The sequence below is a fragment of the Garra rufa genome, unplaced genomic scaffold (assembly GCF_049309525.1).
Source record: "Garra rufa unplaced genomic scaffold, GarRuf1.0 hap1_unplaced_004, whole genome shotgun sequence".
In the NCBI taxonomy this organism is placed as follows: Eukaryota; Metazoa; Chordata; class Actinopteri; order Cypriniformes; family Cyprinidae; genus Garra; species Garra rufa.
Window position 1 is genome coordinate 1999921 of NW_027394279.1, and position 72089 is coordinate 2072009.

Sequence of the window (72089 nt, forward strand, 5' to 3'; positions counted from 1 at the left end):
ATGAGGACCTCTAGTGTTCATCCCTGGTACTAGAGCTTTAATCTGACAATTTATATGACACTTTTAATGTTTTTGGGGCCTCTGAGCATGATAACATTTTGAAACTACACGTATTTCCTAAGAATTTCTTGTTCTTTATATGTAAAAAGTTTTGATGAGTTAGAATAATGCAATTTAAAGATATATGGAAATAACTCTCCATCTTTTTTACTGTTACTTTCATAAATCACCACATCAACACCGTTCAAGATATCCCAAAGCCGTTCACATTTTAACATCTTCAGTATCTTGGCACCATGTTGACAAAGTTTGGTGTGCACTGTCTGATTCTGCTATGAGTGATATGAATTTATTCAGCTATATTTTTCCAAAAATCCACATTCAAATCAAAATAGCTGACTTCCTGTTGGTCGTAGCTAATGGGTGTAAATTTTTTGCAAAAAAAATCTGGTGACCAAAAATTATTAGGCTGTAGTTAAGAACTGTTAGTTTTATGGACAGTTAGAATGTTTTGTATATGCAGACAAGGGCTTTATGATGGGCCTGATTTGAATTTAGAAAAAAAATATATTTCTTAAACATGTTTGAAGTTCTTAATAGATTTCACTGTTGCACATTTAGTCTTTTTATTTTTTTACAGTAATGTGCATTTTGCAGTTTGTTTACATGGTGTACATTGGATGCACATATTTATGACTTCTTGTTACAGTATTCATTTAAAATAAAAGTTGTTTAAAATAAACAACTGTGTGCACCCTATTATTAATGTAGATGTGTATTTCAGTAATAAACTTAAGAAGGGGAGTTTTAAGTTACCAGCATTTATATCAAAATAGTGATCCCATGTCTGCAAACCTAACATTTTAAATGAAATATTGATAGCTAATCGATATCGAATCGAATTGAATCGAATCGAAACCATAAAAATAACAATTGAATCGAATTGCCAAATTGGTCACAATACCCAGCCCTAATTCACATCCTAATGAATAAACAACCAAGAGTTTAAATATTCCCTTCTATCTCCTCCTCTCTGACTCTCTCTTTCCACCCATCCCCCCTCCCCACTCTCACCCTAACACTCAAAAAACACACACCCACTTACCACGCACACACATAAGTGCAGAGCAGAGAGGGATCAGATTTGTTTTTTAATTTTCATTAATTCATAGATCTTTGTATAATTATGAATTGAACGTTGTCTGATCAGAATGACTAGTAGTCTGTATGAAAAAAGTTTCAAAGACTTTGGATGCTGCACTTTAAAGATATAATAACATTACGGCTATCTTTTTTTACTCCGATTTCAATCAATCACCACATCAACACCGTTCAAGATATCCTAAATCTGCTCGCAATTTAGAATCTTCAGAATGTTGGCATCATGTCAAAAAAGTTTGGTGTGAATTGGTTGGTTTTCCCGAGAGAAGTATATAAAATTCCACAGCCTGATTTTTCCAAATATCCACATTCAAATAAAAATAGCCGACTTCCTGTCGATCGTAGCTAATGGGTGTAAATGAGAAATGTTTCTGGCTTGATGAGATCAATATATGTACCGAGTTTGGTGACTGTAGGACAAACTAAACCCCCAACTTTTGTCAAAAGGTGGCGCTATGGAGCGCCTGCTCCACGCCCATTTATGGGCTTTTATCAGTGTCTAAATATCATTAATACAGATGTGTGTGTGAAGTTTCATGAAATTCTGAGTATTTTAAGTGGCTCCAAAACACAAAAAGCTAAAGTTAAAGTTTGACACGTTGCCATGGCAACATGATAAAAGTTATCGATAATGCAATTCACAGATTCTCATTGGCCGTGTTTCAACATTATTGAGAAGAAGTTTGAAGCAAATTGAGTAAAATTAAGAGGTTGATTTAAAAGCATTTAGAAAACGTTGCGCTTTGTGCTGCCAGTTGGTGGCGCTATAACTTTGACTCCTAATAGTCACATCTCTGTGATCGGCATCATAAGATGAACAAACTGCTGACGTTTGGTCAAAATCAGACAAAGTGTGTTAAAGTTATTAGACACTTCCTGTTTCTCATTTCTCGCCATAACTTTGTCGCCCCGCCACGGCCAAACCGTTCGAGATATCAAAAATCCCCTGGCAATTTTGCGTCCCCAATGTCTTGAGATCATGCTGACCGAGTTTGGTGGCCATCGGTGGAAAGGTCTAGGAGGAGTATTTCAAATTCCATTGCATGCGCTTTTTAGACATCCCTGAATAGCTGACTTCCTGTTTGGTGAAGCACGGACTGTGAGCACGGAAGTTGTTCGGCCCGATGAGGTCTATATGTGTATGAATTGTGGTGACTGTAGATCAATTGGTGTGCGCTCCAGAGTCCCTCAAATGTCGCAATTTTTAACGCTGTGCCACGCCCCCCCCAGGTGACCCCCCCATGTCAAAGTCTGTCCGGCCCTGATGGCCGCAGGTTCCAATGTGTGTGCAAATTTTCAAGAGTTTTCGTGTATGTTAAGGGCCCCAAAATCCCCCAAAACATTGAAAAAAAAATAATAATAATAATCCTTAGAAAAACAATAGGGCCTTCGCCCTTTTGGGCTCGGGCCCTAATAAACGGAGCAATTCCAATAGGGTCCTCGCACTGTAGTGCTCGGGCCCTAATAAACGGAGCAATTCCAATAGGGTCCTCGCACTGTAGTGCTCGGGCCCTAATAATAAACGGAGCAATTCCAATAGGGTCCTCGCACTGTAGTGCTCGGGCCCTAATAATAATCCTTAGAAAAACAATAGGGACTTCGCCCTTTTGGGCTCGGGCCCTAAAAAAAAAAAAGAACCCTTAGAAGAACAATAGGGCCTTCGCCCTTTTGGGCTCGGGCCCTAATTAAAGCTGCGAGCAGCGATGAACGGGCCCTCGCACCCGGGCTCACCGCCGACCGGTGGCTTTAGGAAAACAGCAAACGGTGGGCAGTATGCTTTTAATACAGTAAATGTAGGAGAAATATGTCATAAGTCATTTAAATGTGCCAAACTTGCCGCTGCCAGCTGGTGGCGCTATGCCTGTAACTGATTATTGGCATGTAGATGTGTTCAGGCCAGCACTATTATCAAACATATGAAGTTTGGTGCAAATTGATTTTGGTATGTTTGAGTTAGTGAAAGATATGATATATCCTACTGCCAACAGGTGGCGCTATGATAATATCTGAATATTGGCATTTAGGTGTCTTCAGGCCAGGACTCTTACCAAACCTGTGAATTTTGAGGCAGATCGGACATTTTATGGCTGAATTATAACAACTTTTATGTCCATGGCGAAACAACAAACTTTGTCAGGCAGCCACGGACACGCCCTTTTACTCAAGATCTTAACAATTTAACATCTCTAAGGCCTCTAGATCAGACTGACCAAATATAATGTTGATATCATTAAATTTAAATTGCTATAAACCTAAACCCCTGCAAGGACTTCAGATAATGCCAACTGTGAACCAATATGCTAAATTTTTCCTTTATTCTGATGATAAAGATAAGAACATGATTCATGATGATAACAAAATGTTATTATTGCTTGCTTTACGCCCACCATTTCTGCTTAAATGTCATCGTTACCTATCTGTACAATTTGTGTGTGGATATTGCTTTGCTGGTGACTCCTGTTATAAGACATCACTCTTAAGCGCTACATAACTAAGAATCAATTAGGAAAACGGTGCCCAGTTGGCACATGCATTCACAGTAACCCTCTGCCAGTTTGGATTTAAAGTTTACAGAATTGAAAGGGTTAAACTTTAAAATCAACACACAGACACATACACACTAAATATACAATTTTACCATCCAGTTTCATTTGTTAACATTGTTAACATGAACAATAATTAAATAGCATTTATTAATGTTAATTAATATTAACCTAAAAAAGTACTCATATATTGTTTAAAGGTAAATTAGTATCTTTTAACATTAGTTTATGTACTGTGAATTAACATGAACATGAACACAGTTCATGTGGGTGTACAGCAATACACAATAAAGTGCTCAATAAACGCTTCATTCTTTCAAAATATCTTTAAAAATCAAGTTGGGTATTGTAATGGGGCGATATATAAATATAACTCATCTTAAAATGGTACAATTTTCAGATGTTTTGAACAGATAACAGCAAAGTTTGTTTTGTTGTCAAAGTTTGTCTTGAAATTGTTAGTGTTTTTTTTATTGAATCTAAAATTTAAATTATGAAATTAAATGTCTATCAATGAAGATAAATCGCTCATGCTAAAATGTTGTATTTTTCTTAATCTTTTGCTATGTGACTGAATAGGACAAGTTCATAGTACAGTTCAGTAAAAAATAAATAAAAAAACAACAACTGCAATATACAAAGACTGAAAGAGTTCGTGACCCTTTATATTTTCTCAAAGATCAGACTCTCAAAGTTCAGACATATTTATGTAGATTAAACTACAGCAATGTGCATCTTCCTCAAAGATGGTCTTAAGCAAAACAGCATGTTCCACTGGTCTCTCTCCCTTTCACCCCTCCCCCCTTCAGTCACTCTTCTAGTGTCAACACAGACTGTCAGCCCAGTGACAGCAGGTTACTGATATCTTTTTTAATTTTCTTTAATTCATAGAAGCTTGAATAGTTATGAGATTACCAGCACTTGCTCATAATGATTAGATCTCTGTGTGAAAAAAGTTTTAAAGAGTTTGGATGCTGCACTTTAAAGATATAAAAAAATTACGGTTATCTTTTTTACTATATCTTTAAAAAATCACCACGTCCACACCGTTCAAGATATCCCAAATCCGCTCGCAATTTAACATCTTCAGAATCTTCTCTTCATGTTAAAAAAGTTTGGTGTGAACAGCTGGTTGTTCTTAGAAGGAGTGTGAATTTGTTTACAGCCTGATTTTTCCAAAAATCCACATTCAAATTAAAATAGCCGGCTTCCTGTTGGTCTTAGCTAATGAGTTTGATTTAGAAAGTTGTCCAGATTGATGAGATTAATATATGTACAGAGTTTGGTGACTGTAGGAAAAACTAACCCCCCAACTTTTGTCAAAAGATGGCGCTATAGAGTGCCTGCTCCACGCCCATTTATGACCTTTCGTCAGTGTCTAACTATCCTTAATATTGATGTGTGTGTTGAGTTTCATGAAATTCTAAGCATGTTATCTGCCTCGAAAAGACAGGAATCTAATTTTAAAGTTTGACATGTTGCCATGGCAACAGCATTCGATTTATCATCGACCCCTTTACATATTCTTATCGGCCGTGTTTTGACATGATTTTGATGAAGTTTAAAGAAAATCGAGTAAAATTAAGAGGCTGATTTCAAAGCATTTTGAAAATGACACACTTCCTGCTCCCAGTTGGTGGCGCTATAACTTTGACTCATAATAGTCATATTTATGGAATCGGCATCATACAACGAACAAACTGGTGAAGTTTCATCAGAATCAGGCAATGTGTGCAACAGTTATTAGACACTTCCTGTTTCTCATTTCTCGCCATAACTTTGTTGCCTTGCCACGGCCAAACCGTTCGAGATATCAAAAATCTCCTCGCAATTTAGCGTCCCCAATGTCTTGAGGTCATGCTGGCCGAGTTTGGTGACAATCCCATGGAATTCCTGGGAGGAGTACGTTAAATTCCAGAGCATGCACTTTTTAAACAGCCCTAAATATCTCACTTCCTGTTGCATGGAGCCTATGACATAGAGTACAAAAGTTGTTCAGCTCGATGAGTTCTATATGTGTACCGAGTTTCATATGAGTACGTGCAAGTATGTGTGCGCAGTACATCAAGTTTTCAAACTGTGTTCCAGGGGGCGCTGTAGATGCCCTGAACCACGCCCGGGTCCCAGCCTCTGTGGCGTCCGGACGACGGCAGATTCCAACGTGTGTGCAAATTTTCAAGAGTTTTTGAGTATGTTAAGGCCCCCAAAAGTGCCCCAACGGTTGAAAAAAAAAACAAATAAAAAAAACAAAAACAAATTAAAGCTGCGAGCAGCGATGAACGGGCCCTCGCACCCAGGCTCACCGCCGACCGGTGGCTTTAGGAAAACAGCAAACGGTGGGCAGTATGCTTTTAATACAGTAAATATATGAGAAATATGTCATAAGTCATTTAAATGTGCCAAACTTCCCATTGGCAGCTGGTGGCGCTATGCCTATAAATGGCATGTAGATGTGTTCAGGCCAGCACTATTATCAAACATATGAAGTTTGGTGCAGATTGACCTTGGTATGTTTGAGTTAGTGAAAGATATGATATATCCTGGTGTCAACAGGTGGCGCTATGATAATATCTGAATATTGGCCTTTAGGTGTCTTCAGGCCAGGACTCTTACCAAACCTCTGAAGTTTGAGGCAGATCAGACATTTTATGGCTGAGTTATTACACCTATGTCCATGGCAAAACATCAAACTTTGTCAGGCCGCCACGGACACGCCCTTTACTGAAACTCAAGATCTTCACAATTTAACATCTCTAAGGCCTCTAGATCAGACTGACCAAATATAATGTTGATTTCATTAAATGTCTAGGAGGAGTTTGCTATAAACCTAATCCCCTGCAAGGACTTCAGATAATGCCAACTGTGAACCAAATGTGAACATTTGCCCTATATTCTGATGATGATGATAAGAACATGTAATTCATGATGATAACAAAATGTTATTATTGCTTGCATTACATTCACCACTTCTGCTTAAATCGTTACCAATCTGTACAATTTGTATGTGGATATTGCTTTGCTGGTGACTCCTGTTATAAGACATCACTCTTAAGCGCTACATAACTAAAATCAATAAGGAAAACGGTGCACAGTTGGCAAATGCATTCACAGTAACCCTCTGCTAGTTTGGATTTTAAGTTTACTGAATTGAAAGGGTTACACTTTAAAATCAACACAGAGACACATACACACAATATATAAAATGTTGCCATCCAGTTTCATTTGTTAACATTAACTATATTAGTTAACATGAACAATAATTAAATAGCATTTATTAATGTTAATTAATATTAAGCTAAAAAAAAAGTATTCATATATTGTTTAAAGGTAAATTAGTTTATGTACTGTGAATTAACATGAACATGAACACAGTTCATGTGGGTGTAAAGCAATACACAAAGTGCTCTATAAACGCTTAATTCTTTCAAAATATCTTTAAAAATCAAGTTGAGTGTTTTAATGGGGCGATATATATATAACTGATCTTAAAATGATGGTTTTCGGATGTTTTGAACAGATAACAGCAAAGTTTGTTTTGTTGTCAAAGTTTGTCTTGAAATTTTTAATTATTATAATTTTATATTCAATAAATAACACTATGAAAATATTGTCTACAATGAAGATTATTCACTCATGCTTAAAAGTTGTATTTTTCTTAATCTTTTGCTATGTGACTGAATAGGACAAGTTCATGGTACAGTTCAGTAAAAATAAATAAAAAACAACAACTGCAAAATACAAACAATGAAAGATTTAATGACCCTTTATATTTTCTCAAAATATCAGGCATATTTATGTCGATTACGCTACAGCAATGTGCATCTTCCTCAAAGATGGTCTTAAGCAAAACAGCATGTTCCACTGGTCTCTCTCCCTTACACCCCTCCCCCCTTCAGTCACTCTTCAGTGACTCAATGGTGACTGAACACAGACAGGCACAGGCAGAGTGACAGCAGGTTTCTAATTTCTTTTTTTAATTTTCTTTAATTCATAGAAGCTTGTATAAAATTGATATTTACACCACTTGCTCAGAATGATAAGATCTCTGTGTGAAAAAAGTTGTAAAGAGTTTGGATGCTGCACTTTAAAGATATAAAAAAATTACGGTTATGTTTTTTACTACATCTTTAAAAAATCATCACGTCAACACCGTTCAAGATATCCCAAATCCGCTCGCAATTTAACATCTTCAGAATCTTCTCTTCATGTTAAAAAAGTTTGGTGTGAATACCTTATTTTTCTTAGAAGGAGTGTGAATTTGTTTACAGCCTGATTTTTCCAAAAATCCACATTCAAATCAAAATAGCCGGCTTCCTGTTGGTCTTAGCTAATGAGTTTGATTTAGAAAGTTGTCCAGATTGATGAGAACAATATATGTACAGAGTTTGGTGACTGTAGGAAAAACTAACCCCCCAACTTTTGTCAAAAGATGGCGCTATAGAGTGCCTGCTCCACGCCCATTTATGACCTTTTGCCAGTGTCTTACTGTCATTAATATTGACGTGTGTGTTGAGTTTCATGAAATTCTAAGCATGTTATCTGCCTTGAAAAGACAGGAATCAAATTTTAAAGTTTGACACGTTGCCATGGCAACAGTATTTGATTTATCATCGACCCCTTTACATATTCTCATCGGCCGTGTTTTGACATTATTTTGATGAAGTTTGAAGAAAATCAAGTTAAATTAAGAGGCTGATTTCAAAGGATTTTGAAAATGACACGCTTCCTGCTGCCAGTTGGTGGCGCTATAACTTTGACTCATAATAGTCACATTTATGGAATCGGCATCATACAACAAACAAACTGGTGAAGTTTCATAAGAATCAAGCAATGTGTGCAACAGTAATTAGACACTTCCTGTTTCTCATTTCTCGCCATAACTTTGTCGCCTTGCCACGGCCAAACCGTTCGAGATATCAAAAATCCCCTCGCAATTTAGCGTCCCCAATGTCTTGAGATCATGCTGACCGAGTTTGGTGACAATCCTATGGAAACCCTGGGAGGAGTACGTTAAATTCCAGAGCATGCGCTTTTTAAACAGCCCTAAATATCTCACTTCCTGTTGCGTTCAGCCCATGACATAGAGTACAAAAGTTGTTTGGCTCAGTGAGATCTATATGTGTACCGAGTTTCATATCAGTACGTGCAAGTATGTGTGCGCAGTACATCAAGTTTTCAAACTGTGTTCCAGGGGGCGCTGAAGAGGCCCTGAACCACGCCCGGGTCCCAGCCTCAGTGGCGTCCTGATGGCCGCAGATTCCGACGTGTGTGCAAATTTTCAAGAGTTTTTGAGTATGTTAAGGCCCCCAAAAGTGCCCGGAAGGTGTAAAAAAAAAAAAAAAAAAAAAAAATTAAAGCTGCAAGCAGCGATGACCGGGCCCTCGCCAACTGTGCAGTCGCCATCCCGATAGCATCAGGAAAACGGTGCCCAGTTGGCACATGCATTCACAGTAACCCTTTGGACTAACCCTAACTGTCTCTCCTCCTCTCTGACTCTTTCTCGTACCACCCATCCCCCCTCCTTACACTCAACCACTTACCACACAAACACACACATTGAGTGCAGAGCAGAGTGAGATCAGATATGTTTTTTTATTTTCTTTCATTCGTGGAGTTTTGTATAATTATGAAATGAACTGTGTTTGATCAGAATGAATAGTTATTTGTATGAAAAAAGTTTCAAAGAGTTAGGATACTGCACTTTAAATATATAAATCATTGAAAATTGAAAATGGAAAATGAAATTCTAAGCACGCTATCTGCCTCAAAAACACAGGAAACATATATTTGAATGTATTTTTTATTTTTATTTATTTGCCATGGCAACAGCATTTGATGCATCAGGGCCGCCTTTACAGACTCTCATCGGTCGTGTTTTTACATTATTCTGATGAAGTTTGAAGAAAATCGAGTACAAATATATTGTTCGTTGTTCGTTCGTGTTTGTTAGCTCATTAACCATTGTTAACAAAAGAGACCCTATTTTAAATAGTTACCATGTTTTATGATCTACAACCATTTTTAAATATTATTTTAATGATCTATAAGCATCTGTGAAATAATTATAAACAAATATATTAAAAATAAATACATATTAACTTAGTTGATGTATTTGTTTCTCATTCTAATTAAGTGAACTGAGCAGTATAGTGTCATAAGATTTTTTATTCTATCAGTGAGAGTCTATATATGTATATAAATCATATAATTTTTCCTTAAAAGATTAAAAAAAGATTTTAATGCTCTTTAAGCACCTATACAAAATAATTATGTAAAAGTACACTGACAGTACAGTACATATCAACTGATTCTATGGATTATTGTCATTCCTATACACTGACAATGAGCTAAATAGCATTAGAGGTCAAACGATTCTTTATCTTATGAGGACCTCTAGTGTTCATCCCTGGTATTAGAGCTTTAATCTGACAAATTTATATGACACTTTTAATGTTTTTGGGGCCTCTGAGCATGATAACATTTTGAAACTACACGTATTTCCTAAGAATTTCTTGTTCTTTATATGTAAAAAGTTTTGATGAGTTAGAATAATGCAATTTAAAGATATATGAAAATAACTCTTCATCTTTTTTATTGTTACTTTCATAAATCACCACATCAACACCGTTCAAGATGTCCCAAAGCCGTTCACAATTTAACATCTTCAGTATCTTGGCATCATGTTGACAAAGTTTGGTGTGAACTGTCTGATTCTGCTATGAGTGATATGAATTTATTCACAGCTATATTTAAAAACACAGGAAACAAATGTTAAAGTTTGACACGTTGCCATGGCAACAGCGTTTGATGTATCAAGGACCCCTTCACAGATTCTCATCGGCCGTGTTTTGATATTATTCTGATGAAGTTTGAAGCAAATTGAGTAAAATTAAGAGGTTGATTTAAAAGCGTTTTGCAAGCAACACACTTCCTGCTGCCAGTTGGTGGCGCTATAACTTTGACTCATAATAGTCACATCTCTGTGATCGGTATCATACGACGAACAAACTGCTAAAGTTTGGTCAAAATCAGATAAATTGTGTCAAAATTATTAGACATTTCCTGTTTCTCATTTCTCGCCATAATTTGTCGCCCTGCCACGGCCAAACCGTTCGAGATACCAAAAATCCCCTGGCAATTTTGCATTCCCAATATCTTGAGATCATGCTGACCGAGTTTGGTGGCCATCGGTGGAAAGGTCTAGGAGGAGTATTTCAAATTCCACAGCTTGATTTTTCCAAAAATCCATATTTAAATAAAAATAGCTGACTTCCTGTTGGTCGTAGCTAATGGGTGTAAATTAGAAAGTTGTCCGGCTTGATGAGTCCAATATATGTACCGAGTTTGGTGACTGTAGGACAAAGTAACCCCCCAACTTTTGTCAAAAGGTGGCGCTATGGAGCGCCTGCTCCACGCCCATTTATGGGCTTTTATCAGTGTTTAACTGTCATTAATACAGATGTGTGTGTTGAGTTTCATGAAATTCTAAGCATTTTAAGTGGCTCAAAAACACAAAAAACTAAAGTTAAAGTTTGACATGTTGCCATGGCAACATGATAAAAGTTAGGGATAACGCCCTTCACAGATTCTTATCGGTCGTGTTTTGACATTATTGTGATGAAGTTTGAAGCAAATTGAGTCAAATTAAGAGGCTGAGTTTAAAGCGTTTCAAAAACGTCACGCTTTCTGCTGCCAGTTGGTGGCGCTATAACTTTGACTCATAATAGTCACATCTCTGTGATCAGCATCAGACGACGAACAAACTGCTGAAGTTTGGTCAAAATCAGACAAAGTATGTCAAAGTTATTAGGCACTTCCTGTTTCTCATTTCTCGCCATAAATTTGTCGCCCCGTCACGGTCAAACCGTTCGAGATATCAAAAATCCCCTGGCAATTTTGCATCACCAATGTCTTGAGATCATGCTGACCGAGTTTGGTGGCCATCGGTGGAAAGGCCTAGTAGGAGTATTTCAAATTCCATTGCATGCACTTTTTAGACATCCCTGAATAGCCGACTTCCTGTTTGGCGAAGCACGGACTATGAGTGTGAAATTTGTTCGGCCCGATGAGGTCTATATGTGTATGAATTTTGGTGACTGTAGGTCAACCGTTGTGCGCTCCAGAGCCCTTCAAAAGTCGCAATTTTTAACGCTGTGCCATGCCCCCCCCAGGTGACCCCCCCATGTCAAAGTCTGTCCGGCCCTGATGGCCGCAGGTTCCAATGTGTGTGCAAAGTTTCAAGAGTTTTCGTGTATGTTAAGGCCCCCGAAATCCCCCAAAACATTGAAAAAAAAAAAATAATAATAATAATAATAATAATAATCCTTAGAAAAACAATAGGGCCTTCGCCCTTTTGGGCTCGGGCCCTAATAAGAACCCTTAGAAGAACAATAGGGCCTTCGCCCTTTTGGGCTCGGGCCCTAATAAGAATCCTTAGAAGAACAATAGGGCCTTCGCCCTTTTGGGCTCGGGCCCTAATAATAAACGGAGCAGATTCAATAGGGTCCTCACACCATCGGTGCTCGGGCCCTAAGAAACGGAGCAATTCCAATAGGGTCCTCGCACTGCAGTGCTCAGGCCCTAATAAACGGAGCAATTCCAATAGGGTCCTCGCACTGCAGTGCTCGGGCCCTAAAAATAAGAACCCTTAGAAGAACAATAGGGCCTTCGCCCTTTTGGGCTCGGGCCCTAATAATCCTAAGGAAAACAATAGGGCACTTCGCCCCTTTGGGCTTATGAAAAAATAAATGCAGAAAGTTTACTGCGATGGGTAGGTTTAAGTGTTGATACAGTATTGTAATTACTATGTCTATGGAAAGCTTCCACAAAACATTGAAACATGGTCAGGTCCACAATACCCCTTACTGTTTGACCTGTTAAAATAAAAAGGTTCCTTTATTTATTTTGATATTAGTGTTTATAAACATGCATGACAAACACTTTGAGATTTTATATTTCATCTGAAATTTCTCACTCTAGATTAATTGATGAATCAGTATTTTGAACAATGGCTTCTGTGCTAGCCATCCTCTGTGAGGGAACATCACAGCATGCACGCCCCGAAGGCATCGTGGATGGGGATTCTTGCTGGAAGACGCACATGTATGGCACCCACACAGAATAACCTATTGTGCATTTTAAACAGCGCAAAACATTAGATGCTGCATCCGGTGCCAAAATATTACCAATATCTGACGATATCTTATAAATTAAAGTAATTGTTGTTTATGAAAAATAAAAACGCAAAAAGTTCACTGTGATGGGTAGGTTTTAGAGGGTAATACAGTATAAGATGTATTACTATAATGTAAATATAAATATAATCATTTCTAATTATAATGTAGAAACTTAAATTTTCTGCTAAGTTGCTTTATAACAATTTGTATTGTGAAAAGCGTTAACTGAATTAAATTATGTCTATGGAAAGCCTCCATAAAACATTTGACATGCCAAGACATGTCGGAGGCCACAATATTCCTTATCTTTTGGCCTGTTAAAATATATATAATTTTTTTTTCCATTTGGTGTTTATAATCTTACTTGACAATCTCTTTTCCTGCTCCTGGAAAAATGTACAACATTTAATATTTTTAGCAACGGCTAAAACTAGTGTAATTGCTTTGTTTTATATCGTGTGTGATCACATTATTTATTTATAATCATTACATATATAAGAGCAAAAGACTTGGATGATTGAATGCGAGAGAGAGAGAGAGAGAGAGAGAGAGAGAGAGAGAGAGAGAGAGAGAGAGAGAGAGAGAGAGAGAGAGAGAGTCTGACATCCCCCACCCTCTCCTCCAATTTCACACCACCATGAGGAAGACAGACAGAGAGGATCTCATAAGTTGGATATTAAATTTTTCAACATAAACCATATGCATTTTGTGAACATCTCATTTGAGGTAGTATGGTCGTAACGTAAAGATGTGTTTTACCTCACTCTCTGGAAAAATTAAAAAAGAGTCTTTTTTTCATTAACCTCAAAGTTTTTGTTTTTATTTATTATTAGGCTTACTGTTTCTTTATTGATTTATTTTCAATTATTATGAGGGATGTTTTTTATTTAAAACTTTTTTATACAAGCATATTGCATATTGCGATGAATGGTCCCCATTGGCTAGGGTGACCAGATTTCTCATGAATTGTGATTGCACGGTGATATTGTTTTACAACGAGCTTGGCTAGCTTTATTAGGCTGTTCTCCTGTGACAGAACACCTACTACTACTCACTTTGATCACTCAGTCGTACAGACATTTTTAAATACAGGACAAAACATTTTTTCTTAAGTCGGGACACTACAAATAGAGCTATAATACGGGACTGTCCCAGGAAAAGTGGGACATCTAGTCAACCTACCATTGGCACATAAAGTAACAAAGACTGCTAAAGTCAACAGATTTTATAAACAGATATACCAATCTTTGTCTAAAAAACATAATGCGACCAAAGTTATTTTAACTCACTGTACTTTGGCTCTAGCCTGGGTTTCCCCATCCTGCCTTGCGCAGCGCAATTTTATTCACGCTGCTAGTCAGTCTGGAAACCATGGACCTAATTTTCACCTAAGATAGGGAACCAATCACAGAACGGGGAGGGAGCAGCAAGACGATGACGCCTTCTATGCGACTCACCGAAGCAGTTTGTTACTATGGATCCAGCATGGCAGCAGACGCAAAGTTATCTTTCTTGTCTACACTGGACGCGAGCGGCGCGACAAATGACATTAGAACCTATGCTGTCTACACTGGATGCGGCGCGACACGGCAAATCCCCGACAGTGACGTGCTCACACAAAGTTTAAATGATTTGCAACGTTCGTCTTGTCGCGTCCAGTGTAGACAGACTTTAGCTGTTGCGGCGCGGCAACTGTCGCGTCCGGTGTAGCGGTATAGTGTTCTAAGTAGTTTAGAACGCAAGATTATTTTGAAAAAAGAGCAACTTTTGGCATTCGCTCTACATACGTCATCCGGTATAATTGAAACGATTGGCTATGCGCTACGCACAGGCGCTTTTGATAGACATTCGTATCGCCCAATGAACGGCTCTGGGCATTCGTAAACCACGCCTCAAATACGAGAAAATGAACATGTGGTTCCCAGACCACGAATCATGACGAAGTCATAACGTGGTCTGGCGGTAGCCAGGCTACTTTGGCTCTGAATCTCAAGTGAAAATTGCCCTCTACAAAATAGTGGATTACTCATTCATGGATTAAATATTCATCCATGACATGTAATATTTTGGCTTTCATCACTATTCATGTTCTACATCTTTCTTCAGAGAAAATATGATCAAAATCATTATTTCGAGCCGGGGAAGCTTATGAAAAAAAAAAAAAAAAACTTATGTGTTTTTCCTTGGTGGCTTTGGCCACACACCAAAACTTGTTTCTCCTGTGCGGGGGATTTACGATCATTTACTTTGATAAGGGTAAGGGACACTTTGTGTGAAGGGGTTTTGCCATCTTGACCGCTGTTCACTACACTACTCTATAGCATCTACTCTGTAGTCTTTGTGCAGCCAAAAATCATAAAATAATCATACAATCATATAAGAACCATACAATAACTATTCTGTGAAATTTAAGCCACATTTAATGCAGAAATTGCATTACATTACACTTTTCAAACCAAACATTTCACAAAGGCGTCTGCTAAATTTTAAACAATAAAACAATAGATAAACTATATAAAAGAAAAACAAAGTATTTTAGCCATTTTTGTCATACATTTACCAAAGATAATTAATTTACTAATGCCATGAACTACACCTCTATTAACTTGACATCATTTAGAATATCCACTAAAAATCACTCTGAAACCAGCTGGGTAAACGTAATTGCAAAAAAGGCTAAGACAATTAAAGTTAAAGGATTAACATGATCCACTGACTGTACCCATCAATTATTCAAAACATTTCACCAAAGTAATCGTAGTTATGATATTACTACCAAGTGATGCCTAGATGAACATTCTGTTATTATTTAAGATTTAAAGTTATTTGACCTAATCTAAGCAAAAATCAAGAAAATTTAAATTTGTAGCCCTAGAATGCAGCCCGTAGTATACTCTATAACTGAATAATGATAGAGTAAGCAAGCAATTAAATGTTAAATCAATCATTTAATGCAATGCTTTCAGTCGTCTTCATAGAGAACACTTGGATTAAAAAAAGTAGGTTCTGATAATAAGTCATTCATGTTAAGTGATGGCTGATGGTAAAAACACAGTTAAAGGGGTCCTATTATGCTCTTTTACAAAGTCTTTATTTAGTTTTAGGGCTGCACTAGAAGGAAAGGAAAGAAAGGAAAGTAGGTGAAGTGAGGCCAAGTATGGTGACCCATACTAGGAATTTGTGCTCTGCATTTAACCCATCCAAGTGCACACACACAGTAGTGAACACATACACACACACACACACACACACACACACACACACACACACACACTGTGAACACACACCCGGAGCAGTGGGCAGCCATTGCTGCGGCGCCTGGGAAGCAGTTGGGGGATCGGTGCCTTGCTCAAGGGACTCACCTCAGTCATGGTATTGAGGGTGGAGAGAGTGCTGTACATTCACTCCCCCCACCTACAATCCCTGCCGGACCTGAGACTCGAACCTGCAACCTTTGGGTTACAAGTCCGACTCTCTAACCATTAGGCCATGGCTGCCCCCCGTGGAGAACATGCTCTCATGCTTGGTGGTTCGAAAAACATCATTTTTCACATAATTTACATTATTACAATGGTTTTCTCCCCAGGCTGGCACAAAAGGCTTGATTAGTTCCAGGTTCCACCATGCATTGTGATTGGTTAGCAGTCCCAGGATTATTTTTAACATAACTCAGATTGCATTCGTCTGAAAGCAGGAAGTCATATACACCTAGGATGCATGATGGGTGAGTAATTAATACCCTACAGTAGCGTTGGCCCTATCATCAGCCTGCAAGATCGACGATACATGATATTATCATTATTGTGCTAATGTATTTAATTATTTACATGTCCGAAAACATAAGGCTAGTGAAGCTATCTACACTCTATGATGAATAAATCTCTTACCACACACCTGCACACATCTACGGAGCAGCTTTGACGCATCCACGGATGATCGTCAATCTTTTCAAGGTTCATGTTTACAGCAGCCGCGACTTGCGCATATTTCGACCCTCTATACCACACACATCAAGGCGCGCCTCCAGCATGGATACCGGAGCAGTTTGCGGACACATTAGTCCAGGGGTGCCCAACCCTGTTCCTGGAGATCTACTATCCTGCAAAGTTCAGCTCCAACCCTGAAGAAACACACCTGAACCAGCTAATTAACCTCTTAAGTAGCACTTGATAATTACAGTCAGCTGTGTAGGAGCAGGGCTGGAACAAAAATCTGTAGGTAGGTAGATCTCCAGGAGCAAGGTTGAGCAGCCCTGCATTGGTCAAAGCTCACGTTTATACGAGCCGAACTGCAGCTCGCTGAAGCATGCCAGAAGCTGCTGTCCAGAATACATCGCTAAAGTTAGGCGAATCCCACACCAGCCAATGACTGGAATTTCCGTAGCCAGGATTTACGTTGTGACATCATAGCATCAGGAAAACAAACGCTGTAAGGAGCTGTTTGTTGTAGTTCTTGAAAGGGATTAAAAAAAAATCTCCCTTTGGAGTGGACTTTGAGATTTGTAACTTTGTAGATGTTTTTTTATGCCATAACATACATACCACACACTGGCTAAAGTTCAAAAAGTGAAAAAGCATGATAGGACCCCTTTAAAACTTACATAGTTAACAACTTACATTTTTTTCCCTGTCATACATTGGTTTTATTGACTTGAAACATCATAGCATAACCATATGATCTTTAAAATCATGCATGCTGAGGAACACTGGAAAGAGAAGTGAGGAAAAATCTAAATATCCCGATGATGCTTTCCATCTCACCACAATTGAACATTTTGCAGTTCCACGTCACCCAGAATCTCCAGCTGATCAATGGAGCTCAAGTCCTGCACTCTGTGCCTATAATCCAGTAGGTGGGATCCGTCAACTGCTATCCTAAATTGATGAAGCTGACATAGGATGATCATCTGCCAAGATGAAACAAAATTTTTTTTTCCAGTTTAAAAAAAATACCATGCTTGCACAAGAAATAATGTACATATAGCACATTATTTTGAAATCTTCATTGACGCTTTGTTACAGCATGGGTTTGTTTCTTTCTTAAATTTAGCTTTACATTAAACAGTGTTAGCAACATGTTAAAACATGCTAGCAACATGTCAATAACAAGGTAAAACATGCTAGAATTGTAATACCAACATGCCACATTAAAATGTCGTAAAAAAATATATATTAGAAACATTATTGTCTCAAATATGCTTGAAAACGCAAACAATGTGACCAGATGTTGTTTGAAGGAGTCATTGGATGCAAAACTCACTTATACATGTTGCTTGAACATTAATGTTTGTTGGCAGTTTGTGTACACAACCTTTTTACAATGATAAAAATCCACCCAGTGGTATTTTTTAATCTTTAAAGGGGTCATCGGATGCCCATTTTCCACAAGTTAATATGATGCTTAAGAGTCCCAATGAAAAGTTTTGTAATATACTTTGATTAAAAATTCACTCATTTTACCTGGTAAAAATAGCTCTATTCTCAGCAAACGATTTCAGTACATGGCCCTCTGCTCACCCCGCCCCTCAGTTCTGTGGGGCGTGTCATCACATCACATATGGGGTGTTGCCTAGACAACAGTTGAGGGTATTATTTGAGGAAATAATGGTAACAGGCGGCTTTAAAGACACATCTGTGCAACCATATCAATTTGAACTGGAGTTGGACCTGGAACAAGATGACACCCGCGAAGAAGTTCGGCAATTACGGCTTAAACAGGGCGTTACTGGATGGTGTCACAGTCCTGTCTGTTTATTTCACATGGTTTCTCCCATTGTCTTCCCCTGTCATTTTGTCATCATTGGATTCGCCCTCATCATCCTGTCATCCCCATCACCTGTGTTTAATTAATTATCTGCCTTTATAAGTCTGTCTTTGTCTTGAGTTCCCTGTCGGTCTTTATATTGTTTTGATGTTTCTTCGTGTGTGGATGTTCCTGCCTGTTCCTGCTTGTCAACCTGAAGATTTATATTAAATATCACGTTTGTTTGTTATCTCGTGTCCCGTCTCGTTAGTCCTGCACGACAAACCCTGACAGAAAGACTGACCCAAACAGTTTCACGGCATGTTTCCCTGCTTTATTTTCCGGTTTGTTCTGAGTTTAGTTTTTCTTTTCCCTTAATGGATATCCCTGCCGTCCTCATCATCCTCCTGGAGCAGGGGAACCGCTCTCTCGAGGACCACACAAGTGACTTTGTGTACCTCGTGCCACAGACGCATTACCCGGACAGCTGCCTGTGCACGTTCTTCCGTGCAGGACTCAACATCGCCACGAAAGCGCAGCTGTCCGGGGAGGGTCCTCGATAGAGCTTCGCCGATTACGTTGAGTGGGTGCTGGCGTCCTGTGGATCGTCATCGACTGTGGACATCGTCGAGAAGGACGTCAGCTCCACTCCAGACCCAGAGCCCAGCCAAACATCACCCCTCATGCAGAGTATGAGCCCGCATTCACTGCGGACGGAGAGCCTGAGCCCGGAGCGACCACAGTATGGAGTGCCAATGGGATCATAACCTCCGACCAAGTGTGAGAGCCGGCCTCTACATCAACGACAGTGGAGTGCTTCGTGGAGCAAGAGGGGGCGGTAGAGAGCCCTGCCCACTGCACCACCACTGGGGGTGAGCATGAGCAACACTCTGGGGACTTAATAGACTTTTTCACAGAAACACTGGCCTGCCTGAACTTCCCACCTACCCGCCCTCTTCTGCCTATGCCTGGATCTCTGCTGGTTCCGTCCAGCCATCCTGAATCTCCGCTGGTTCCGTCCAGCCGTCCTGAATTTCCGCTGGTTCCGTCCAGCCGTCATGAATCCCCGCTGGTTCCGTCCAGCCATCCTGAGTCTCCGCTGGTTCCGTCCAGCCATCCTGAGTCTCCGCTGGTTCTGTCCAGCCGTCCTGAATCTCCGCTGGTTCCGTCCAGCCGTCCTGAATCTCCGCTGGTTCCGTCCAGCCATCCTGAGTCTCCGCTGGTTCCGCCAAGCCTTCCTGAATCTCCGCTGGTTCCGCCCAGCCTTCCAGAATCTCCGCTGGTTCCGTCCAGCCGTCCTGAATCTCCGCTGGTTCCGTCCAGCCATCCTGAGTCTCCGCTGGTTCCGCCAAGCCTTCCTGAATCTCCGCTGGTTCCGCCCAGCCTTCCAGAATCTCCGCTGGTTCCATCCAGCCTTCCAGAAACCCCGCTGTCTTCTGTCAGTCCCCTTGCTCACCCTCAGTCCTCCATCTGTGCAGTGGGCTCGCCGTAGGTCTGCCAGCTTCCATCGGCGTCTCGGCTGGAGGATCACTCATCTCCCCCTCCAGCCTCAGAGTCCAGAACTCCGCCTCGGCCCTCCGACCCTGCGGCTCCACCACGGCTCTCAGCTCCCTCATCTTCAGCGTCACCCGTCGGCCCACCAGCTCCATTGGGCTTCCTCGTCCCTCCGGCTCCGCTTTGGTCGGTTGTCGTCCCGCCATCGCCTACGGACTCTACTCCTCTGGCTACACCTCGTCGCTCCGTCCCATCGGCTCCGTTGGGCTCCTCCCTCCCCCCGGCTCCACCTCAGTCCTCTGTCGCTCCGGCTCCACCACCCTCTGGATCTCCGCCTCCGCCTTGGTTGCCAGAGCCTCTGGCTACGCCTTGGCCCTCCGGATCCTCGGTGTCGCCCAGGATCTTCGGCTCTCCGTCTCCGCCTCGGGCTCCTCCTCCACCTGCTCTGCCTCTGTCGGTCGGACCCCTGGAGTCGTCAGCCCGTCCTCCACCATAGCTCCTCCCTCCGTCGGCTCCACAGTGGGTCTTCATGGCTGTGACCTGGGTCTTGCTCTGTGCCTCCTGCTCCGGGTCCCTCCTGTTTCCTCCCTGGCTCCTCCCACCTTCGTCGCCCCCTTGGACTCTGTTTGTTGTCCCCCTCCAGGGGTGCCGTCCTCCGCCGAAACCTCCTCCCACATGGACTCTGTTTTTTTTTCGCCTCTCTTCTCCTTTTTTTTGTTGTTTCCTACGGCGCAAGGACGCGCCTTTTCGGAGGGGGGCGTAATGTCACAGTCCTGTATGTTTATTTCGCATGGTTTCTCCCATTGTCTTCCCCTGTTATTTTGTCATCATTGGTTTTGCCCTCATCATCCTGTCATCCCCATCACCTGTGTTTAATTAATTATCTGCCTTTATAAGTCTGTATTTGTCTTGAGTTCCCTGTCGGTCTTTATATTGTTTTGATGTTTCTTCGTGTGTGGATGTTCCTGCTTGTCAACCTGTAGATTTATATTAAATATCCCATTTGTTTATCTCGTGTCCCGTCTCATTAGTCCTGCACGACAAACCCTGTCAGATTGTTAGTAAACTTAGTGTTACTTTGATTTATCTTTGTAAGTACTGGCAGGGTAGAGTACTGAGAGAGAAACAAATGTGATGTGTTTACTAAGGTATAGTTGATTGAACAAGAGCCAATAAGTGCTCGGTTAACATAACTTACCCTGTCTTTATATTGAAATACATAAATGTGAGTAGTTATGGTCTATACTCATGTGCAGTTGTGGGCTGTAAACACTATTTTGCAGGTATTGCATTAAAGTTACCATTCTTTTTTGTGTGTGATCAACATTTTATTGCTATTGTACATTCACAAGTCACTATTTTAGGGAGGCTATGAATCCAAAATGTTTTTGCACATATGTGCGGAGTATACCAGTTCTCTTTTGATACTTCACCCGTACTGCTTCTGAAAAATGCTTTGGGGAAAACTACTTTTTCTCCGAGGCTGAAGCATTTTTTAATAACGCAGTGTTACTGCACAGCCATTGGTTCGTGCAATGAGTAAATGGCGACGACTCGCGCCAGATTCCGCCAGAATGGGCGGAGTAACTGGCTATATAAGCGTGCATTTCGCCATAGGATCTCAGATCCTTCTCCTTCAGCGACGACTTCACAGCTTCGCAGAGACTGACTTCGCTCTCAAGGAAGAAACCTTCACCTTGGAAGAAGCTACTCGTCATGGTTAAAGAGCAAATTTCTATTTTCTGGCATTGTTTCAAATGCTGCGCCGTTTCTGTCGCTCGAGCAGAACTGCCCTGCACGCCGCTGATGGTCATCTCTCGACCCTGCTCCCTTGCCATCTACACAACCCAGCGCAGCCAGCACTGGCATGGACGCCAAATTATTCCACATCCTGTCTAAAGCTGTTGAAGAGCTGGGATTGGACTGGTCTCCGCCTGAGGAGCCAACACGCAGCCATCTGGACGAATGGTTCCTGCCGGGGCGCCGCCAGGCCCCTCGTCAAAGAGCGTCACCGTTCTTCCCAGAAGTTCATGACGAGATCACTAAGTCATGGCGCGTTTCCTAATTAGCCCGCCTACGCGCCTCTTCTTCCTCCGCCCTCACTACGGTCGACGGCGCTGAAGAGAAGGGTTATGACAAGCTGCCTCCACTAGATGAGTCTGTGGCTACTTGTGCCACTTGTGGCTCAATTTGACGGAGATCAAGGATGCGGATAAAGTCGCTACCCTTTCCCCGAAGCGCCAAGGACCCCAGACCAAGGTAGTGCTGGACCAGGCGCCCCCAGCGTCTTCCTGATCTCAAGAACAGGAAGAGGAAGGGGCCAAGTCTCGCCAGAGCTGGACCAGCCCCCAAGTTGCCTCTGTTAAGCCTCCAATCACCCCGTTCTGTTCCGGGTGCCGAAGGCTGCATGTTTGTGCAAAACATGATTGTGACTCACGGGCCCGTTCTGTTAGTGTCCTCACAGCATACCGCTGTTATAGTGGAGAAAATAAAAAACAAACATTCTCAAAAAGAGAGCAAATTTCCTCTTCCACTGCTATTGAGCAGCCATCTCAGCTGCTCGAACCAATGCAACCCCTCGCTACACGGGCCAAGGCCTGGCAGGCCATCCCCAAAGTGTCGAAATGGGTTTTTGGAAATAACAGAACGAGGTTACACACTTCAGTTTGCTCGAAGACCCCCACACTTCAGCAGAGTGGTCTCCACCTCAGTCCACAGCAAGGACGTAGACGTCCTGCGTGCAGAGGTGAAGAATTTGCTGGCAAAAGGAGCCATAGAGACAGTTCCCCCAGCCCAGAGCGAGTCAGGCTTTTACAGTCGTTACTTCCTCGTTCGAGGCGGACGGCGGTGTAAGACTTATCCTCGACCTCAGATGTCTGAATTACGTCCTCAGCAGATGGTCATTCAGAATGATTACACTGAAACAGATCCTCTCGCAAATATGCCCAGGGGACTGGTTTTGTTCGCTGGTTCTGAAAGATGCATACTTTCACATCCAGATTGCCCCCCATCACAGGCAATTCTTGAGATTCGCCTTTGAGGGAGTGGCTTATCAGTACATAGTCCTTCCTTTTGGACTGTCCCTAGCTCCCCGCACGTTTACGAAGTGCATGGACGCTGCTCATTCCCCTCTGAGACAGATGGGAATTCGCGTCCTGAATTACTTTGAAGACTGGCTCATTCTGGCCCAGTCAAAGGACGAGCTAATACATCACAGATCCTTTCTCCTCAGCCACTTAGAGTGTCTAGGACTCTCAATTTTGCCAAGAGCTTTCTGTCCCCCAGCCAACATATATCGTTCCTGGGAGCAGTTTTCGACTCCGCCCAAATGAGGGCTGCAGTTGTGCCATCACAAGCTCTGGCCATTCAAAAGCTTGCGGTCTCCTTCAAAATCGAAGCCCTTCGCCCTCTCAAAAATTTTCAGAAGATGCTAGGCCTTATGGCTTCTGCATCCCCAGTACTTCAATTGGGCTTGCTGCTCATGCCCACCCTTCAGTACTGGCTGAAACCGAAAGTCCCGTCCCATGCCTGCCTGTGTCACAGCCCTGACCCCTTGGAAGGACCCTCAGTGGATGGAACAGGGTGTTCCCCTGGACAAGGATGCATTGGCCCACAATTGGCCCAATCTCCTACACACGTTTCATCAGGCGAGTCAGGGAACAAAAACTCCTGTTGGTGGCCCCATTCTTGTAGAACCAGCCCCTTGGCCCATTCCACTGAGACGAGATCTCTTAACACATGCGAACAGAACGTTATGGCACCCCCAACCAGAATTGTGGGCGCTGCACTTATGGCCTCTCGATAGGAGCCTAGAAGCCTCCCCGAGAATGTCTTGAGCACTATTTCTCAGGCTAGAGCACTGTCTACAGACGGCTCTATGACGTTAAATAGTCAGTTTTTTCCGCTTGGTGTTCCACCTACGGTGCAGACCCGAGCTTATGTGACATATCAGTGATATTGTCTTTCCTTCAAGAGCTGTTGGATAAGGGACGATCACCCTCCACGCTCAAAGTCTATGTAGCAGCCATTGCGGCATTCCATAACCTTATAGACGGCCAATCTGTGGGGAAGAACAATCTAGTTGTTTGTTTTTAAAGGGGTCACGAAGGCTCAATCTGCCTCGCCCCATCACAGTCCCTTCTTGGGACCTACCCACAGTGTTGAGAGCTCTGAAGAGCCCTTCATTTGAGCCGCTGCAGTCCATTGACCTTCGCCCTCTAACGTTGAACCGCCCTGCTATTGGCATCGGTAAAACGCATGGGTGACCTACAGGCTCTCTCAGTGAACCCTTTATGCCTGGAATTCGGGCCTAGTGACTCCAAAGTCATCCTGAAACCAAGGCGTGGTTATATACCAAAAAGTCTCTCAACTCTATTTAGAGATCAAATTATCACTCTTTTGGTGCTTCCTCCCTCGATGCAAGACCAAGACTTTAATCTCCTCTGTCCTGTTAGGGCACTGAAGAGTTATGTGGAGCGTTCTGCTTCCTTCAGACAGTCAGAACATCTGTCTGTATGTTTCGGTGGCCGCACCAAAGGGTTTTCAGTCACAAAACAGAGGTTATCCAGATGGACATTAGAAGCTATCATGCTGGCATACTTTCCCTTGGGCCTGCAATGCCCCATGGGAGTAAGGGTCCACTCGACTAGAGGCATCGCCTTGTCCTGGACATGGTCCAGTGGTGTTTCTATTGCAGAAATTGGGCCTCACCATCCACATTTGCTAGATTTTATAATCTGGATGTCCCGACCTAACAGGCTCGGGTTCTTTCTGCATAGTTGGATAGCCATGTAAGCAGTACCTAGTTAATATGTTGTACGCCTTTGCCCTCTGTACGAGCTCCAAACTTTACTATCTCAATGAAACAGTCGCTTATTGGGTTATCCTGATTGAGCTAGATGGCCCATACTAGCCCCTAGGTGCTAGGGCCATAATTAGTCGTTCTCCTACCATAGCAATGGCGGGATTGTACTGGTTCCCCAAAGCGTCTTTCAGACGCAATACATGTGAAGTAATGAAAGGGAACGTACTCGGCTACTTTTGTAACCTCGGTTCCCTGAGATACGGGAATGAGTACTGCGTTTCTGGCCGTGCTATGTAGCTGCACGACTCAGTTGTCGCTTCAGTCGAAGTAACCTGAGACCCTATGGTGAAACGCGCGCTTATATAGCCAGTTACTCCACCCATTCTGGTGGAATCTGGCGCGAGTCGTCGCCATAGGCTTGTGCAGCTCCGCTGCCGAGCCATTGGTTCGTCTTTTACTCACTGCACGAACCAATGGCCGTGCAGTAACACTGCGTTATTAAAAAATGCTTCAGTCTCGAAGAAAAAGGAGTCTTTCAGACATTCTCGTATCTCAGGGAACCGAGGTTACGAAAGTAACCGAGTACGTTTTGTATGATTGCCTTCTTTGCAGCTGTAAAACCAGCAAACAACATTTTCTTCTTTAGTGTACTTATACAGAAGTTAGAATAGTCATTGAGAAGACATAAACCAGGATTAGACACATAATCAACTTGTAGTAAAAAGGACAAAACAGAATTTACATGAGACCATGTTGACAATAATTGGACATTCCCAAGTAGGGATGCACCGATCCGTATCGGCCGATCACTTGCGCGTTTTGTCAGTAAAGGCGGTTCTGTAATCAGCAATTCATTTTGACAGTGGAGATTTTGCCTTGAAGAGAAACTTTAAGATTATTCCATCTTTGAGTATAATTTTTGTAGGAATTTTGTTAGCTCAAAGAATTTCAAATTGATCAATATGTGTGTGTACATGTAGGAGACTATGTTTCTCTCATCACATGTGCACTTCAAATCTCCACCAGGTCCTTTTGACCAATGAATAGGATGAAATGAGTTATTTAAAACATACATTTCAGTCAGGGAAAGTAGTTTAACTCACAGGAAATTGTGTATAATAATCGTCATTAAATATACGCAATTTCCAGTTTCTGATCAGTAACAGTAATGATGATATCGACTTGTTTCTTTGTCCATCAAATTCTTCAGTGATACCCATTACTCTTACGTTGGCTCGTCGTCACGGCAACGTGTTTTACTAATCAGAACGGAGTTAAAACAATTGAACAAAATAGGGCTTAAGGTAGCAATATGAGATCGAAACAGTTTAAGTGACTATTGTAATGTAAGCATTCAGCACAGAGAATCATTATATGTGAATATATGATTGTTTATTAAACTATTCTACTTACAAACGATCGCACATAGACAAACGTACATAAAACACAAATAGACAGAGAACGCGTGAGAGAGAGAGTAAGAGAGAGAGAGAGAGTGAGATAGAGAGAGAGAAAGAGAGTTGCATGGTACAGGAATGAAACGGTTCTGAACAACATGAAATCGTTTTTCATAAAACGCCATAAACGCAGCTATCTACGTTCGTAGAAAGAACGGATACTTGCAAGCTCTTGTTGTTGTGCATTGGTTCCGTATGTGTTCAGTTCAGAAAGTCCTTTTCAGTTCCTTGAGAGTTCCTTGAGAGTTCCTTGAGACCGCATGGCTTTGAAGAAGGGTTTTTAGGCCGCATGGCTTTTCAAAGCATGATTGCAGGCCTCATCTCCAATGCTAGGTGAGCCATCCCCCCCCCCCCCATTTCTATATAACTGTATGTGGGTCTGAATAAGGAGGGTGTATCTCCCGGCATTCTTGTAGGCTGTAAAGAGTCTTATCTTGATGGTGGGGGGATGAGTTGGATAGAAACCAGAGGTCTGGCTCATAGCAACTAGGTGTTAATCACAGATCGGGGGAGAAGTCATTTAAGGAATATAACTAGTTATTTCATGTCTGATGGGCTCCATGCACTACATTTTTAATCTTGACTAAAATGTTATTAAAATTGTTTCTGGCAATTTTCTGAATGTCTTTACATATGGTAATACCCAAATAAATGAAAGAATCTTTAATAGAAATGAATGAGGGGATAGGCGAGTTAACTTTAACACTGTTGATTGGCATTAAAGCCGATTTGTACCCCGATAAACTACTTAAGTGATCAAATTATACTATATATAATAATTATACTGGTTAATGACACATCAAAACGATCCAAATATAAGATAATGTCATCAGCGTACAACAAAATAATGATTATGATCCTGAATCTTAATCGGTGGAACATCAGAGTTCCTAATAGCTTGTGCTAGTGGTTCAAGGGATAAACAAAACAACAAAGGGGAAAGTGGACATCGCTGCCTTGTTCCACGGTGTAAAGGAAATGGGTAATAATATTACCAGTTAAAACTAATGCCTCAGGTGAGTAGTAAATGGTCTTGATCATAGAATGTACTGTTTACCAAAACCAAATCATTGCAGAACTGCCCAAATATAGTTCCACTCTAGCCTATCAAAGGCTTTTTCTGCATCTAGTGAAAAAACACACAAGAACTCGGTAGAGAGTCTGCAACATCAAGTACATGAAACAGTTGCTGCATATTAACGCCGCAAGGCGTCCTTTGATAAAACCAGTTTGGTCCTCTTTGATTAAGCTATGGATTACCTTCTCCATGCGAGAGGCAAGAGTTTTAGCATAAACTTTTAGATCGCATGGGATGAGTGATACTAGTCTGTAACTCGAGCAATCTAATGAATCTTTACCCTTTTTAAGAAGCAATGATATCAAAGATGTTTTTTGGTCTCTATGAAATGTACCACACTTAATTGCACAATTAAATGAGTCAAGCATAAGTGTCCCTATCATATCCCATATTTCTAAATATAATTCAGGAGGGAGGCCATCTAGGCCTGGTGACTTGCCCTTCTGAAGGCTTTTTAATGCTTCATGGATCTCCTTCAAGCTTAACTCTAAAGAGTCTTTATCCAATTGTGTGATCCGAGGCAGTTCTAATTTATCCAAGTACTCTTTACAAACTGACTCATCAAAATCAGTTTCTGTTTTGTATAGATTTGGGTAAAACCCTTTAAATATGTTGTTAATTGCTATAGGATTTGTGGTTACCTGGTTATCTGAAGATTTTATTGCACTGATATACCTCTCTCAACCTGAGGGCCAATAAGTGGCTAGGTCTCTCTGATTCAAAATAATATTTTTGCCTCATCCTATGTAAAATAAACACTGCCTTTGATTGTGAAAGTAAATCATATTCCTCTTTCAGGGAGGACAATTGTGTTGCTTGTTGATCAGAAAAATGTTTTTGTAAATTTTGTAATAATTAAATCTTATTTTCTAATTTGGTAAATTTGCGGGTTCTTGCTTTGGCTAGCGCAGAAAAAAAGATATACAAAATCCTCGTATTACACACTTCGTTGTTTCCCACAATATTTGAGGGTCTACATCACAAGATATATTCCTTTTGAGAAACTCCTTTATATGATCTTTTAACAAATTAATGAATGACTGATTATTTAGTAATGATATAGGTTAAAGCACCATCTAGGGGCCTTGGTTTTAATGTTGGAAAGGTGAACATTACATGTCTTATGTCTATTAAAAAAAGAGAAGTCCTTAGATGTAGTATTTTGGATTCTCCAAAGATCGAGCACATTAAGTTCAGTGATAAATTTATTTAATAACTTAGGGGATGTGTTAGCTGTAGTATCAGGGTGATATTTATCCACTGCAGGATTTAAAAAAATCACCACCCATCACTAAAGGACAATCAATCTGCTCAAGTCAACACATTGGAAATATTTGTGAAAAATGTACTGTCTGCCTCATTTGGGCCGTAAATGGAGACTAGTGTTAATCTATCATTATGTATTTTGCAGCATATGAAAACAAATCTACCTTCCTCATCATTCCCAGTATTAGGGCTGGGCGATATAACCAAAATCTTCTATCATGGTAGAAGCAATTTCCTACCTCGATAACGATATATATCACAATATAGCAATTTGTATCTGAAAATGCATAAATAAAAATTCAAACACAAAGAAACTGTTTTATATAATGTAATCTTATTTAAACTGTGAATTGCAGCATTACTTTAAGTAAAAAAAAGGTCACACTTTATATTAGGTGGTCTTAATTATTATGTACTTAAAGTACAATGTACTTAATGTGGTCATATTGCATTGCAAAACACTTTTGCTTCTATTAAGGTGGGATATGGGTAAGGTTAGGGGCAGGTTTGGTGGTATGAGTAGGTTTCAGGGTGGGTTAGGTTGTAAGGGTTGGTTCAAGAGTGGTAATTACAGAAATTAATTACAAATGTAATTACATATAGGTTTTTAAAAATATATAAATACAATGTAAAAACATGTATGTACACAATAAGTACACTGTACCAAATTATTAATTTAAATGTAAGTACATAGTTGTTAAGGTCACCTAATGTAAAGTGGGACCAAAAAAAAAACCAACTATGGCGTAGCCATGTTACTTTCATGTTACTTTTTGTCTCAGTACTTTAGCCTACTTTGTGTAATAATGAAAACATTCATTTCAGTGGAAAAATAAGTCCAAAACTCTCTATTTTAACATTTTGAACAATTTCTACAATCTTTTGCTTTTTTTTATTTTAGAAATTCTTATGTGTATTAATTTGTTTGATAATCAAATGAAAGCATAAACATTTATTTTTAACCAAATGAAAAATAAACCCTTTTAATTTTTGGCAAACAAACAGAGGTTTACTGTTAAAATCAATACATGGAAGAAAAATTATATTCAGTTTAAAATGTTTAAATAATAATTGTAGTATTTTTCCTACAATTAAGTGGTTAATCTTGTTGTAATATTTATTTTTTATCATATATTGTTTTATGTAAATTTAAATAGGAATGTATAAACACCTACAAGACTAATATTGTTCTGTTTCATGTTAAACCATACTTTTATTTTGACAGGTTGCCGTGAAGTTTCTGTGTGTACAGTATGATATGATGCTAGTTTTCTCAAATGAAACGGTAAAAGTAACACTCACAGCAGCTTTGGAGTTTATCTGTTCATGTGAGATGCAAATGCTGTCAGGGATCTGGAAGGAGGACCCAATCGCAGAGAGAAAGATTTATTGACAAAACAGATTGATACAAGAGGATAGTGAGGTGCACAGGTAATACAACATCAGGAATACAGTAAATGAAGAGACAGCTAGGGAGACGACTGGAACAGCTTCAAACATCCACAGGCAGAATATAATAGCAGCAGAGGGAGCGGCAAGGCCAGACAGGTGGTGGGAACAGGGCAAGGCACCTTAGAGCTGAGCTCAGATACTTGTGGACTGCACACTCTGAAGTAGATCAGATGCAAGGCAAGGGAACCAGAGGGCTGGAACAGGTCAGGGCAGGAACTCAAACAGCACAACAAGACAGGACAGAACAGAACAAGGCTCCACAGGGACACAAATTACTGCAAGGAAGGTAGGAGAATAAACATAAATAAACAAAATTAAAATAAAGTAACAAAATAGGGAGGAAATGGTTACCAAATTAACCACATAAAATTCTTAAATCAAAAAATGCAAACAGAAAACAAGACTAGAAGGACTAGGGTCATACTAAAATACAAAGAAAATAATAAATAAAATCTCAAAAGAACAAGGAGCAAGACAAAAACATAGAATACATTGGACTAGACAGGGACTGGACAAGACTAGGGAACAAGACCAACCAAACAAGAGGGAAGAATATACTCAGCCACATCCACAGAGACAGAGACAGAAATAGTGAGGGTGAGAATGACAATGAACCGGCAAAAACAAGATGACAAGAGGAACTATAAATAGGGAAGAAAGCAGATGAGGAACAGGTGAAAATGATTAGACTTAACAAGGGCTAACAGGAGGGCGTGATAAAAGAAAACAAGGAGGAGGGGCTAAAGGCACATGACTGACAAAAACAATAACAAAGCCATGTGCTCACACAAAAGACAAGCATAGACAAAAAGCAAAGACAAAACAAACAGGGTGACAGGGTAGGACCCTGACACTACCACTCTCCCAACGGACGCCTTCTGGCGTCAAATCCCAGCAGTCAAACATGGGTAGGAACAGTTGGGGCCCAGATAGTACAGGAAACGAGGTGGGGGTGAGTGAAGTCAGTGTTCTAAGCAAGCAGCACAGGACTGGAGCAAACTGTAGAGACTCACAGACTGGAACAGACTGTACAGGAACATCTTCAGGGGTCATGGCAGGGAGAGGAGGATGCTCGGGAACAGCCTCCACACGTGGGTGTGACTAGCAGAAACATCCTCTGAGGGACATATAAGAGGCCGCAGATAGCTGGTCTGGTATGATCTCAGTGGGCACAACTTGATTAGCAGGTACATCCTCTGAGGCACTCATCAGAAGCAGTAAATAGCTGGTCCGATATGATCTCAGGGAGAGTAACTTGATTAGCAGGAACATCCTCTGTGGGATTAGCAAGACAAACTGGAACAATCTTCAAGAACAGGACGAAACAGCCCTCCTCAGGTGGAACATGACTAGTAGGACATCCTCCGAGGGACTCATCAGAAACAGCCGAGAGCTGGTCTGGTATGATCTCAGTGGACACAGCTTGACTAACAGGAACAACTTCTGAGGGCTGGACAAGACAAACAGAAACAATCTTGAAAAACAGGACGAAACAGCCCTCCTCAGGTGGAACATGACTAGTAGGAACATCCTCCAAGGGACTCATCAGAAACAGTCGAGAGCTGGTCTGGTATGATCTCAGAGGACACAACTTGACAAGCAGGAACAACTTCTGAGGGCTGGACAAGACAGAAACGATCTTGAAAAACAGGACGAAACAGCCCTCCTCAGGTGGAACATGACTAGTAGGAACATCCTCCAATGGACTCATAAGAAACAGCCGAGAGCTGGTCTGGTATGATCTCAGAGGACACAATTTGACTAGCAGGAACAACTTCTGAGGGCTGGACAAGACAAACAGGGACAGATCTTCGTAGCCATGACCCAACTGGCAAGGACGACCTCCGAGGACATAGCAGGACAGACAGGAACATTTTATATGGCCATAACTTGACAGGCAGAAACGCAGTCTACAGCCATGACCCGACTGGCAGGAACGACCTCAGTAGGTGTGACAGGACAGGCAGGGACACTTTATATGGCCATGCATAACAGGTAGGGGCAACCTCTCAAGGTGAGACTTGACACAGGAATGGTCTCCATGAACATGACTGGCAGGGACAATCTATGTAAACTTAAGTGATCTCTGGGGACTTAAAACAATTGACAGGAGTATCTTCTGTGGACTTGACAGGAACATCTTCTGTGGATGTGACACGATTGACAGGACGGTCTTCTGAGGATGTGACATGACAGAGAGGAACAAATCTCAAAGGGTTGACTTGACTAACATGGACAACTTCTGTAGACGTGACTTGATAGGCAGGAGCAAATCACATTGGACATGACTGGCAGAAAACAACTTCTGAGGACATGAAGTAACAGAAACAGTCTCTGGCATAACTTCTGTAGAAGAGTCAATTAGACTGGGAAGCGAAGGAAAATACTTTGAAACTGTAACTTGAGTCTTGAAGATCAAGGCCACCGGACTATACACCTCTGGACTCACAAGGCTTGAGGCCTTGTGACTCAGGTCCTCCTGGACCCACAAGTTGAGACTTCTGAAGGAGGGCAAAGAAGTTTAAATATATGTCCCCTCCTTCTCCACATCTGAGGGGGTGACAAAATATTGATCAGCCAACACAAGGTTGAGTGAAGCTGACTTGGTTAACACAGAGGTGGGTTACAACAGTCTGGGTAAAAAAAAAAAAAAAAAAAAAAAAAATTCACAGGAGGGACTTGATTGCCAGTGAGAAGGCCACAGCGGTCTGGATCAATACAAGAGTGTTTAAAACTGACTTGGCTGACACTGATAGCTGCAGTAGTAGTCTTGGCCTTCTCAGAGGTAACTGGAACTGGTTTGACTGACACAGGAAAGGCCAGAGTGGACTGATCATCTCAGGAATTACTGAAACAGACTTCTTTGAGGCATGGAGAGCTGCAGTGATTTCAGGTGACTCAGGAGTGTCTGAAGCTGGTTTGACGACCACCATGATGACCACAGCGGTCTTAGTTGACTCTAATAACTGGAACAGACTTGACTTTGGGATAGACAGCCACAGCAGTAAACGTCAACTCAGGGGTATCTGGAGCCAATTTAACAGACATAATGATGGCCACCACAGTCTCATGAAAAACTGGAACAGATTTGATTGGCGAGGATAGCCACAGTGGCCTCAGTCAACTTAAGGGTGTCTGGAACTGCCTTGACTGATCCAGGAATAATTACAGCTCAGATGTTACTGGAACAGACTTGACTGGATGAGGGATTACTGCAGCAAACATGGTTAAATCAAGGGTGCCTGGAATTGGTTTGGCTGACCCAGAGATGGAAGCAGCAGCCTCAGTCAACACAGGAGTATCTGAAACTGACAAGACAGGATTAATAAAGAATTTAATAGACTGGGCCGATTCATTCTGTCAGGGATCTGGAAGGAGGACCCAATCGCAGAGAGAAAGACAAGGGATTTATTGACAAAACAGATTGATACAAGAGGATAGTGAGGTGCACAGGTAATACAACATCAGGAATACAGTAAACGAAGAGACAGCTAGGGAGACCACTGGAACAGCCTCAAACATCCACTGGCAGAATATAATAGCAGCAGAGGGAGCGGCAAGGCCAGACAGGTGGTGGGAACAGGGCAAGGCACCTTAGAGCCGAGCTCAGATTCTTGTGGACTGCACACTCTGAATTAGATCAGATGCAAGGCAAGGGAACCAAAGGGCTGGAACAGGTCAGGGCAGGAACTCAAACACCACAACAAGACAGGACAGAACAATGCTCCACAGGGACACAAATTGCTGCAAGGAAGGTAGGAGAATGAACAATAAATAAATAAACAAAATAAAAATAAAGTAACAAAATAGGGAGGAAATGGTTACCAAATTAACCACATAAAATTCTTAAATCAAAAAATGCAAACAGAAAACAAGACTAGAAGGACTAGGGTCATACTAAAATACAAAGAAAAATAATAAATAATGAAAATCTCAAAAGAACAAGGAGCAAGACAAAAACATTGAATACATTGGACTAGACAGGGACTGGACAAGACTAGGGAACAAGACCAACCAAACAAGAGGGAAGAATATACTCAGCCACAGAGACAGAGACAGAAACAGAAATAGTGAGGGTGAGAATGACAACGAACTGGCAAAAACAAGATGACAAGAGGAACTATAAATAGGGAAGAAAGCAGACGAGGAACAGGTGAAAATGATTAGACTTGACAAGGGCTAACAGGAGGGCGTGATAAAAGAAAACAAGGAGGAGGGGCTAAAGGCACATGACTGACAAAAACAATAACAAAGCCATGTGCTCACACAAAAGACAAGCATAGACAAAAAGCAAAGACAAAACAAACAGGGTGACAGGGTAGGACCCTGACAAATGCCAAAAATTAGCGGGAGCACCACACGTGCTTCAGTATGTGTGTAGTAAAAAAAAAAAAAAAACGTGTCTCCGCCATTCATACATACAGAGGCAAATGGAACATGCAGGATTCATATTGAAACGGTCCTTTTGCATTTCAGTTTTCACAGACATTCGTCCATATCGCGATTTGAATTAAGTGACAGACCAACTTTTGATTTATTCATCCAAAGATCAATGAATTCCGTGGCATTTATGGACTAATATGAGGACCCCCTTAGTTTTATTAGGAGCACAAGAGAAGGCTGCCAGTTTGTAATTCTTATTTTGAGAAAGTGCCACATCGCATTGTTTTAAATGAGACTCTTGTATCAGGGCACAGGAGATCGATTTATGGTGCAAATATTTTAATGTACGGTTATGTTTAACAGGAGAATTTAAGCCATTCACATTCAATGATAAAATATTTAGAACATGCATTGTGTGCTCGCAATACCATGATTCTGTCTAACTGAAGAGAAACAGAAGCATTGCCATATTTCTAGTGACACGTAAACATTAGTATGTATCCTAGATACCAATTCACCTAGATGGATAATTCTTTTAAAAGAAGAGCAAAATAAATAAAAGTATTGACGTCTGTTGAAGGGCATTGAAGAAAACAAGAGAAAGGAACGACAAACAACTATGAACAACAACCAAAACAGACCGCACATTACCGAGAGTGTAGGTCTGCATGAACAACAGAAACAAATGCTGATGCGTGACCAGTCCACTTCAACGCAAGACATGTCCCCAAAAGGCCCACTGAGCCAGAAGCATAAGGGCTGAACCTGCTCTCCGTTAGCCCGAAAATAATAATAATAATAATAATAATAATAATAACAATAATAATATAATAATAATAATAATAATAATAATAACAACTTTCAATCAAAAAAAAAAAATCATTATTGTTTACCATTCAGCGGACGAGCGTGCAGAGCATGTGTTCGGTGACAGTGAAGTAACAAAATCCTCCACCTATTGAGGAGAGTCGAACATCATCTGCTCACCTTTGTGCCGTAACTTAATTACCATAGATGAGAAAGGAGACCAAGTGCTGTCATATTCTTCAAGACTGGATTAAAGCTCTTTCTCTTGGTAGTCGTGGCTGGACTAAAATCAGGAAAAAATAGTAGCGTGACATTGTCTTGAGCATATTTCACCGGATATGCCTGCCGAGCACCCTTCAGGATCTGTCATGCCATCTTAAAACATAGAAGATTAGAGTATGTGGCCGATCAGAGTTTTTTCTTCCGTCAAACACACAAAGGGATCCACCTGGGAAGACTAGCTCGGAGGAAGCCAGCCGCATCAGAGCCCTCCGCCCCCTCCGGTAACCCCACCAGTCTTACGTTATTTATCCTGTTGCTGCCCTCAAAGTCGTAATTTTTTCTGTGATTTGCTCTATCTGATTTCTTAAGTTTATGACAGTCCTCATATCCTCACGTGCAGCTGTTTGAACAGAATTGATCCTGTCACTTGTCTGTTTTGCCGCAACAACTAGCTTTTCAACTTCTGTTTTTATCTCTTTTATAGAATCATTGGTCGTTTGTATATGCAGATGTCACGTTAGATCACAGAGTGTTGGGGTCAGTGAAGAGTCAATCGCTTTTCTTACAATAACGAATCGAGTGTACTTTGTTGCTCCTTAAGCGCTAGCTTGATACCGTTAGCTATAGCAGCGTCGAGGTCCTCTCTGGAGCTGGTGGAATCTTTGAATTTCTTCTTTATTGGCGATTGTTCACTCTCTCTTTTCCGGCTGTCCTTGACTACTGCGATACTCATAGTGGACTAAATAAAGACTGGTTCAAAATTTACTGACAGGATATATAATTATTGGCAAAGTGAGCAGAGCAAAGGACTATGCGTGCATTGCTGCCGAAGGGTCACGTCATTCCCTAAAGTTACAATTCTTAATGCAGATCTTATTACTGATCCAAAACGATTTATACTAATTGTACATGACTTCTTAATCATTAACAGACACCGTTTAAAACCACCTAGTGTTACAAAGCTAAGCTTAATGTAGTTTTACGATAACGTTTGAAAACAGTTTGTAACTAGACAATCACCTTAACACATTTTTCATTATAAACGTGCGATTAGGAATTATATTGAAACAGATGTACATAGAGAAGACGACATCACCATGTTCTCTGAGAGTGTAAGTTACACTCTCAGATGTAAGCACATTATTAGAAAAGGCGATTTGCAAATAATCATATAGAAAGAAATTACACTCACTTCTTCAGGTGAAGATGAAGCAGGAACACGAATAGATGGTACAGATCCATTTTTCAGGAGCAGCTTCCTAGCAAAAACCTGCTTTATACTGACCCTTGTTTATAAAGCAATTCTGGTGAGAAATTGTTCACGCAAACATGAAACCATTTAGGTAGATCGTCTGCCACATTCCCTTCAGAAACAAAATTCAGCCACTGTGTCCTAAGTGGCTCAGATGTCGGTTGTAAATGACGACTGCTGTGTTCGCTGTTACACCCAACAACTGTACACCACACTCTGCTCCAGCATCGAAACAATGGCCGACAGTTTACTTCTCACTCAGGGAGGGTCTATGCTAAAACCATAGAAGTGTCTATCAACTGTCATGGGAGCGGCCTCTGTCGGTATGACGCCACACAGACAGGCATCTGAGAATGGCTTGATTTGAGTAGGGGCAAATCATTTTACTAAATTAAAAGAAAACTACTGGGTGGATCTTTGTCATTCTAGTGTGGTTTGTTTACACACACTCACAACACACATTTCAGTTCAAATAACTTGTAATAAAATAAAAGTGCATGTGGCACCTGATGACACCTTTAAAAGTAATATCCCCTTTTTAAAATTAGGTCATTCTCAGCTTCTTGTCGGTGTGACAACATGATGGTGCTAGGGGGGCCGCATAAAAATTCTAGAAACGTCCGTTGATGTAGTGCACAGAAAGGTTAGCCATGAACATGTTGATAAATGCGAAGACTCTTTAAAATGGATACGTTTTTAGATAGAGGATGCAGTGTCTCAGCTGAGAGAGTTAATACAGAAAAGTCTGGCATGAAACAGATGAAACTGTGTAAATTTGATATAAAATGTGGCGTTATGGAATACAGTGACAGCAGACAACAGTGCTGTCACGAATTGAGTCGTCCTGTCATCATAAACTCTTGCACTACACATCATGGACTTCATTCCCCACAAGCCACTGCACTAATCACTGCATTCACCTGCTCCTTGTTTCTCAGTGCACTGATTACCACTCACACCTGCACCTCATTTCTAGGACTGCATTTAAGCCACTCACACACACAGCTTCTTCGTGAAGTCTTGTATTGCCCCGGCTGCATTTCTGAGCGTTTCTTCCCGTGTTTGTTTTCCCGTGTTTGATTCCTGGACTCCCTCTCGTGTTTGATTTTCGCTGCCAGCCCCGACCTTTCTGCCTGTTTTTGACTACGATTTCTGCCTGCCCCTTTGTGTTTGTTTGCCTGAATAAAATGCTGCAAATGGATCCGCACGTCTCAGTCCGTCCTTGTGACAAGTGCACACTGTGCTTGAAGATTTTATCCGTTAAAGCACTTAAACCATATAAACTCAACCGAAAGCACAGCAAGCATCTTATCTTGCAGCAGAGTCCTGCACGGTTCCTGTTTGATAAACCCACACCCTCAATAAAGTTAATTGACTGAACACCTGACCCAATATCCTACAGCAGCACTACTTTAATTCCGTACCCGTTTGACATAAAAACCGTGACCCGAACGGCACCCGCATTAAACCTCCAAACACTGGTTCATTAAAACTCCTAAGGCCCTTTCCCTTTTTCCGAAATGTTTTGTTTATTTCATTTTTAGTAAAATGAAATGTGACCTTGTTGTTTGCAACTACGTTCACCCGGAGACCACGCGTCGCGAACACCGCCTTAACTGCACAACGAGAGAACGCGAACAACAGCTCCACTACGAGAGAAAGTGAAAGAAGAAGCCGTGCAGCGATTCCACCTTTTGCCAAGTACCGTGTGAAAGGGCTTTTAAACGGTCTTCAGACAGAGCGTGAAAAACACAGGATCATTTGAGAGCAGCTGCGTGTACCAGATTGAGTCCAAAGAGCAAATACCCGTGCCTGTCACCAGTCCGACCTGCACGCCGTTGTTGTACAAATCCATTAGGTTTTGGCACAATCTAAAATTATTAAGTAAAATTGTAAATTCGAGGATGCTTTGCATCATGAATTTTCTTTTGAGGGGGCACAAAAGGATACACCCTACAAGGGGGCCTCCTGCTGAAAAAGTTTGAGAACCACTGCCTTAGACCCACCCTCACTGAGCTGAAACAGTCAGATTCCGATCGCCATTGTGTCGACTCAGGTGCAGGGGAAGACAAGAAAGTCTCCAATTGAGTAATTGAGGTGTTCTGTTGTTGGATGTAATAATGAACATAGCAGTAGTCATTTACCCCTGACATCTGAGCTGCTGAAGACACAGAGGATTAACGTTACTTTTGTTTTTAAAAGGAAAGCGCTGTTTCCGATCGACATATGCATCTATGTTTGTGCGAATCGTTCCTGATGCAGCTTCACCCACATCAGTAGTAAGTATAATTGTTTTTTATGCATCTTTGCAAACAGCCTTTCCTAATAATGTGCTTGTTGGCAAGTTTTGCTGCTAAACGTGGCTAAATGTTGCAAAAGTAAACATTATGGCTCATAATCCCACAGCAGACAGGGGCAGGGCGAGCAGAGCTCCTTTGCATTTAAAGGACCATGCAATAAAATTAGTTGATTTTTTGCAGAGCTGATTTTGACAAGGTAAAAGGGTGTTTTTTACACCACTATTGAGAATTTTGAGCCAAAGTATATTAAAGACTTTTCATTAAGACCCTAAAGAATCACATGAACCTGTGGAAAATGGGCACCTGATGACCCCTTTAACAAAAACAGAAAATCAGCTTGAGATCTTAACAGGCACTTTATTACAGTCCTTTGAATTGTGGGTTGAATTTTACAAACCTTAAAAACCTTTCATGGGTAACACTTTATAATAATGTTCAGCTGTTAGTCATTTATAAGTAATTAGTTGATGATGAAATAATCATTTATAAAACATGACTATGCATTCATAAATGATTAATAAGTGATATGTTAGTATTTTAATTATGCTTCGTAGATTAAGTTATAAATCATACAAGTTTAGTTTTTTCATTTACAAGTCATTTACAAGTAAATATTTAATGATGAACTAATCATTTACAAAACATGACTATGCATTCATAAATGATTAATAAGTGATATGTTAGTATTTTAATTATGCTTCGTAGATTAAGTTATAAATCATATACAAGTGATTACAAGATGGATTACAAGTGATTACAAGATTACAAAACAAGATGGCGCCGCGAATGGCAGCCTCTGTGCTTAGCTCTCCAGTTGTTTTAGTGTTTTTGTTCGTTTTTCCTGTTTTTTGTTTTGCAAACACGATCAGTTTTACAAGGGATGAACTGCTAAACATTAGGCAGAACATACCACAAAATCTCCTACCGGTTTTTGATTATTCGGACGTTTTGCTCAACATCATAGTTGGCGGAGCGACGGCGCTTACCAAAGGCTTCAGGACGCGCAGGACGCGCAGGACGCGCAAGCGGGGGAAGCGCGCCGGCGCGCTCGTGAAGCTTCGTCAGCGTGGATTCAGGATGACACTGCCAGGCATACATTTGGCGAATCTCCGGTCTCTACCAAACAAAACGGACGAACTCCTTCTGCTCTCCCGGACAAATAAGGACTTCTCACACTCTGCTGCTCTGTGTTTCACGGAAACCTGGCTGAACGCGGCTATACCGGACAGCGCGATTCATCTCCCGGGATATCAGCTGTTCAGAGGAGACCGCGACGCAGAATCGACGGGGAAATCGCGGCGGGACGTGCTTTTACATCAATGAGAGGTGGTGTACAGATGTAACAGTGTTAAAGAAAATATGCTGTTCTGATGTTGAAGCGCTTTTCATAAACTGTAAGCCGTTCTATTCGCCGCGAGAGTTTTGCTCGTTCATTCTCGTGAGTGTGTACATTCCACCGCAAGCGCACGTGAGCCTGGCGTTACAGAAACTCGCTGATCACATCACAGAGACAGAACAACAACACCCGGACTCTGTTTTAATCATTCTTGGGGATTTTAATAGAGCAAATCTCTCCCGTGAACTTCCAAAATACAGACAGCACGTCACATGTCCGACCAGAGATAGAAATATATTGGACCACTGTTACACCACAATAAGGAATGCATATCACTCTGTCTCACGGGCAGCTTTGGGACTTTCTGATCACTGCCTGGTTCATCTTATACCAACCTACAGGCAACAACTTAAATCTGCTAAACCTGTAGCAAAGTCTGTAAAGAGATGGACCAACGAAACAGAGCGGGCTTTACAAGCCTGTTTCGAATGTACTGATTGGAGTGTTTTTGAAGCTGCTGCTACTGATCTGGACGAGCTTACAGAGACTGTTACTTCATATATCAGTTTCTGTGAGGATTTATGCATTCCTACCAGGACTCGCTTAACTTACAACAACGACAAACCATGGTTCACTGCAAAACTCAGACAGCTTCGTCATGTCAAAGATGATGCTTACAGGAAAGGGGACAAAGTCTTGTATAAAGAGGCCAAATACACACTGGAAAAGGAGATCAAAGTGGCAAAGAGAAATTATTCCGAAAAGATAAGGAACCAATTTCATTCCAGTGACTCTTCATCAGTGTGGAAAGGTCTAAAACACATCACCAATTACAAGACATCATCCCCCAGCACTTTGCAGAATCAGCAACTGGCAGACGATCTGAACGAGTTCTATTGTCGGTTTGAAAAGACACCATTTACACCTCCAACATCACCCCTCTCCCCCACTCCTGTAACACCCATTCAAATCAGTGAAGATGAGGTACGCAAGGTCTTCAAAAAGAACAAAAGAAGAAAGGCACCAGGCCCTGACAGTGTCACACCAGCCTGTCTGAAAACCTGTGCAGATCAGCTGGCACCCATTTTCTCACAGATCTTCAATAGGTCTTTGGAGTTGTGTGAAGTCCCCGCCTCTCTGAAACGCTCGGAAATCATCCCCATTCCAAAGAAACCCAAAATAACAGGACTTAACGACTACAGACCTGTGGCGCTAACATCTGTCGTCATGAAGTCGTTTGAAAAACTGGTTCTGGCTTATCTGAAGGACATCACCAGACCCTCACTGGACCCCCTGCAGTTTGCTTATCGCGCAAACAGGTCTGTAGATGATGCAGTGAACATGAGTCTACATTTCATACTGCAGCATCTGGACAAATCAGGGACTTACGCGAGGATCCTGTTTGTGGACTTCAGTTCAGCCTTCAACACTATCATCCCAAACCTCCTCCTGCCCAAACTAACTCAGCTCTCTGTGCCCACATCAGTCTGTCAGTGGATCAACAGCTTCCTGACAGACAGGCAGCAGCTAGTGAGGCTGGGAAAATTCTCATCCAGCACCCGGACTATCAGCACTGGCGCCCCTCAGGGTTGTGTCCTCTCCCCACTGCTCTTCTCCCTGTATACAAATGACTGTACCTCCAAAGACCCCTCTGTCAAGCTCCTGAAGTTTGCAGACGACACCACACTTATCGGCCTCATTCAGGACGGTGACGAGTCTGCTTACAGACAGGAGGTAAAAGAGCTGGCTGTCTGGTGCAGTCATAACAACCTGGAGCTCAACACGCTCAAAACTGTGGAGATGATCATAGACTTCAGGAAACCCCCCCCTGCTCTCCCCCCACTCACCATCATGAACAGCACTGTAAACACAGTGGAGTCATTCAGGTTCCTTGGAAATACCATCTCTCAGGACCTGAAGTGGGACATTCACATAGACTCCATTGTGAAAAAGGCCCAGCAGAGGCTGTACTTCCTCCACCAGCTGAGGAAGCTCAACCTGCCACAGGAACTGCTGAAACAGTTTTACTCTGCCATCATTGAATCCGTCCTCTGCACTTCAATTACCATCTGGTTCAGCTCAGCTACAAATTCTGATCTCAGAAGACTACGTCGGATAGTCCGGACTGCTGAGCGAATCATTGGTACAACCCTCCCTACCCTTCAAGATCTGTACTTATCCAGAGTACGAAAAAGGGCTGCCAAAATTACTCTGGACCCCTCACATCCAGCACACTCACTTTTTGAACTGTTACCATCCGGTCGGTGCTACAGAGCACTGAGCACTAGAACGACCAGACACCGAAACAGTTTCTTTCCTCAGGCAATCCATCTCATGAACACTTGATCCTGGAACATACAACACTATACATTCTTTATTCATTTTTCCGTTATTTATTTAAAGCACATACTTACTTCCATTCAAATGTCTTTGCTATTTTTGCACATTGTCTGTCTTGTATACTTCTATATTGTTCTTTTTATAATATGTATCGTCTTGTCACTGTCATTCTGTAGCACTGTGGAGCTCTGTCACAAAAACAAATTCCTAGTATGTGCAAACATACCTGGCAATAAAGCTCATTCTGATTCTGATTCTGATTCTGATTCTGATTAGATAATGATGAGCTAATAATTTACAAGACATGACTATACTTCACAAATAATTAAGTAATATGCTAACGATTTACAAATCTGTTGCAAGTTATCTTAAAAAAATAACATATTATGAAATAAACAAACAGATCCTTAGTAAATAGTTAATAAGTTACTAGTTAATATATTATTAATCACTTATAAATAATTGAAATGTCAATCATTCAAATGTTTACCCTACACTGAAGTTCACATCACGGATAAATCATTTACAACACTTTCTGCGTCCCCTAATCTAAAGTGTAAACAATTCATCAGTTGTAAATGTTTTACTCATTACCTGTAGATCTTTGGGGGGATGCAGAAAGTGTTTTAAATGCCTTGTGTACACCAGGTCATTTGTAACGTGTAAGAAAGGTCTACATGATCATGATGTGTAACACATTTAAAGGTGAGGACTTGTTTACACTTTAGATTAGGGGATGCAGAAAGATTTGTAAATAATTTATTCATGTGTTTACACATCATGTTTTGAAAACTTTGTAGTGTGTACTGCAATGTAAGGGCTGACTGGTGAGGGTAAAGATGTCTTCTCTGACACACATGAAGTATTTTAGCACTGTGCACCTGATGTGATCTTCAGTGGAGGGTAAAACCGGTTTACATTATTACTAGATCCCACACACTCCACAAAGAATGCAAGTCTGTGCTGATGGGAGAAAGGGTTTACACGTTTACTTGACAGCAAATAATTTATTATTATTTAAAAAAAGAAAATAGTTTTCAAATAATTGCAACTTTACTGAAACATAGATAAATTATATACTGATAATTGATCATCATTTGTTCATGATTAACAAATATTTATTGAGATAATAGTACAATGTTGACATTTCAATATATTAACTATAAACTTATTAACCACTTACTTAGGATCTGTTTGATTATTTCATGATATGCTATTTTTGATCATTTACGACGATTTGTAAATCGCTAACATATTATTTAATAACCATTTGTGAATGTATTGTCATGCTTTGTAAATGATTGGTTATCATTAACTAATAACTTGTAAACAAATTTGTAATTTACTTGTAAATTAATTAACAAAACATACACAAATTGTTAGCATATCACTTATTAATCATTTGTGAATGTTTTGTAAATGATTATTTCATCATGAACTAATCACTTATAAATGACTTACAACTGAACATATTATAAAGTGTTCATTGGGTTACACAGCAACTTTGAAAATCATATTTCCTGAGTTACAAAAAACAGCATTCTTCCATTTTAGAAACATTACCAAACCGTGCCTAGTGTGAGTACACCCTTAGAGGACCTCAGAAGATGCCAACCCTAAAACAACATGCAGAACTACCAAATTTGGCTGTAAGTTGGACTGCAAAATATAATAATTGCTGTAAAAGTGTTTACCGTCTGTTTGATTACGTCATTATTTAACTTATTTTTACTTTACAATTCTGCCATATTTACATCAATTTGACAGTCGCCACTAATAAGCTACTATTAAATATATTGTAGAATATTTTCTGTAAAGCTGCTTTGCAACAATTTGTATTGTTAAAAGCGCTATACTTGAATTATACAAATTAATTAAAATTATTTATAATTATATATCTCAGCTGCCAGTAGTAACTGCGGCAGAATTAATATTACAATCAACCAATTCTGTTCATTTAGCAAACATTCAGTCATATAAACTCTAATAAATGTTATTATTGTGGCCACAGAAAATAACTTTCTTACAGTATTAAAGTGGAAGTACAGCAGTAAAGTTTACATTATTTAGTAAAGTGATTTCTACTTTAATAATAATAAAAAAAAACATATAACAAAAGGGTGCCACCATCTTGCAATACCAATACCACAGCATGTGACGTCACAGGGAGGGTTCACTCCAAATATCCAGTGAAGTAATATAAGCATTTCTTGACTTTTTTAACACACAAATGTTAACACACAAATATTTTACGTTTTCACCATAATTTGGATCAAGGGCATAGCTTTGCTTTTGACACTGGTGGGGACATAAACCCAAGCACCCAATCATTTCACATTTATGATAGACCTTTGGCCATAGTTTCATGTCACCTTTCTTGTCAGTCTTTATTTATAGCTTATGGTATAGTCAATATATTCATAATTTATAAAAAAGTTTTTTTTTTATGTTAGTATGTTTAAGTGACAATAATTACACCATTTTGCTTTTGCAAACCAACAACATCAGCATTAGAGCAAAGGGTGTCTTAATCACGCATTACTTTATTTTAATATTAATCTAATTGGACCCAGGATGATTCTGAAAGAAAACTCTGCTGTTAATGTAGGAACGAACACAACTTTCACGCACATTACACAACAACATTAATTTAAAGTTAAGGACTGTCCATGGTGACTCAGGATGCTGTTTCGAATTCTGCTGCACCACAGAGTGCCACTTACATAGTTTACCATAAAATCACATTATATTTATCCCAAATTATTGTTAATGTTCATAATGACTTTATCTTAGGCTGGGATCCATGTGTTTGTCCATATGCTTTATATAGCTAATAATAGCCATAGATTGCCCTTTTTCTTTCTGTTTGCTTTGTTTTGTCAAACACTGTACTTCAAACTCATTGATGCAACTTTGTTAATTCCTGAAGTGAGCTTCTACATTAAGCATTTTGGACTGCTGTCTTGAATTGTTCTAAACAAGGCGCTGCGCTTCTAGTCCGGTGGGCAACTACAATCCGCCAATGTATTAAATGCGCATCCTTGAAAGTGCACAGATTTTTATTATTATAAATAAGACTCAGCCACACACCCCTAAAACGGCTTGTTCAAACATGCTCCCACTGGTCCACATCGTGGGGTGAGTAGATTAACATAACACCGCCCATATGTATATGAAAAGAAAGAAGGCATAACGTTTACCGGCTGTAGTAGTGTTGCAGCCGCCATGTTGAGGAGACGCAAAGCGAAAAGTACTTCATTCCAAACGAGGATACAACTAGAAATCAGTGGTTAAGTTATATTTACAATACTGTTCCGGAACAGTACACCACAAATATTTGAGTGGGTAATGTGCAGCTTACAATGCCAGCGGTACACAAAGGGGTAAGGCTAAAGTGGGGCAAGTTGCAAGGACAGTCTGCGCTTTTGACTGATGGCCTGTAAGTACATATTTTTTTAATATTTAAAGAATTCAGTACTGACTAATTAAATGCGAGTTTTGAGCAGTTTCGAGTAGTGCTTGTTGTTTCTTCTTCTATGATCGCAAATGCAGACATGGTGCTATGTTTACATGGCATGACGCAGCACAGCGCATCGCAACACGTAAAAATGACAGTATGAGTCATTATAATCAGTAGCTATGTCCCCACTGGATGCAACAAATGCCTCGTTTATAATGGGTTTTATTGTTTCTGTCTCATCGCGTCGAGAAACGGCATTAAAACATGATAACATTTCCTTCACACGCTTGAGGTATTCAGCCAATCACAACACACCGTATAGCTGGCCAATCAGAGAACACCTCGGTTTCCATCAACAATGAGTTTTGTAAAAATCGAAGCGTTTCATAAAGGCGGGGTAGAGAGGAGCAACAATGTACAGAATGTGGAAAATAGTATGTTTTTTTAAACAACGCAATGTAAACAACAACTCTTTCTACGATATGTCGCATTTTATTATGTCAGTCCATTTGCATTAAAAAAAAATTACCAGTTGTATGTAACATATTTTATGTTCGACATTTATGTTCGATAAAATACAAAATACACCTGCGAATACATTTAGCTTTCCTGCTGGGAAAAGGACGCAGTGTTTAAGTAATCACCTATATGAGTGGTCAGGCGTGCTCCTTCCTCAATAACGTTTAGCATTCTCACATGTTTTAAATATTAAAGTGTTTTAAGCCATTTAAGCACAAAATAGATTTCAATGCAATACTTACACACTGTGATAGGTATTGCTAGATTGAGGTGCCCTTGCTCCAAAAGTTATAACAAAACAGCCCTTTTTCTTTGTAATGGTTACATTAATCATTGTTTGTTATATATATATTTTTTTATTAAAGTGAAAGTTATTTTCCTAAATAATGTAAACTTGACTGACTGCTTCATTTCCACTTTAATACATTAGAGCATGTAACAAGATCGGAATTGTTAAAGGGACATTGAAATGTCAGTTTAGTCAAATGTACGAAACTTGCATTGCCTTGGCCGTTAAATGAGCATCCAGATGCAGTCTCGGTTCAAAGTCTTGGTGGTTTGAAGGTTTGGTGGTGTTGAAATCGTCATCGCGCTCTTCCTTGTTTGAAGAGTGATGAACTCCAAAGATGTTATTCTGATTCAGTGGTGGTCAGAAAAGTTTTCTCCCAAATGTCAAGTCACTTTTATTTGTATAGCGCCTTTAACAATACAGATTGTGTCAAAGCAGCTTCAGTATTAAATAGGAAAATCAACAATGCAAAAGGACAACAATAACCACACAATTTTCAGTTAAAGGCAGTTTATCATTGAATAGTATATGATATCGCTGGAAATGAAGTGTCCCCAACTAAGCAAGCCAGAAAAGTGTCTGGGACTTTGCCACCAACAGATGAAAAGAAAGATGAGAAAGTGATGAGAGAAGAGACCAAAAAGAAAAAGCTAGGTGGATCATAGATGTGAGGCCTTTTAACATCTGTGGAGGTCACACCTCCGGGGGTCAAAGAGCCAATGGCGACTTTAACTTTTGGAGAGAAAGTTTACGACTCTTTGTCTTCAAGCATGGTGTTTTGCATATGTAACTGGATTGGGTGTTGATGCAAAAACTACAGTGAAACAAAATCTGCATAAGGAAGTTAAAATAGCACAGCTGCATCAACAAATGTATTTTATATTACTTTTGCATTTGTTAACACTATTGGGTAGGCTTAGGGTTGGGTTTGATGTAGGAGATATTTCCAACACAAGAGAGTATTAACCTTTAGCAACACTCCCCAGATATTTGAATTCTGATCAGTTGCAATACGTACCTCAAGCAGCGTAATGAAAATGTGCATTGTCACGTATTGAATGTGTTTTATCGCCACTCTCAGGACATTTCAATTTGAAACTGACACGAAATACATATTTGAGTCCAACTGCAAACAGTATTGCTTTCCTGTTATCACAAATTATCTGACTTCATTCAATAATATATACCCTCAAGACAGTTTACCATGGTTATGTAAAACAGTGCTCTTGCAATGACATATGTCTACAGTACATAGGTGGCATAGGGTAGAGGTACCTCAAAGTAGTTTCCAGCTGAAAAGGGAAAGTATTGCAGTTCACACTCTTCTGGGCCCCATGATTGGCTGAGAAGAGAGTTCCTTACAAGCATGCCAGATTTGATGTGCGAGTTCAGGTGCAGTGCAATGCTGTTTGACTGGCTACACCTCAGGTTAACAGTGAAACTGAAAAAGAGACAAAACAAGATAGTTAAAGGTGTTAATTAAAGGGCATAACTGTGCAAAATATAAGCTTAGTAACTACCTGTGAGGGAATAAGCTGATGTGCCCTTTGATTGTTATATGCTGCCCTGGAATGACACCTCTAAGTAGACTGCCCTTGTACGGTATGCTCTGCAAAATGACACAGCATGTGTAGTAAGTCATGTTTTCATTATATTAATAAATCATTATATTCATATGAAAAAAAAAATGCAAATCGATTGTTAATATCAGCTGAAGGGATGTTGAACTTACTAGGTCACCTGATTTTGAAAATACTGCCTATGCAAAAAGAGAAAATATGTAATTTACTTAAAATGCATATTATTTACCCTTTTCACCAACATAAATGATCTGATATACAACAATCAGATACTTGGACACACTTGACTGAATTTACTATTTTCGTAATCTTAAATTTTTTGATTTTAGGTTAACACCTGAAGGTTTTAAATTTATGTAGACAAACATAAATTGTTAGAAGATGTATATATGCATATATGGCATTTAACAGGTGTATAATACTCTTTAAAGTTAGTCAGTGTGTGCAGCGCTGGAAGCAAAGGGTGGCTACGAAGCACTGCTATGAAGCAGTTCCATTTCTAGGGAACATTGAACTGTGCCCTCTAGGGGTCGCTATGGGGAATGCCGTCAGCGTGACTCGTGTCTGTATGGGCTTATTTTTGTGCCAATAAGAATGAACGTAACTTTATAAATCTGAACATAACTTTCCAAGAAACAATCAAAAATATAGCACTGCAAAAGAAGAAAAACACAATGAAAATGAAAAAATGAACTCAGTCGCACGAATTTAACATGCTCTACAAATATGCTTCATTCTTTGTTAATGATTCTCAAAGAATCGTTTTCGCGAATTATGAATTCTGAATGCGTTGCCATAGCTTTCGCTTACGCTTCGCAAATTTTCGTTTGCTGTTTTGGCACAAACCTCTTGAGGGGGCGGGCTTAACAGCGATCTACTCTGATTGGCTAATGAGCTTTTGATGGACAGTTGCTCTCTGACCTGGATGCACAGACGGTGACGTCAGTGGCGCGCATATTGGAAAGTTGTTGCGGTGTGCAATATGTCGTGCTTTGTTTATATTAAGTATTAATGTTATTAGTATTTCACCTACGGTCGTCTCTTAGTTTCTAAAGATGAGCTCCCAGGAGAGACACGGAGCAGCATCATCTTCCACCTCAGCTTGTCCCTCAGGGCAGCTTGAAAGGGACGTTCTAAAATGCTTAACGTGGAAAACGCTAAACGTGGCTTACGTACGTAAAAAACGACCCGGAATCCCCAAATTTCTGTCAAACCACTCGTAACTAACACTAACTACTATCAAAAGAACGAGCCCTTATTCCACAGATAAAGGGAATAATATCAAGTTAAGTGTTTTCTCCCCCACAGAAGCCCATTATAAGGAAACAGCTTAACGTGGTTTAATTTACCTCAACAGAGACCCGGGAAGACCAAACTTCTGTCAAATTTTACTTATAATAAATGCTTGCTGCTGTCAAAAGAACGAGCTCTTATTCAGCATATAAAGTGATCGCCTCCCATAGAAGTCCATTAAAAAAACGCTTTAACGGAGCTTAACAATGACCGGGAAAAAACAAATTTCTGTCAAACGTTACATATAAACACTTGCTGCTGTCAAAAGAATGAGATCTCATTCAGCAAATAAAGTGAATAATATCACGTTAAGCTTTTTCTCCCTATAGAACTTCATTAAGGTAAAAGCTTAACATTGTTCAACTGGGGAAGACCAATCTTCTGTCAAATTTTACTTATAATAAATACTTTCTGCTGTCAAAAGAATGAGCTCTTATTCCGCATATAAAGTGAATGTATCACGTTAAGCATCCCCCATAGATAAGGAAATAACTTAACGTGGCTTAACGTATCTTAACAACGACTGGGGAAAACCAAATTTCTGTCAAATGTTACATAATAAACACTAGCTGCTGTTAAAAGAATGAGCTCTTATTCAGCGTATAGTGAATAATATGTTACGCGTTATTCCCCATAGAAAAAAAAAACACTTTCTGCTGTCAAAAGAACATGCATAAAGAGAATAATATCAAATTACGCGTTCCCCATAGAAATCCATTATAAGGACTCAGCTTATCCTGGTTTAGTGCACCTTAACAACGACTTCAGTCAAATTTTACTTATAATAAAGAAGTCATGAATTTGGACCAACTTTGCGTGCCATCACATTTTCTCCAGAAATTTGTAATGTTTTACGGTGGAGAAATAAATCGGTACAATCGATCACAAAAAAAAAAAAAAAACCCCGGAGCTGCGGTTGGCAACAATAAATTTATTTTTAAACTCTGCTGCCAAGCTAAACATCACTGTCCCCAATTGTTTTTGTTATTTCTAAGAAGGGGAAATATATTTGACTCTCATTTCAACAGCACAAATCTAGCACAAACGAATGGCATAGTTTTGGTAAATATTTATTTTTTATGCGTGCTAACTTCAATGAGGTCTGCGCAAAGGACTGATCATTACAGACAGCTGAGACACGAAAAAAATGTAGGTTACCTGTCTTAACTTTCATGCTTATTACAAAATTAAACTGAACAAATGTACAATGTTCTCAATTCATCGAAAGCGTCCACGTTAAGCCGACTTCTATGTGAAATAACACTTAACATATTAATTAGGCTACTTTCTACGCTGAATAAGAGCTCATTCTTTTGACAGCAGCAACTGTTTATCGTATGTAGGCCTAACATTTGACAGAAATTTGGTTTTCCCCATTCGTTGTTAAGGTATGTCAAACCAGGGAAAAAACGCTTAATGTGATATTATTTACTTTATATGCTGAATGAGATCTCATTCTTTTGACAGCAGCAAGCACTTATTATAAGTAATATTTGACATAAGTTTGGTTTTCCCCAGTCGTTGTTAAGATACATTAAACCACGTTAAGCTGTTTCCTTATGGAATTCTATGGGGTACGCTTAACGTGATATATTCACTTTATTTGCTGAATGAGATCTCATTGACTGCAGCAAGTGTTTATATGTTACGTTTGACAGAAATTATTTTTTTCCCGGTTATTGTTAAGCTCCGTTAAAACGTTTTTTTTTTTTTTTAAATGGACTTCTATGGGAGGCGATCAATTTATATGCTGAATAAGAGCTCGTTCTTTTGACAGCAGCAAGCATTTATTATAAGTAAAATTTGACAGAAGTTTGGTCTTCCCGGGTCTCTGTTGAGGTAAATTAAACCACGTTAAGCTGTTTCCTTATAATGGGCCTCTATGGGGGAGAAAACGCTTAACGTGATATTATTCACTTTATCTGTGGAATAAGGGCTCGTTCTTTTGATAGTAGTTAGTGTTTGTTACAAGTGGTTTGACAGAAATTTGGGGATTGCGGGTCGTTTTTTACGTACGTAAGCCACGTTAAGCGTTTTCCACGTTAAGCGTTTTAGAACGTCCGCTTCAAGCTGCCCTGAGGGACAAGCTGAGGTGGAAGATGATGCCGCTCTGTGTCTCTCCTGGGAGCTCATCTTTAGAAACTAAGAGACGACCGTAGGTGAAATACTAATAACATTAATACTTAATACAAACAAAGCACGACATATTGCACACCGCAACAACTTTCCAATATACGCGCCACTGACGTCACCGTCTGTGCATCCAGGTCAGAGAGCAACTGTCCATCAAAAGCTCATTAGCCAATTAGAGTAGATCGCTGTTAAGCCTGCCCCCTCGAGAGGTTTGTGCCAAAACGAAAGCAAACGGAAATTTGCGAAGTGTAAGCGAAAGCTGTGGCAACGCATTCAAAATCCATGATTCACGAAAACGATTCTTTGAAAATCATTAACAAAGAATGAAGCATATTTGAAGAGCATGTTAAATTTGTGCGACTGAGTTCATTTTTTTCATTTTCATTGTGTTTTTCTTCTTTTGCAGTGGCATATTTTTGATTGTTTCTTGGAAAGTTACGTTCAGTTTTATAAAGTTACGTTCATTCTTATTGGCACAAAAATAAGCCCATATGTCTGAAGCATACATACAAAAACAACAAGAGTATTGGCCGGCGACAACCTATGGCGTCACTACCGGTGCAATGACAGTATAAAGGGGCGCTGGTAGAACACAACAATTTCTTCTTGGTCTTCAGAGACTGCTTTGTCTAAGCATGCATACTAGTGGTAAGAGTTATTTCTTCTTCTTTATTATGGTGAGCACTAGTAAGACGTTTAAGAGGTTTGTAGATCTGTATCATGCTTTTTGACAGCCCATGACATGCACAATCTTGAGTGTTGACTCTGAGGAGTAACATTTCTCTAGGCTTGTTGTTCTTGCAGACTGTCGAGATACAAGCATAGTCCACTTGGGTTGGTTATAGATAATCCCCTCAGAAGCTCACCCCCTACAGCCCAAGGGCAGGGGACACTGTTATTTCTATGCAGCCTTATGAGTAAAGAGTTGATTCTCACTTCTCAGGCTTCTTTGATAGGGTATGGCTATGCTCCCCTCTCTGCGGAACGCCACCAACAGCCGTCACAAACGTCCCAGGGGCAATTCCCTTAAACTTAAATGAGTCGGTACTTAGTGCTCATTTTATATAGCATGCACTCCCTTTTACATGGCAACGTGGGTATATATGTTCCCCATAGCGACCACTAGAGGACACATTTTGATGTTCCCCCAAAAGAAAATCTCAGGTTACGTATGTAACCATAGTTCTCTGTAGGGCTGGGCGATTCTTTCGATTTTTTCGATTAATTCGAATTTACGTTTTAAGACGATTTCATTTTTTATTAAATCGAGGTATCGCGATTTTTTAATAAAAATATTAGATACATTGTAATTGCACTAATGGCAGAATAATTAAGAGGCAATGTTGTCCGACCACATGATGGCGCGCCTAACTAACTAACGCTGTATTCAGAACGGAAAACAAATAACGCGTTCTGGTAAAATAACGCGAGTCACTAAGTGGACATGATTAGCTGCTTGCTAGCAAGTTAGCCTGTTATATTACATACAATTTCACTTATCACATAAACAGAGTAGAGAGATGATTGAAGACAATAGCGAATTATTTGCATATCAAGGCTCGAGTGCGACCAGCATATTTGTATTTGCGCTGAGTGGAGCTTCAAAGGTTTCTATGTGTTTTGCACGCTGACTAATGTATCTCAAGTGTAGAGAGAGTGTAAATAAGAGACTGAATGGGCAGTAGCATCGTTGATTATAATAGAGCTTTGTGATATTGCGAACTAAGATGAGTGACAGCTTTTAATAATTTTTAAGGGAATTTGTAAATGAGATATTGATTTATTATAACAGTTAAATAAACAAGAAGTTATTATTAAGTGACTTACATTGTCTGACTATAACACTATTGCCTGATTTTGCTCTATTTTGTCGTCAAAAGTAATCTGAAACAAGTCACAGCTGAGCCGCTGCGCATCTCCACTCAAACACAGCGGTGTTTCGTTTATGAATGAACGTGTGTTTTTAAACGAATCTAGTGAAATGATTCAATTTCCCGTTCATATTCTTGAATGAACCATCCATTCAAACGAATCAAATGAATATGATTCAGTAATTAAATCAGTGTCTTACCACCACCTGCTGGCAGATCGTTTCAGTTATTTAAATCATTTAATATTTCTGTGTTCAAAATTGTATATTTTTGTATACGATATAAGTCCAAGAGAAAAGCATGGAAATATATATTTTCCTCCCGTCTCATATTTATTTGTCTTACAAACATTTACTGTGTCTGGTATGATAAGAATGGGGCCTGGTGGAAAGCTATCACTGATGCAGTTGCAATGTATACTGCTAAATATATGGTGCCCATATATATTGTGGAAAAGCTGGGGTTTCTTTACATGCTAAAAGTAGTAGGGGGGAAAAAATCGATTTAAATCGTAAATCGGATTTTTTGTGAAAAAAATCGGGGATTTTATTTTTAGGCCATATCGCCCAGCCCTAGTTCTCTGTAAGAGGGAACGAGACATTGCATCGTCTAGTCTCATCGGCATGGTTTGGACTAAGTTTCAGACGAAGCAGCAAATGTGTTTTACCGACACCCCTTTACACTGTGGTTGCACTGGTAGTAATAGGCTGTCGCTGGCCAATACTATTGTGGTTTTTGTATGTATGCTTCAGACACGAGTCACGCTGACAGCATTTCCCATAGCGACCCCTAGAGGATGCAGTGTCTCGTTCCCTATCTCAGGGAACCATGGTTACATATGTAACCTGAGACATTTTTCTTTTTCTTTTTTATTTTACTTCCTTCCTTTCTTTCCTGGTCTCTACATCATGTCCATACTTGATTTGTGCTATTTCACAGGTGATGACTATAATACTAACAGTTCATACTAACTAGTAGTGCATGTCACTTACTGAGTCAGGGATAAAGCCAATGGCATGGAGTTCTACTTTTCCAGAGACTGAAAATGTGTCGACCATCTCAAGAGGAATTCTGTGTTTAAACTCCAAAATGTGAACACCATTAACCGCTACCTACAAAAGTAAATGAGTCAAATTCCTGTCACTTGACAAATCTAAAACTTCTCTCTAAAAGAGAGAACAACAAAACTACTGCTAATGATTAATCTATGGGTTAAAATTCTTTAAACCATGCTTATTAACCAGGGCCCGTATTCACAAAACATTTTATCTTAGCACTCAGAGTCAAACTTTTACTAAGGAATAGAGAGAAATCTTAAGCTAAGAGTAAGGGCGGGGTTGACCTCGTTGCTATGAAAGATGTCAGCATGCAAACTAACTGTGCACACAGTGATTGTCTGATTGGGTAGAGATTTATTATATTTTAGAGGGTGATATTATGTTGCCCCCCCCATCACAAAAAATGTTTATGTTTTTTATTGGTTAATAGAAATTGTATTGGTTTTAATGGTAACTGTAATTGTGCCTGTTAATCTCTACTGATAATTGGTCACCTTCTATTGGAATATGTCCCAAAAAGCAGTACAGGAAACCATTTATTAATGATTTTAATGGTTAAAAGTTGATGGTTTGTAATATATATTATTTGTAATAGTATTTGTAGTGGACACAATTAGAATTTTTTTTTTTTTTTCAGCAGAGAGGATAGGCCTTATTTGTGATTTGGTCTTAGTGACTTAGGAGTCCTCTTTACTACTCCTATTGTTTCACAGATTTAGGAGCTAGTTTTAGAGCTAAAATGCTTTGTGAAATACTCTTAAGAGCAAACATTAAGGAGTCCTAAATTTAGGATTGACACCAATCCATTATTTTTTTAATTTTCTGCTAAATCAACAAGCTATGAGCTATTTTTAGCCTTAAGATTATTTGTGAATATGGGCCCTGGTGTGTTTCTACCTGTGATGTGATGCTTTACACTCACTTTGAAAACATCACAAAGTACCAAGATGATGGTCTCAAAAGATGCTCCTTGTTTGAAAGGCATGAGTTCAATATTTTCCTCTCTTCCCCAGTTTTCATGTTGTAATGAGTTGCACACGATCTGCGGAGAGCTGCTGAAGCGGGGATTGAAGTGAAAGGCGATGTCCGCACGTGGCTTTGTGCTGCAGCCACATGTTAAATCAAACTGAAACCTATGGAAACACATTGGGTACACTGAAATAAATGACAGCCTATAGCAAAATAAAATGCTTTTATCTTAACATTTTTAAATACTTTTTTTTTTGTTATTCTTTTGTTAATCTTTATTATCATTGCCATATAATATTTGTTAATATGACCAAGGAGTGTAATATACATCTAAAGAACATTTTCAAACAATGGTACCATACCAGAGTGATGCGGAAAAATGATTGATTTGAAGTCAGACGGGTGGGGTCAAAAAGGTTATAAATTTATTCAAAGTTTCCAGAAGTTATATATATGTTCTAGTATGAAAATGAATGCCACAATTAAAAGAATAGCAGCCATAACAAGAATTACATTATTAAATTAATCAAATTAGAATTCAAATCAAAGTCAAATTCAAAGCTAGTCAAATCTGAGAGAAGTAAGTCTAATAGAAATATAAGATGGTTTAGGTGCACCCAGTATCAGAGTAAAAGTCAAGTCAAGTCAAGTCACCTTTATTTATATAGCGCTTGTAACAATACAGATTGTGTCAAAGCAACTGCACAGTATTTAAACAGAACAATAGTGTGTAAGTAACGCATTATTGTAGATAATCAATTTTCAGTTAAAGGCAGTTCATCAATGAATTCAGTGATATCATCGTCAGTTCAGTTCAAAAAGTATACGATATCGCTGGAAAGTGTCCCCAACTAAGCAAGCCAGAGGCGACAGCGGCAAGGAACCAAAACTCCACAGGTGACAGAAATGGAGAAAAAAACCTTGGGAGAAACCAGGCTCAGTCGGGGGACCAGTTCTCCTCTGGCCAGACGAAACCAGCAGTTTGTACCAATGTCCGATTGTAGAGAACTCATCAGGTTCCTGTGGCGTAGCACCGATGGCGGTCTAGGTTGGCGAGGTCTTTAGTGACGATCCGTCTCTGGAGCTCATCTGGTTGACATCCATGGCTATTAAAGTCATCTCCAGGTGGTGATCCATGATCTAAGCTGGGTGCGGACTGGATCGGGGGGACTGCAGTGACCATCTGATCCGGATACAGGCTGGGTCTGGTGGCTACTGTGACCTCGGAATAAGAATGAAACAGACTAATATTAGCGTAGATGCCATTCTTTTTACGATGCAACGAGTGCATCAGATGTTATGGGAGGTGTTTTCGGTTCCGGTTGACCTAATTAATGCAGCCTAACAATCCTTTAACGGATTTGAATTATAGGAATGTGTTAATGTTTTATGTGTAAGCCAGGGTAAAGAGATGTGTCTTTAATCTAGATTTAAACTGACAGAGTGTGTCTGCCTCCCGAACAGTGTTAGGTAGATTGTTCCAGAGTTTAGGCGCTAGATAAGAAAATGATCTGCTGCCGGCAGTTGATTTTGATAGTCTAGGTATTATCAAATTGCCAGAATTTTGAGAACGCAGCGGACGTGAGGGACTATAATGCGATAGAAGCTCGCTCAAGTACTGAGGAGCTAAACCATTGAGGGCTTTATAAGTAATTAGCAAGATTTTAAAATCTATACGATGTTTTATAGGGAGCCAATGCAGTGCTGACAGAACCGGGCTAATATGGTCATACTTTCTAGTTCTAGTAAGAACTCTAGCTGTTGCATTTTGGACCAGCTGGAGTTTGTTTATTAAGCGTGCAGAACAACCACCCAATAAAGCATTACAATAATCTACCCTTGAGGTCATGAACGCATGGATTAATGTTTCAGCATTTGACACTGATAGCATAGGTCGTAATTTCGATATTTTTTTAAGATGGAAAAATGCGGTTTTGCAAATGCTAGAAATGTGGCTTTCAAAGGAGAGATTGCTATCGAATAGGACGCCTAGGTTCCTAACTGATGACGACGAATTTACAGAGCAGCTATCTAGTATTAGACTGTGTCTTAGGTTATTACTTGTAGAGGTTTTAGGTCCAATAATTAACACCTCTGTTTTTTCAGGATTTAACAGTAAGAAGTTATTCACCATCCAGTTTTTAATATCAGCTATGCATTCTGTTAGTTTTTCGAATTGATATGTTTTGCCGGGCTGCGAAGAAATATAGAGCTGAGTATCATCAGCGTAACAATGAAAGCTAACACCATGTACTGAGCCTTGAGGTACTCCATACTGCACTTGCGATTTAAATGATACCTCTTCATTTATTGCCACAAACTGATGACGGTCTGATAAGTACGATTCGAACCAAGCCAGTGCACTACCATTAATGCCTACATAATTTTCAAGTCTATTTAAAAGAATGTTGTGGTCAATAGTATCAAACGCAGCACTAAGATCCAGTAGCACTAATAGAGAGATGCAACCACGATCGGTTGACAAGAGCAGGTCATTTGTAACTCTAATAAGAGCAGTCTCAGTACTATGATATGGTCTAAAACCTGACTGGAAATCCTCACAGATACCATTTTTCTCTAAGAAGGAGCATAATTGTGAGGATACTACCTTTTCTAGTATCTTTGACAGAAAAGGGAGATTCGAAATTGGTCTGTAGTTAATTAATTCATTGGGGTCAATGAACGAAGTAATCCAATCTGGCAGTTTTTAATGCTTTTCTATAAGATAAGTTGCATTCACGCCAAGCAGTACGAAAAACCTCTAGTTTTGTTTTCCTCCAGCTGCGTTCCATTTTTCGTGCTTTTCTCTTTAGGGCGCGAGTGTGATCGTTATACCACGGTGTTACACTGTTTTTCTTAATCTTTTTTAAGCGCACTGGAGCAACTGTATCTAAAGTGCTAGAAAAGAGAGATTCCATAGTTTCTATTACATCATCAAGTTTTTCTGAGCTATTGGATATGCTGAGGAATTCAGATAAGTCAGGAAGATTACTTACAAAGCAGTCTTCTGTAGTAGAAGTGATGGTTCTACCATACTTGTAGCAAGGAGTTGAATTTACAGTTTTAGCTATCTGGAGTATACAAGAGACTAGATAATGATCTGAGATATCATCGCTTTGCTGCAGAATTTCAACAACATTAACATCAATTCCATGTGACAGTATTAAATCTAGAGTATGATTTCGGCAATGAGTAGGACCTGACACGTGTTGTCTAACCCCAATAGAGTTCAAAATATCTATAAATGCTGTTCCTAATGCATCTTTTTCATTATCAACATGGATGTTAAAATCACCCACTATTAAGACTTTATCTGCGGCCAACACTAACTCGGATAGAAAATCAGCAAATTCTTTAATAAAGTCTGTATGGTGCCCTGGTGGCCTGTAAACAGTAGCCAGTACAAATGTCACGGCGGATTTATCATTAGCATTTGTTTCTCTGGATAATGCTATATGAAGCACCATTACTTCAAACGAGTTATATTTGAAGCCCTTTCTCTGAGAGACATTGAGAATATTGCTATAAATAGTAGAAACACCTCCCCCTTTACCTTTTAGACGCGGTTCATGTTTATAACAGTAATCTTGGGGGGTGGACTCGTTTAAAATAATGTAATCGTCTGGTTTTAGCCAGGTTTCTGTCAAACAGAGCACATCTAGCTTATGATCAGTGATCATATCATTTACAAAAAGTGCTTTCGTAGAAAGGGACCTGATATTCAATAAGCCAAGCTTTATCAATTGTTTCTCTGTATTATATATATATTTTATTTGTTGAACATCAATTAAATTGTTAGTCTTGATTTGATTCAGGCGTTTTTTGTATTTTCTTGCTCGGGGAACAGACACAGTCTCTATAGTGTGATATCTAGGTGAAAGGGTCTCTATGTGCTGAGAATTAACTGATTTCTGTGACGTGAGGCGGCTAGCAGACGGTCGATTTAGCCAGTGTGTCTGATTCCTGACCTGGGCCCCAGTTAGTCAAGTGCAAACGCTAAGACTATGTGCCATATTTCTAGATAGGAGAAATGCTCCACATCCGGAGGGATGAAGACCATCTCTTTTCAACAGGTCAGGTCTGCCCCAGAAACTCGTCCAATTGTCTATGAAACCTATGTTATTTCGTGGGCACCACTTTGACATCCAGCCATTGAGTGACCACAGTCTACTGTGTATCTCGTCACCACGGTAAGCAGGGAGGGGACCAGAGCATATTACAGTGTATGACATCGTACTTGCAAGTTCACACACCTCTTTAACATTATTTTTAGTGATCTCCGACTGGCGAAGTCGAACATCATTAGTGCCGACGTGAATAACAATCTTACTGAAATTACGTTTAGCATTAGCCAGCACTTTTAAATTTGCCAAGATGTCAGGCGCTCTGGCTCCCGGTAAACACTGGACTATGGTGGCTGGAGTCTCTATTTTCACGTTCTGTACAATAGAATCGCCAATTACTAGAGCACTTTCCTCAGGTTTCTCAGTGGGTGCTTCACTGAGTGGGGAGAACCTGTTTGATGTTCTGATCGGAACGAAAGAGCGGTGTTTTGACCCGTGACTATGCCGTCTCACAGTCACCCAGTTGCCCTGCTGCACGGGCGTTGTTACCGGAACCGAACAATGTACAGGGCTTTCTGAGCTAGTCGCATCCAAAACCGTATCTAAGGCCCTCACATTCTTACTATCCTCTATTAAAGTTTGGATACGTGATTCTAGTTCTGAAATTTTCTCTGTCAGCCTGACTATATTCCTGCATTTATCACATGTATTAGGCTCACTGCTGACAGAGATAGATAAGCTATACATGTGGCAAGCAGTGCAGACTACAATTGTAGGAGAAGAAGCCATTACTCACCGTGATTGTGAAAGATTCCAACTTACCACTGTTGTTGTCGAATTCCTGAAAAAAAAAAAACGGAACGGAACCGGCTAAAGGAGTACTAACGATATTAAACACAAGAGAAAAAACGTGAATGGAATGCAGATGACAAGCTAACCGGCTAACGCAATGCTAAAGATAGTAAACAAGAGTTAAAAGCGTGAATGGAGTGCGAGTGGAAAGTTAACTGGCTAATGGAATGCTAATGTGCTGCACTCGTGATTATAGAATAAGGCGAACGATCAAATTAGTCAGATTAGTTTGATGGATAAGATCAGAAATCAAGTTAAGCTATATCTATCAATTTAAAACGGCAGAATTAACAATAAGATAGAGAATCCAACAGAAAACCGAAGCTGCAGGGAGCAACAAACACAGACCACTCTGCAGCAAGGCAAGGCAAACAGGAAGCAGGGAAAACAGCGAAACAGCAACACAGGTTACAGAGCCGAGAGAAAGAGAGAAGCGGAGAGAAAGAAGTAAGAAGTGTGAAGTCGCCGATCTGCAAGGGATGCAGGTTTTGCACTTCTTATACCCTAAAACCAGACAGTACAGGAAGTCTATAGGTCGCTTATATGTCTAATTTTGATTAAGAACACATTACTCATGTCTCACCTCGTGGACAAAAGCGTTATTTGCATGTTTGCCTACCAACCCTAACTTTAAAATGCACATTTACTAAGAAGTACTTCTTGTTCTAAGAACATTGGTCTGTCTGTTGAAGATAGATATGACAAAATGTACGAAAAAGCATAGCTACATAGCAACAGCATACAGTCTCATGTCATGTCTCAAAAGGTCAGTCAGGGTAAAACTGTTAAGGCATTGAATACATATTGTCAAAAAGATTAATAATGATATAAATATAATAATTCATAAGACATATTCATAATACAGTTAATAATGCATAATCTTAGAAATGAATATGCAAATTCTTGTCAATTTCATAAAGTCGACACATCACAGAGTATGTGAGTGAGTCGTGTGATTTTGAAGGAAGGGAGAAACAGATTTTTTAAAAGTCAGAGTGTCATGGTTTTCACTCTCTCCAAGAGCGCGCTCCATCATGAGTACAATTCATGCCAACAACCCGTAATATAAATGCATATTAAGCAAGAATTCACATGTTAAACATATTTAGCTAGCTTGATAGAGATGGATCACTCAAATCAGAAAGAATGTGAAGGCTATGATGACAGCAATGGACATAAGCGGTAAGTTATAGTTCACAAGGAATTAGTTTGTTCCTTCTAGATACTGAATATTTCAGGTGAAAGCATGATTTAAACAGGTACAACACTTATTCACATGCAATCGCCCTCTCAATAATACATTAAAACAATTGTAATATTAATGCTACCTCGTCTGTATCCGAAGAAATGCAGCGATCTGTAGGTAAAATAACTGACGAAAACGTACTGTTTTTTTCATCACAAACTAAATTTGCACTGCAAAAAGCAGCAGTTATACATTTTAATGCTGACAACCATGTTATTTGCTTGGCATGTGGTAGGAAATAAGTTTGCACACTAGTGTTCCAAACTCTCCTTTTATTGTTTACTAATATTTTATATTTTATTTTAACTATGCACAGAACTGTGATACATGCGAAGGGGGAGAGGTGCTTCTGATATCAGTGAGCGAGGAGTTGAGCGTGAGTGGCAAATGGTGAACCCGGAGCGGTGCCCAGTCCTGTTCCTGGAGATCTACCTTTAAAGATAAAAATAGTTACAAATACAAATACAACTGAGCCAGATAATTAAGATATGCAGGAACACTTACAATTACAAAAAAGTGTGTTAAAGCATGGATAGAACTTAACTCTGTAAAAAAATAGAATTCCAGGAATAGGATCTGACAGCCCTACTAATATACAAAATCTCAGTGACATTAACAGAAATTTGCATGGTCTAAAAATTTTACCCACTTTGTTAAAATATCAGCCTGTTCTGAGAAAAGAAAAACATTATTACATTTTACCTTTCCACAAGAAAACGGACAATGTTCTCCTTCAGATTACATAATTCAGTGGAGAATTAATATAAGTTATATTAAGAACATGTGAAAATAACCATCTGTTCTCAGATGCGATAACAACAAGAGCGCATCCTCTTCTCTCTAGGAATGCTTTTCTTCTTTGTTTGTTTACACTGGTTTTTGAAACAGCGCCACCACTCTCCTCCTTTTGTGCAACAGCAGCTGTTCCGGGCACGTGATGTAATGCTCAAATCTAATTGGACGCCCGTGTTTTGCACTAAAGAGGTGAAACTGAAAAGATTTGTCAGACTGGTTGTTAAAAAAAAACATTCGCTTTTTCGGTGCGCGAATGTTCACAATCTATGTGGAAGCATACATAGGAATCTGTTGTTTTAATCCAGCACATCATTGCGTGCAATATTCATTTTACACGCTCTGTGTGGAAAGGCCTTTAGAAATGAGATTTTGCCAATAGCTCTGTTTTAACACATACATGTCACAGTTCTGTCTGTCTTGTCATTGGTTTTTCCCATTTGTCTTCCCCCCGTTGATCTGTCATTTGGTTTAGCCCTTCGTTATTGTGATTCCCTGCACCTGTCCTTGTAATAATTAGTCATCTGTGTCACCTGTGTTTGTTAATTAGTCTGTCTTTAAAAGTCTGTCTTTGATTTCAGTTCCCTGTCGGTCCTTCTGTGTATTAGACGTGTGTGAATGTTCCTGCCTTGTTCCATTCAGAGATTTATATTAAATATATTGAACTTTGTAAATATTGTCTATCGTCTCGTCTACTCCTGCACGCACCCCTGACAATACAATACTCATGTCATGTATTCCCTGTGTTTGTGGACTTCTGATATTTCCTGTCTTGTGCCTTGTTATGCATTTGGTTGTTTTCACTATGGGGGAAGTGTAGACGGATCTACCTATTTTGAGGGGTAAACGACTTGTTTCTCCCGAGGCAGCAGCAACATTCTCTTCTGAACTCTCCGTTTCCTATTGCCACTTTTACAGTGGTAAGCTATATTGCTAAACTCTCAGTGTTCCCTGATGCTTCTGTTATGGCCGCTGGTGTCACTTTTAAACTCGTCAGTTGTCTCTTACTACCGCATGTGTTGTTTCTGAACTCTCTTTGTTCTCTGAAGCCATTGTTATAGCCACAGGCAAAATTTCGGAACTCTACATGTTACCACGGAGACCACGTAGATCACTTTTAAACTCCCTGCCAGCCCTGCTTTAACTAAGGAAGCAGATTTTGAATCCCCTGCCTGTAACTGTTTGGTGCCTGAGGCCATCACCAACCTGTTTGTGCTCTCTGTTGTACACTCTCAAAAAGGATGTGTTAAAAACAACACAGCCTGTGTTGTTTCTTAACATACCTTTGTGTCTAGTTAAGGACAACACATTTTGTGTTAGTTTTAACTCAACCAGTGTGTTATTCCTGCTAACACAGAAAATTTGTTGATTTTTTCTACACACTATTGTGTTATAAATACACAATTTGTGTCAATTATGTGTTATTTTTTAACAAATCTTGTATGCAATAAAGATACAGCAAACAAATGTATAGTTTATACACCATTTATTACATAAATGCTACTAACAATTACATAAAAACTCAAAAAGGTTAAAAAAAGAGAGGTAAACAATCAAAATACAGTCATTTCAACATTTTAATTATTCCTTGAGTGAAAAGTTGTTAATGGTTTATAAAGTTTGTACTTTAAATTAAAAAGAAAATGTGGTATTTGACAACCTCTTGTTGTGAACTTTTTCTTAGAGACCAGGAGACGTTTGGATATCTTGAAGCAGAAGTTTCTCTTTATTGAGATCCTAGCTGCTCGTCGCTGCAGATCTTCAAAAGTCGTCTGACTAAGGTATATACATTACAGTTTATATACCTTTCCAGGGGGAGGATTACATAGAGGTGGAGACAATATAAACAAAGCATGCAAATGCAATACAGGAATCAACCGATTACCAGAGTTCCCCCAGCCCTGATCTCATTATCATAACAGTGTCATTCAAAGGCATAGGTGCTAATCCAATCAGTCTGACAGTATTGCCTATACCTTCACATTATCATAGAGTAAAAATTTTAAATATTGTGTGTATGTGTCTGTGTGTTGATTTTAATTAACCCTTTCAATTCTGTAAACTTTAAATCCAAACTGGCAGAGGGTTACTGTGAATGCATGTGCCATCTGGGCACCGTTTTCCTGATGCTATCGGGATGGTGACTGCGCATATGGCGAGGGCCCGTTCATCGCTGCTTGCAGCTTTAATTTTTTTTTTTTTTTTTTTTTTTTTAAACCTTCCGGGCACTTTTGGGGGCCTTAACATACTAAAAAACTCTTGAAAATTTGCACACACGTCGGAATCTGCGGCCATCAGGACGCCTCGAGCTGCGTTGCACGTACATGTAGGAAACTCGGTACACATATGTAACACACCAATACCTACAAAAAAGTCTCCTGGTGCAACATCCGAAACCCAACAGGAAGTCTGTTATATTGAATTTCCTGTACAATTTTTGTGCAGTTTTTGCCATTTTCAGGCCTCGTACTTTAACGAACTCCTCCTAAAGTTTTTATCCGATCGTCTTCAAATTTGCTGAGTGTCATCATAAGGCCTTTGCGATGTTAAATTGCGAAGCTTTAGAGTTTTCGTTGAAGGGCGTGTCCTTGGCGGCCGGACAAACTTTGATGTTTTGCCATTAAAAAGGAAGTTGCTATAACTCAGGCATGCAATGACCGATCTGCCTCAAACTTCACTTGTTTGATATCAGTCCGGTCCTGAACACACATCAGTGCCCATTTTCAGTTATAGTCATAGTGCCACCTGCTAACAACAGGAAGTGACATGTTTAACACTGTTATGGACTCCTAGCAACATATTGAGAAGCGTTAACAAGTCTTAAATAGGCTAGCAACATGCTAGAAACATGCTAAAACATGCTAGCAACACTTAGCTAAGAGCTAAATCATGTTATTTATACAAATACAAAAGAAAATTGCTGTAACTCATGTATATAATGTCAAATCTGACCCAAACTTAATATTCAACATGCTACAAACATAGTAAAGTATGCTAGCAACACTCAGCTAATATGCTAAAGCATGATAATAATACAATGAAACAGGAAGTTACTCTAACTCAGGTATACAATGTCCAATCAGCCCTAAACTTAACATGTTTGATAAGAGTCCTGGTCTGAACCCAAGCCCATGCCCATATTCAGTTATAGTCATAGCGCCACCAGCTGGTAACAGGAAGCCACATGTTTAATACTGTTGTGGATGCCTAGCCTACATTTTAAAAATATCAACAAGTGTTAAACAGGGTAGCAACATGCTAGAAACATGCTATAACATGTTAGCAACATTTAGCTAAGTGCTAAAGCATGCTCTTAATGCAGTGAAATGCAATGTCCAATCATCCCCAAACTTCACATGTTTGATAACAGTCCTGACCTGAAGATAACTACATGCCAATATTCAGTTATAGTCATAGCGCCACCTACTGTCAACAGGAAGTGACATGTTTAACACTGTGATACACTATAAGAAACACACTAAAAAAGCCATTGAGTGCTAAACTAGTTTAAAACGTACTCACACATGCTAGCAACGCTTACTTAGTGCTAAAGCATGTTGTTAAAGACATAAAACAGGAAGTTACTGTAACTCAGGCATGCAATGTCCATTCAGCCCCAAACTTCACATGTTTGATAAGACTACTGGCCTGAAGATATATACATGCCAATATTCAGTTATAGTCATAGCGCCACCAGCTGGCAACAGCAAATTACTTGTTTTACACTAACCTAAACATGCAATGTACAATTTGCACCAAACTTGACATGTTTGGCAAAAGTCCTGGCCTGAAGATATATAAAACCGAACATTCCGTAATAACGCCACCTTTTGGCAGCAGGATATGTCATGTATTACTCTTAAGCATGCCATGTTCAATCTGCACCAAACTTCATATGTTTGATAAAATCGCTGGCCTGAAGACATCTGCATGCCAATATTCAGTTATACACATAGCGCCACCATGTGGCAGCAACAAATCTGGCACATCTAAATGACTTTGACATATTCCTCCTAAATTTACTATGTTAAAAGCGTAGTGCCCACCTTTCGCCACAGGTCGGCGGTGAGCCCGGTACGAGGGCCCGCCCATCGCTGCTTGCAGCTTTAATTAGGGCCCGAGCCCAAAAGGGCAATGGCCCTATTGTTCTTCTAAGGGTTCTTATTTTTTTATTTTTTTCAAACTTCCGGGCACTTTTGGGGGCCTTAACATACTCAAAAACTCTTGAAAATTTGCATACACGTCGGAATCTGCGGGACCCGGGCGTGGTTCAGTGCCTCTACAGCGCCCCCTGGAACACAGTTTGAAAACTTGATGTACTGCGCACACATACTTGCACGTACTGATATGAAACTCGGTACACATATAGATCTCACTGAGCCAAACAACTTTTGTACTCTATGTCATAGGCTCCACGCAACAGGAAGTGAGATATTTAGGGCTGTTTAAAAAGCGCATGCTCTGGAATTTAACGTACTCCTCCCAGGGTTTCCATAGGATTGTCACCAAACTCGGTCAGCATGATCTCAAGACATTGGGGATGCTAAATTGCGAGGGGATTTTTGATATCTCGAACGGTTTGGCCGTGGCAAGGCGACAAAGTTATGGCGAGAAATGAGAAACAGGAAGTGTCTAATAACTGTTGCACACATTGCCTGATTCTTATGAAACTTCACCAGTTTGTTCGTTGTATGATGCCGATTCCATAAATGTGACTATTATGAGTCAAATTTATAGCGCCACCAACTGGCAGCAGGAAGCGTGTCATTTTCAAAATCCTTTGAAATCAGCCTCTTAATTTTACTTGATTTTCTTCAAACTTCATCAAAGTAATGTCAACACACGGCCGATAAGAATATGTAAAGGGGTCGAAGATAAATCAAAAGCTGTTGCCATGGCAACGTGTCAAACTTTAAAATTAGATTCCTGTCTTTTCAAGGCAGATAACATGCTTAGAATTTCATGAATCTCAACACACACATCAATATTAATGATAGTTAGACACTGGCAAAAGGTCATAAATGGGCGTGGAGCAGGCACTCTATAGCGCCATCTTTTGACAAAAGTTGGGGGGTTAGTTTTTCCTACAGTCACCAAACTCTGTACATATATTTTTCTCATCAGTCTGGACAACTTTCTAAATTAAACTCATTAGCTAACACCAACAGGAAGCCGCCTATTTTGATTTGAATGTGGATTTTTGGAAAAATCAGGCTGTAAACAAATTCACACTCCTACTAAGAACAACAAGCTGTTCACACCAAACTTTTTTAACATGAAGAGAAGATTCTGAAGATGTTAAATTGCGAGCGGATTTGGGATATCTTGAACGGTGTTGACGTGGTGATTTTTTAAAGACATAGTAAAAAAGAGGAGCGTAATTTTTTAATATCTTTAAAGTGCAGCATCCGAACTCTTTAAAACTTTTTTCACACAAAGATCTAATCATTCTGAGCAAGTGCTGTTAATGTCATAATTATATAAGCTTCTATGAATTAAAGAAAATTAAAAAAAAAGAAATCAGAAACCTGCTCCCACTCTGCCTGAGTGTCTGTTGACTGTCAGAGTGAGAGAGTGCAGGGGGGAGGGGTGAAAGGGAGAGAGGGTGACAGAGCAGTGACACATGCTGCAGAAGAAGAAATGCACATATATGTAGTGTATTCTACATAAATATGTCTGATCTTTGAGAGTCTGATATTTTGAGAAAATATAAAGGGTCACTAAGTCTTTCAGTGTTTGTATTTTGCAGTTTTTGTTTTTTTATTTATTTTTTACTGAACTGTACCATGAACTTGTCCTATTCAGTCCTATAGCAAAACTTTTTAGCATGAGCGATTTATCTTCATTGATAAACATTTATTTTCATAGTGTTATTTATTGAATATAAAATTTAAATTAACAATTTCAAGACAAACTTTGACAACAAAACAAACTTTGCTGTTATCTGTTCAAAACATCTGAAAATTGTACCATTTTAAGATGATTTATATATATATCGCCCCATTATAATACTCAACTTGATTTTTAAAGATATTTTGAAAGAATGAAGCGTTTATAGAGCACTTTATTGTGTTTTGCTGTACACCCACATGAACTGTGTTCATGTTAATTCACAATACATAAACTAATGTTACAAGATAATAATTTACCTTTTAATAATATATGAATCCTTTTTATTTAATTATTGTTCATGTTAACTAATATAGTTAATGTTAACAAATGAAACTGGATGGCAAAATATTATATAGTGTGTGTATGTGTCTGTGTGTTGATTTTAAAGTTTAACCCTTTCAATTCTGTAAACTTTAAATCCAAACTGGCAGAGGGTTACTGTGAATGCATGTGCCAACTGGGCACCGTTTTCCTAAATGATTCTTAGTTATGTAGCGCTTAAGAGTGATGTCTTATAACAGGAGTCACCAGCAAAGCAATATCCACACACAAATTGTACAGATAGGTAATGATGACATTTAAGCAGAAATGGTGGACGTAATGCAAGCAATAATAACATTTTGTTATCATCATGAATTACATGTTCTTATTTTCATTAGAATATAGGGAAAATGTAGCATATTGGTTCACAGTTGGCATTATCTGAAGTCCTTGCAGGGGGTTAGGTTCATAGCAAACTCCTCCTAGAGATTTAATGAAATCAATATTATATTTGCTCAGTCGGATCTAGAGGCCCTAGAGATGTTAAATTGCGAAGATCTTGAGTTTTCGTTAAAGGGCATGTTCGTGGCGGCCTGACAAAGTTTGTTGTTTCGCCATGGACATAGAAGTTGTTATAACTCAGCCATAAAATGTCCGATCTGCCTCAAACTTCACAGGTTTGGTAAGAGTCCTGCCAATATTCAGATATTCTCATAGCACCACCTGTTGGCAGCAGGATATATCATATATTTCACTAACTCAAACATACCAAGGTCAATCTGCACCAAACTTCATATGTTTGATAACAGTGCTGGCCTGAACACATCTACATGCCAGTAATCAGTTATAGGCATAGCGCCACCAGCTGGCAGCCGCAAGTTTGGCACATTTAAATTAGGGATGCACCGATACGAATCGGCCGATCATGCTTGCGCGTTTTGTCAGTAAAGCCGGTTCTGTAATCAGCGGTAAATGCCATCAGGTGCGTGATTTCACGTTGAGCCGTATATACTACACACAGCCGTCGTTTACCGACGAGCTGCGCAAATCAATGTTCATTATCAGTGTGAATGTGCGCAGCTCGTCAGTGAACAACGGCTGTGTGTAGTATATACGGCTCAACGTGAAATCACGCACCTGATGGCATTTACCGCTGATTACAGAACCGGCTTTACTGACAAAACGCCTTTTGAAGGCCTAAACATGCCAGAAAACTCATGAAGCTTTGCACACACATCAAACCTGGCGAAAATTTACGTCTGATATGGGTTGCAGAAGTGAGTGGGGCAAAATGGCTCAATAGCACCACCTTTACACGTTTAACGGTGTGCACTTTCAGCTGTGATTCACGTACATGCAAGAAAATTGGTACACACATGTAATACACCAATACCTACAAAAAAGCCTCTTGGAGCAAAAACCCAACAGGAAGTCGGTTATTATTAATTTTCTCAGCAAATTTTGTGTCATTTTTGCCATTTTCAGGCCTCTTATTTGAACGAAGTTCTCCTAGAGATTTATTCAGATCAACGCCAAATTTAGTGAGTCTAATCTAAAGCCCTTTGTGACGTTAAATTGCTAAGGTTTAGAGTTTTCGTCAGATGGCGTGTGCGTGGTGGCCTGAGAAATTTCGATGTTTCGCCATGAAAAAGGAAGTTGCTATAACTCAGGCATACAATATCTGATCTGTCCTAAACTTCACATGTGTGATAACACCCCTGACCTGAAGACATCTACATGCCCATATTCAGTTATAGTCATAGCGCCACCTGCTGGCAACAGGAAGTGACATGATTTACGCTGCAACAAACTCCTCCTAGAGATTTATACAGATCAACACCAAAATCGGTCAGTCTAATCTAAAGGCCTTAGCGATGTTAAATTGCGAAGATCTTGAGTTTTCGTTATAGGGCGTGTCCGTGGCGGCGTGACAAAGTTTGATGTTTCGCTATGGATAGAAAACTTGTGATAACTCAGCCATAAAATTTCCAATCTGCCTCAGACTTCACAAGTTCGACAGGAATCGAGGCCTGAATCGAGACAACTGAATGCCAATATTCTCTCATACTCATAGCGCCACCTGTTGGCAACAGGAAATGACTTGCAACAAACTCCTCCTAGAAATTTAATGATATCAACATTATATTTGGTCAGTCTAATCTAAAGGCCTAAGAGATGTTAAATTGCGAAGATCTTGAGTTTTCATTATAGGGCGTGTCCGTGGCGGTGTGACAAAGTTTGATGTTTCGCCATGGACATAGAAGTTGTTATAACTCAGCCATAAAATGTCTGATCTGCCTCAAACTTCACAGGTTTGGTAAGAGTCCTGGCCTGAAGACACCTAAAGGCCAATATTCAGATATTATCATAGCGCCACCTGTTGGCAGCAAGATATATCATATCTTTCACCAACTCAAACATACCAAGGTCAGTCTGCACCAGACTTCATATGTTTGATAAAAGTGCTGGCCTGAACAATAATTAGTTATAGGCATAGCGCCAGCTGGCAGAAGGAAGTTTGGCACATTTAAATGACTTTGACATATTTGTTCTATATTTACTGTTTTAAAAGCATACTGCCCACCGTTAGCTGTTTTCCTAGAGCCACCATTCGGCGGTGAGCCGGGTGCGAGGGCCCTTTCATCGCTGCTTGCAGCTTTAATTATCGTTGTTATTGTTTCATTCTTTCTGTTCGGTATGATTTTTAAAGGCAAGTTTCATACGAACATGAATGATGGTCATCGGATGCAAAACGCATGCACTTTTACATGTTGTTTGAACATTAATGTGTGTTGGCAGTTTGTGTACACAACCACCCTCCCGATCATGTGTGTACACGGGGACACCCAACAAGTTCCAGCTCGCCGCGTGAATATCGCTGCCGCCCATGGCGCCTGGCCCGTGGAGGCTGAATTGATGGAAAATTTACCAGTCCCCCTACTACTTGGAAAAGATTGGCCGGGGTTTGACCGCCTGCTCGCCGCCGCTGCTCAGCCC

General features: G+C 39.9%; 1 protein-coding gene across 1 annotated transcript; it reads right to left on the minus strand.

The window, feature by feature from the left end:
- Nucleotides 1-15299: 15299 nt before the first annotated feature.
- Nucleotides 15300-56163, minus strand: lgals8b (galectin 8b). Its single transcript, XM_073832592.1, has 6 exons — nt 55939-56163; nt 54951-55070; nt 48814-48840; nt 48602-48690; nt 48357-48522; nt 15300-17786 (listed from the first exon to the last, which is right to left on the minus strand). Exons 1-6 carry the CDS (start codon nt 56161-56163, stop codon nt 17637-17639), a joined length of 777 nt encoding a protein of 258 aa, XP_073688693.1. The 3' UTR covers nt 15300-17636.
- Nucleotides 56164-72089: the final 15926 nt, after the last annotated feature.

Excerpts from the sequence above, each read along its gene's own strand:
- lgals8b (XM_073832592.1), bottom strand. The coding sequence starts at position 56,163 with ATGTGTTTCCATAGGTTTCAGTTTGATTTAACATGTGGCTGCAGCACA. Across the intron at positions 48,841-54,950 it reads TTGGCTTTATCCCTGACTCA|GCAGTATTTTCAAAATCAGG; the intron begins GTAAGTGACATG and ends CTTTTTGCATAG. Across the intron at positions 48,523-48,601 it reads ATCAGCTTATTCCCTCACAG|TTTCACTGTTAACCTGAGGT; the intron begins GTAGTTACTAAG and ends TCTCTTTTTCAG.